Below are 72,089 nucleotides of genomic sequence, written 5' to 3'. Positions count from 1 at the left end.
AAATGATACAAATAATTATTGGTAATTATCTGGTAGGTATTAAATAGGATTGTTTGAAGTTAAAACGCTAAAATAGTTATAGTAATCTTTGTCATAGTATCTCAAATAGTAAAATTTTTTCACAACATTAAAACATCTTTTTTAAAGTGTAATATTACCCCAGAAAATGTCAAATAAAATGCTATCAGGATGCCGAGTTGCTCTTGCTGTGATTTTAGGAAAGCTTATGGTTGAAGCAGTGGTTTTCACAGGTCTCTATTATGTGCCAAATCAAACAGCCACCAATCCCCAACATCAGCCACAACACACAGTAACAAATGTGCAACAGTTGGCTATTTCCAACTCTAAAAGGTCTTTTAAAAGCCAAAACCAAATCAATCTTTGTAATTCATTCAACAGCCCACAGGTGAAGAGAGGTAAAGTTGTGCACCTCTTCTTTGATTTTTTACCTTTGCTTTGAGAATATGCCCAGTCTGGGTTATCCCTGGCACGCCAAAAGCTACACACAAAATGCAATTAAAAGAGGCTGCCTTCTCATTCTCCGTTCCAGACATTGCTCTGAATTGTTTACGGCATAACAAGAGCGCGAACACTTGTTCCACGCTTCATCCAGTCTTGCCATGTCTGTTGTTACAGCATGTACTGTATATAGACAAGTGGGTTCATTCTTTGCAGCGAGGGCTTCCTTTGTATCACTGACGGCCAGAGAGAGCTTCAGGGCTTGATCTGAGGGTGGGCAAAGTCGCCGGGGATGGGAGGGGGAAGGGAGCCAGCAGCTCTGTCAGGCAATCTTCAAGTGGCAAGCTTTTTCAAAGCTTTGTTATCCACTTTGGGATGCCCCCTCTGACCTCGCTGTGGACATGCTTAGCCCTTCAAGGAAAATGGAGAGGGATCTTGGGCGTTTCTGTATTGTCGTCCGAGAGGAAGCAGGGTTTCAGACTCGCATGACCGCCATTCCCCAAGGAGCGGTCGGGGTGAAGACCCGGCTCAAAGGTGAACCAGGGGAGTTTGTCATCGGACACATGAGAGAAGCAGAGCAGCAGAAAGATTTAATGTCCGCAAGGCGACCTCCTTGTTTTGCGAGGCTGTAATACACAGTGCCTATTCTCTCTTTGTTTTACTTTTCCATGTCGTCCCTCTATATCCTTCTCTTATAGCAACAAAAAGAATTTCAATGAATTGAATCTGTATTTTCAAACTTGTAGGTCCAGGGAAATATGTCCCATATGGCACATTTAGTACTTTTCACTATACTCATCATTTCAAAGCAGCTTTATGGAAAGTCATAGTGCTGTGTTTGTAATGCTTTAATACTTAAATAATCAGCTCTTGTTTTTGATATTCATTCTAAAATGCATTAGCAACCTTGGTTCCATGAAGAACCTTTTAACATCCATGGAACCTTTCCATTCCACAGAGTGTCAGAAGCTGCTTAAGATCTTTAAGATTTTCTTCACACTAAGAAAAATGGTTCTTTTAAAGGGGAACCAAAAGTGGTTCTTTTGTAATTCTGTGGTGCTAATTATTGTACTATTTATTTTCCCGTAGCATCAATATTTTATAGGTAGGCTATATTTTAGAACTACGATCATTAATTATGAAACATTGGTTTAGTACAGATAAGTTTTTGTACTAATTTTGCTTACTTTTTTTAAAAAGATATTTTGCTTTTGCAAGGATTGAAACATTCTAGAAGTTTCTGTAACATTCTTTAATGTTCTATAATATTCTTTTGCTTTCTGTAACATTCCTGAACATTGTGGGAATGCTCATAAAAAATAAAAGTCATCCAAGATTTGGACGACTCACTTTTGGGAACCTTTTTTTGTTAAACTGTTGTTAGCTCAATATTATATACCATGCCATTTTTATGCATTAATAATACATTACCTAGTATAAGTCAATATATATATATAGATATATATATAGATATATTATATATATATATATATATATATATATAGTTCATAAGCACAAAAAGAAATGTGATTTTCATAATCTGTATGTCAAACTTCATAAAAATCATTAAACATAAAAGTAAACAAAACTTTTATAAAAAAAAAAAAAATGGACTCAATATTGCCAGTGAATTTAATGAATAATCACATAAAATGGAAAGTAACACATTGAATTAAACATGAACATTTTAAGTTGAAAGACTGAAATAGTGTTTTCTTTTAAAACATACTCCAATGATTTTTGTTTAAAACTTGAAAAAGAATTTTTACAGTTTAAATGTTGTTTAAACAGTGTTTTTTTCTATTACACTGATGCAAATTTGGTGTATGATTTACCTTTTAGTGTTCACTCAGAAATTGCTTGTAAATGATACAAATAATTATTGGCAAGTAACACATCGAATTAAACAAGAAAGTTTGAAGTTAAAACGCTAAAATAGTTATAGTAATCTTTTCATAGTAATCTCAAATAGTAATTTTTTCACAACATTAAAAAATCTTTTTTAAAGTGTAATATTACCCCAGAAAATGTCAAATAAAATGCTATCAGGATGCCGAGTTGCTCTGCTGTGATTTTAGGAAAGCTTATGGTTGAAGCAGGTGTTTCACAGTTCTCTATTATGTGCCAAATCAAACAGCCACCAATCCCCAACATCAGCCACAACACACAGTAACAAATGTGCAACAGTTGGCTATTTCCAACTCTAAAAGGCCAAACCAAATCCATCTTTGTAGTTCATTCAACAGCAAGGTGAAGAGTTAAAGTTGTGCACCATCTTCTTTGATTTAACCTTTGCTTTGAGATATTGCCCAGTCTGGGTTCATCCCTGGCACGCCAAAAGCTACACACAAAATGCAATTAAAAGAGGCTGCCTTCTCATTCCTCCGTTCCAGACACTTTCACTCAGAGCTTAATCCATCCCCCAGCTTTAAGACCCTTATGTGATCTGGGACACACGGTTCCCATTCACACCGCTTCATCCTGCTCTTTTGTGTTCTTAATCGTTCCTCAGTATTAAGGAGCCTTGGCAGCCCAATCCTCTTACTAACACACAGCCTTGACGCTTTGTTAGGTCCAGCACATCACACCATCCTCTGAGCTGCGTGCTGCCCCTCTCCTGCCTGAGAGGCCCTCCTTCACGCCGCATGGCTTATCCCATGTCGCTTCACGTGCCAGTTGTGTACCCGCAGACACATGAAAAAGAGGCCTTTACAGACAAATGGTAAAATCTTCTCCATCAATGTGGATCCCTCAACATCATCTCATGCGATCACACACATGCTAAATGTTGCGCCTGAGTGGCGTAACTGTTTATGTCTGTTAAAATCTGTTCTGTTCTTTGCATTTGCAATCCTTAAGTAAGCAAATTTATATGGCATCTGTAGATTAAATATTGCAAACACTGTAAATAGTTTGTCAGAAATTAAAGAAACTGTTCAAGGTGAATTGTGTAACTAATATTGTTCATTTTGTTCACCAAAATGTTTATTATTTAAAAATTTAGACTGACAGAATTTAGTACACAGTCATTAAATTACTATTTAATATCTACAGATGATGTAGAAATAGTATTGTCTTGTTTATGTGCACTGCAGACATTGTAAAAAAAATTTAAAAAATTAATACACCACCGTTCAGAATTTTGTAGTGGAAAAGATTTCTTTAATGTTTTTGAAAGAAGTCTCTAATGCATTTATTTGATAAAAAATAAAACCACTGTAATTAATAATATTGAGAAGTGTTATAACAAATTTAAAATGGCTGTTTTTATTAGAATATTAAAATGTAATTTATTCATGTGATGCAAAGCTGAATTTTCAGCATCATTACTCCAGTTTTCAGCGTCACATGATCCTTCAGATATGTCTGATATCTAAAATTTTTGTGGAATCCATGACACTTCTTCCAGGATATTATGAATTAAAAGTTCAAAAGAACATAATTAAATTAAAATACCTGTAACTTTATAATTGTTTTACTGTCACTTTTTTAATGAATTTAATGCATTTCTGAAAACAGTTATAATTTGTTATTTTTTTTTACTGACTACTTTTTCTGACTACTGACTTTTGAATGGTATTGTAAATACCATTGTATTATACAATTCAGTCAAACTGAACAACTGAAATTTGAATCATGCTTAGATTCATTAAAACAATTTTTTTTTTTTTACTTGGTTTTCCATTTGGATGACAATAAAACCTTGACAAAGAAAACCATGGTAGAAAATCACGTTCCTTAAAAACACATGGTGATAAACTGGCCATTAACTTCAATGACCAAGAAAAACATTATAGAACATTGTAAAGCCATTAAAATAATATTTCCCCCATCTTTGTTTTTATTTCCCTCTGTCTCTCTCCAAGTGCTCCTCCACACAACTCTCAGCCACACAAACAAATGCAAATCAGTCCGAAAACTTTACATAATGTAACTCGGACCCCTATTTTAGAACTGGGTTGAATGGCTCTTAAAGGGGGCCTAATTAATCTAAGTATAGAGGGAACGGGCCCTCTTGGAATTTTTTCCCCTTTTTTCTCTGTGCAGAAGGAAAGAAAGGAATCAGGCCTCCCCTTTCTGTCCGGAGAGGAGTCCGCATCATTCAGCCATTTATGTTAACATTACTGAATGTTATACCCCGTGGGTGAGCAGAATCAATCACTCCGACTCTGTCCCCATTTCTTTTTAACTGTTGTAAAATGCGCAGTGGTGCAAAGGCGTCCAAAGATATATAGCAATATTCGCAGTGGTTTTGGCCTGCATGTTTTAAGCAGCTAAGAAAGCCTGGTGCTAGAGTTGTCAGGTGCTGGGGCGACCGGAGAGAACAATGGGAGAAGAGAAGCAGAAGGCTCGAGATGAATGCTTTTGTTAAATCAGTAATAGAGCTAAAGGGCATAGCCTGTGGGGAATTTGCTGGCTTATAAAAGAGCTTTAAGAGGCCTTCATTCATATGGACCCAAAGAGATTTGAATTGCCCCCTTCACAATCACTTGAAAGGCAGAGCTCAGGGTGTTCTGAAACAAAGTGGAAATCACGCTGCCTTTCAATGGCTCTAATAAGCTTTTAACTATTTTACATTATGGCGTTACCCCTTCATCTCCTCTCCACAAGGCATTGTTTTGCCATGTAGCAGGCCAACTTAAATATCTGATTTATACTTTTCTTCACGGTGTATTTAAACAAAGAAAAAATTCTGAAACCAGACGCACGGTCCAAATGAATGGGGGTGATTCAGCTTGATTTTATAAGGTAGAAAATGGGCTTCATTATTTAAGCCACTGTTGGGTCATTGCTGGAAAAAAATACAAGAGGCTTCAGTTTTCTAGACATTGTGAATTGTTTTCGTGACATTTTATTGCATGTTTTCTGCATATTCACTCTGATATCTAAAGTCTCGAATAGCTAGCAAATCAATAAAAATGTGCATTTGGTCACAATAAAAAGCCTCTCTACGGATATCAAGTGGCCTAAAGGCCATGAGTCACAGACAGCATATCTGTTGCCATGGTGGTTTTTATTGCCCTGGAAATTGCTCCTCTGCGCAGTCTGCGGGGGTCATGGGTTCAGCCGGAGCTTGCTGCACCTTCAACTTCTGCACACCGAAGCAGGGCATGATGGGAGGAGAGCCGCAGAGACGCACAGCCAGAGTCCTCGCCCTCTGGATGACACTCTGAAATTTGGGGATCCCTCGGCTGTGTGGACATTAAGAATTTCATGGTAATTGTTGAAGACAAGGAGGAGGGCTTGACCTCCATTGGCCCGATTGAGTTCTCATAAAAAGCCCATAGCCTGGGCCCATTGATGCCCTCAGACAGTAAAAAAACGATTGCTCTTCTGAAAGGAGTTGTGATGCGGACCTATAGCGGATTAGAGTGTGCCGAAAACACTTTTAAACACTATTTTATACCAACTCATATGCCTTAATTGTTTTGTTGCGGATCTCTTTCCATATGTATGTTTGCGAGTGTTTATATGTTTACATCTATCTATGTCTTTTGTAAAGCACAAACCTGTTTAAAAGGTGCTGTAGGTAATAAAGAGTTTTACTTACTAAAATAATGTGGAGATTACAGTATTTCCATAATGTCAATAAAAAAACGTTATGATTTGATTAACTGGCAAGAATTCTGATTGATTTAATTGTAAGCTTTGAAAAGACTCTTCTTGGATCGTATCATTCAGTCATAAATATTCAACATCCCTCAGGGACCGCTTGTATTGTGTCTGCTAAAATCTCTCTACACTTTCAGAAACACAGTTTACATGTATATTATCTTTTGATATCAAAATCAAATGAAAAATGGTTGAAACCAAGAGTATGCGTAACGTTTCGCTAGAGAACAATGAATAATTTCATAAAAGTTTTTTTTGATAAAAAACATTGTTTTTTAATGTTCAAGTTATTTCAAATATTATATATAATTCATATAATTATTATTGTGCGGGCTTAAATCCACCAGTTAGCAGTATAAACTAAATATTTATTTATACATATATATATATATATATATATAATATATATATATATATATATATATATATATATATACACACACACACACACACACACACACACACACATTTATTTATATATTATATTTAGCAGTATATATTAGTATTTAGTGTGTGTATATATATATATGTGTGTGGGTAGATAGATAGATATAAAAGTAAAAACATATTTAATATAATTTGGTGTGTACATATATATTATATATATATATATATATATATATATATATATACATACACACACACACACCATTGTGTGCACACATTGCTGTTATATTCATTTTTCAAAATCCTTACAAAAATAAATAAATAAAATAAAAAACATAAATTACGACCATATACAAACAGTAAATTATGTAACATATGCATATTAATAATATAAGGTGTTTGTTTGTTTTTGTGTGTGTGTGTGTGTGTGTGTGTGTGTGTGATTTATGTATATATATATTATGTGTGTGTGTGTGTGTATGTATAGATATATATATATGTGTGTGGGTGGTTGTGTATGTATATATATATATATATATATAATATATAATATATATACATACACACACACACACACACACACACACAAAAACAAACAAACACGTATATTTTTAATATGCATATGTTACATAATTTACTGTTTGTAGTATGGTCGTAATTTATGTTTTTTATTTTATTTATTTATTTTTTGTAAGGATTGAAAAATGGATAAATAACAGCAATGTTCCAGTACTTATAAAAGGCTTTAAACTTGAATTTGAATTGTTTCCAACTGGTATCATAGTCACCAGTTTGACACATGCTTGCTGAATGGCATTAGTCACAACTGACAAGTGATATGATCAAAATAGCCTGTTGCCACCAAATTGATTAATTGGATAGTTATCTGTGATTCCAGGTCAGCAGAGAGCAAAGTGAGACATCAGTCTTACGGTGGCATAGCGTTGGTGCAGGTGCAGGGTCATTGAGAGATGGAAGATGGGGGCAAAGGTTATCTTGCGTAGCACTGAGAGGGGAAAAATCACATCTGTTTATCCAAAGCTGTGGCTTGGATTGAATTTCCCTGATTTTTATCTGGAGTCTCGGAGGAGCTGCCTCTCCAGTGGGAGTGGGGTGAAAAAGCCATCTATTTAGCAGGGAATCAAAGTTTGTGTTCGAGCAGCTGCATGGCTTCCCTTTTGATTGACACTTTCCTGTCGCCGTGGGCTCGGGGGCATCGGGTTGTTCCTCCTTGCCCTGAAGGAAGATAGAGGGGGCAGGTGAGGTGCAGGTGACAGTGCGTAGCGATACTGGCGAGAGCTGCTCCTCCTCTACTGCTGGTTCTACTCTCACAGGCACTCCAGTCTAATCAGACAGCACTTAACACAGTCTACAGCACTTGTAACCTGCTGCCCTCCACTTTAAAGCCACTTTGAGATGCATCCGTTTCAAGCATGCTGCTAGTGTATTGGCAAGAAGACATATAATGATAAGATCATGTGACTGATAGCTAAATGAGACTGCTATTGTTGTGAAGTTAATTGTTTTAAATTAGTGGAAATGCATAATTCAGCAAATTTATGAAATTATATGCTACTGTTGAAAAGTTTGGGGTCATTTTTGAAGTTATGTATTATTGTTGAAAATTTTGTTGTTATATTCTATTTTTGTTATGTTTTGGGTGATGATTTTTTTTTGTCAAATAAATGCTGTTCTTTTGATCTTTCTATTTATCAAAGAATCTTGAACAAAATTTATCATGATTTCCACAAAAAACATTAAGCAACACAACAGTTTTCAACATAATAAATTCAGTCTTGAGCAGAACTGATTCCTGAAGATATGTGACACTAAAGACTGGAGTAATCATGCTGAAAATTTTTCAGCTTTGATCACAGGAATAACTAACATTTTAACAATATAATAATTGAATAATTACGCTTATTAAGTGTTAAGTGCGCATTGAACCTGATGCGGCCATTTTAACAAATAATAATATGAATAAATTAAACTTATTGTTAATCAAATGTAATAATAATTTAAATTGTAATAATATTTTAATAAGATGAGGACTTTAAAAATACAGACATTAAAAAAAGGTCACATAAAGCCACGCGTCACGCTTATGTACGCGAATGTATATATATATTACTTGCCTATATATATATATATTATAATATAATATATCTATATATATAATATGTAACGTAGGATATTATATGTGAAAATAACCGATCGTCAAGTTTACAAAATTATATGTTAACATTCTATTTTTTTTGTATTTATTTGTTTTTAATCTTAGTTTCCTTATATAATAACATATCTACACAACTGCACTAGCTAGCTACATAGAAACCCATATAACAAATATCACATATAGATAATTTTTACCCATATGTCGCATATCATATTCTACTATGGTGATGTGTATATTATAGAATCTATGTTCATCTATCCAAAGAATGTACAACATTAAAATAAATTCTTGGCGTTAAAGTAACCTACCCCCCCCATATCACTGAACTTGTGTGGTGGTGATTTCGCACGCGCCAACTTCATGATCACAGCATTACCGTGGATCACCGCACGCTACTGTTGCCCCGAAATCAAATTGGGCCTTACGCGAAACATTAGCGCAAAAAAGTGGGATTGATGATGTGTGCCATATATTCCCTTTTCAACCAAAGCATTTTTTTCTAATCCACAATTAAAAAAAAATTTAGAATTTCATTTAAACCATGTAAATACTCAATAAATTCTTTAGGAATGAAAGAAAAAGAACTTCTTTTTGCTAATGGTAATTTAAATTTGTGACAAAAGTGAAAATCGTTTTTGTACAGATGATTAGATTGCTCCAGGGTTTTGTATCACAGCCGCAGAAGTTATATTAGCACATAGTGAAGGAGTACTTGTTGTACGATGCATTTCTGATCCCTACGGTTTGACAAAGTTGTCACCCCCCCCACATTTTTTTTGCGTCGACAAAATGAAACAAAGCATGGCATTGTTCGAGTGCTTAAAGAAACATAAGGACATTCAATTTTTTAGCAGTTGTTAGATGCTGGGCAGAGGGCAACAATGTCGCCCCCAATCAAGGCTGAATGGGTACACGCCACGGGGGCATTGGTGCGTCTCGTTTTGTGTATAGGACGGTCTCAAAGCAGACAAATTGCTGACGGCGGTTTTTTTAAAGGTCAATAATACATAAAAATTTATATAAAATGTAGCAGACCCATGATAAGGTCTGTATTGTGTTAATTGCAGTCTTATTTGTGGGTTCTGTTACAGTTGTAGTGCAAGTACACTGATCACTACACAGCTAATTTTTTATTACCAGCTATTGTGACAACATTATCGGTAAATATGGACACACTTGCCACTGCACACACCCCCACACATTACCCCCTCGCTTCACCACGTAACTGTGAAACTACAACCACCTTGACTATGTATGTAAAAGTTCAGTACACAAAAACCTCTTATTTCTTCTGCTGCCACCATAAAGCAAATGTCCTTGTTATTAACCATAATAAAGTTATGTATCCCTCATCTAATCAGAATGAGAAAGGAAAGTTAATATAAGTATTGTTAATCAATTGTGTTTTTATTTTATTTTGTTATAATTTTTTGAAGGCTTTGTGTGTTTTAGTGTTTTTGTTATTAGAATGTTAAAAAAGGTGCTGTTTTAATGGTATTATGTATCTATTCTATATAATATATCTATATATATATATATATATATATATATAATATATATAATACTATATATATATGTATAAGTATGATATTATATATATATTATATGAGGGAAAATAAAGAATAGTCAAGTTTAAAAAAATTATATTAACATTCTATTTTTTTTTGTATTTATTTGTTTTAATAAAGTTCCTTATATAAATAAAATATATATTGCTGACATAGCTGCTACATATAAACCCATATAAAAATATCATCATATAGATAATTTTAACATATGTAATTTTGATTATTTTTATATTATGTACTTTTATATATTTTTACTTATGTTGATTTTATATTATAATGTTATTTTATTTTTATTTGAAAATGTTATTTTTTGATTATTGTTTACTTGTATTTGAAATATCAATATATGTGTTTCATATATTACATTTCAATATGGGAGTCTAAGATCACATTAAAATGTAGAATGTTTGTCCTTATGAAAATCAAAAATCGAAAGTTTTTTCGATTTTTTTCTCGTTTTTTTTTTTAAGTCAATTTGTGACAGAAATATTTTGTAAAGAAATCAGATGTTCTTGCTTCCACTGAAGCTCAAGATGCTCTTTGTATCACCACAGTGTTTATATTATCACATGAAATAAAGTTTGTCATATGGTCGCATGTGAAAAAGTATTCACAAAGGTACAAATGAGGATGTATGCACGCATGTGTGTTTAGAGGCGGAGGCAGAGTGTAGGTGTGTGTTGGCGGCTTTCCATTACAAATGAAGACAAGATATCTTTACATACTGCGGGCATCCACTTGGAACCGACAGCCCTCGGGCAAGGGCCCTCTGTGTCTTTGTCTGCCTCTCGTTCTAAAGTGGCCTCCTCAAGCCTTAAACCAGAGGGATGGCCTCTTCCCTCAGGTTATGGGTGACATATGCCTAATCTACCATAGAGGAACATCTGCACTCGCTGCCTCAGTACAGGTGTAGGTGCTTCTCAAATGACTGAACCAATGAGGCGACCACTGCAGCAATGCATTATGGTGTCGCCAAAGCACTAGATACACAAAATACAATCATTTTGCATTAGTGAGTGGCCACTTAGGACACAAGAGCCCATGCAGCTGCTTTGAAAGTTCATGTGTATTTTTTAATTGAACTGTTTAAAACCTAATTGAACAATGAAGTAGTTTAGATTTGTGTATTTTCAGAATATAAATTTGGGCTTGGTAAAAAATGTTCAATGTTTTTGAAAGAAGTCTCTTATGCTTACCAAGGCCGGAAAAAATATGTTGAAAACAGTAAAATTTTGAAATATTATTGCAATTTAAAATACCTGTTTTCTATTTGAATATATTTTAAAATGTCATTTATTCCTGTCATGCAAAGCTTTATTTTCAGCATCATTACTCCAGTCTTCAGTGTCACACGATCCTTCAGAAATCATTCTAATATGCTGATTTGATGCTCAAGAAAACATTTCTTATTAATATCAATCTTGAAAAGAATTGTGCTTCTTAATATTTTTGAAGAAACTGTTATATTTTGTATAATTATAAATTATAGTCAGTCTTATGGACAGTCTTTACTGTCACTTTTATTCAAGGATGCATTAAATTGATCAAAATTATAAAATTCTTTAAAAAAACTGTGTATCTGATAATATTATATATTATAAAGATATTCAAAATATTTTTTGCCTTTCCGATATTACAGGTATTGAAATGTTTCTTCCCTTAATATCTCTCGTAAATTAATCAAGTTTAATCTAATATTTAAATATAATAAAATAGACAAAATATGTCCATCTTGATGGACAGATGTTTGCTTTAAAATGTAAATAAATAAATAAATAAATAAATAAATAAATAAATAAATAAACAAACAAACAAATGACTCTAATATAGGGGACATAATAATACCTCACATTTCTTACAATATGAATTGCACTTCTCAGTGTTTGTCAAAGCACCAGCTCAATTTGCTTTCTTCTGCATTTGCAAATCAAAGTGATGACCTTCTGGCATTAGCATCCCAAAAAGCGAGTGTTGATTTGAGGAAAGGTTTGTATGGTTTAGGCTAAATTCACCATTATGATACATCCACGAGAAAGCAACTCTTGCTCCTAGCAAGAAATAAAGCACTAATGGAATCATTTCCATCTGCATAAAGTCCAGGGGAAAGTACAAAGAGAGGGAGCTCAAAGTGTATGGCCAGAGAACAGGAAGAGTCGAGCAGCCTGTGGCAGAATACAGTTAGCTGGGTTTGAATCCTCTGTCAGCACACTGAAGAAGGCCAAGAGGTCCTTTGACTTTTGACATTCTGGGCACTCGGTGGTTCCACTCCATGGACAAGAGAGGACAAAACAAAGGTTGAACTGTCGTAAAACTGACTGTAGGAGGATTCAGAGGGAGGGTCTGGAGAAGTGGGGCTTTAGTTCTAACAGACAAAGCATATAAAGTGGGTTTACAAATTGAGAACAATGTTCAGGAATTTACAGTGAGATCAATACCATCCCATTGTGGCCACTGAAAGAAGCGACTGAAAGTCCACTCTAATGCTGCAGTATATAGATAAAGTGTTGTAACTGGAATGTGGAAACATTGATTTAATCTACCTGTTCATATGAAATTAACTCAAAATCAAAAGTTAGAATGTAACTGTAAAACATTGCACTATAAATTCAAATCAATTTCCAGAATCAAATTCCAGGCTTTCAGGGGTAGATGGCCAGTACAGAGCAGTTTTTGACACCTGTCTCCCCAATCAGACTTAAAATAATCCTCTATTTTCCAAACAAACCATTAGCTTCCCTAATGATCCCGTGCTGCTGTTCTCAGGGACTCTTTTAGCTCCATCAGAGCACAGGGTGTGAAGGTTTCTGTTTAGGTGCTAAAGGGAAGGATTGCACTGATCTAAAGGTGAGTTTTGCGGAGGGCAGGACTATGCCATTTTCAGCACTCATCTGTTAATCTCTGTTTAGGAGAATGCCCCAAACAGAATTAGTCACAGATCTCCAGGGTTCAGGAGAGCAGCCCAAAACAAGCAATCAGAGCTGCCTGAGGTTTCTGCTGCCCCTGAAGATGAGGCTTATCAGTCAGCTATGAATAATGTTACATTTGCTCATTAAGGGAACATTTTCAAGGCTATTATTATAAATTGAAAAAAGCAATGATTTGCTGAATGTACAAATATGAAGCATACAATTACAAAAAATCTAAACAGAATAAGTGTATATTTTTAGATTTGATTTACAAAAAATCTAAACAGAAGTATGTATTTGCTTTTCAGTAGGCATATTGTATATGGTTAAATCTGAAAACATTACATGTTATTAAGATTTTTAATATATTTTTTTTATATTTAATATTGAATAATACAGATATCTTAACTTCTTAATTTAAATATCTCCTCCCATCTCTCAGAATTTATTTAAACTGGGTAAACTGGGCTCATCAAGTTAACCTTTTCAAAGCTTGTCATTATAAATTGGTAAAAAAAACCTAAACAAAACAATGATTTGCTTAATGTACAAATATGATATAAGGATTATGATTTAATAAAATAAACAAAACTGAATTCAAATTAAAACAAATAAACAGCAGCTAGTCTGTGAATATAGTAGGAATACTTTCTTAATAATATAATTTTAGTAGTAGTAATAATAATAATAATAATAGAGAGAGAGAGTAGGAGGATTATATTATATTATATTTAAATAATAATATATTAATTATTTGTATTTATATTTATGTAGTATTTCTGTATTATTAGATATTTCTGTATACACTACTCTGAGCTCACATTTCTTGATTTAAATATCTCCTGCCATTTTATAGAAGGCAATTCATTTGCTATTCTTTTTATTAAAATTATCACATTTCATGTAATCTAATATTTCTATTGTGCTTTATAATATGATCATGATCTTTTCAGTTTTGGCTCCCTATGCTGTCTCTAAGCTCCTTCCCCTCTTTTCCACCTTCTGTTTGTCATTAACTGGCAGTTATAGTTTAATTGTCCCTTGCTTTGAGCTTTTTGTGCCTTCATATGACTCTCTGGGGTCTCTGGTTAAGTTTCCACTGAAGAGCCTCGTCCATCTTCTGCTGATTCTTTCTCCACCTGTCGAGTTTGGCCAATTTTCTCCTCTTAGTGATGCTTCCTCAGTCTTGAGCTTTACAGACAAGAGAGATGCTGACGCTGCTCTCCAAAACATTGAAGTACTCTTTATAAATACTTACATCAGGTTAAATCTGAGCCATATGTAAAATGAAGCATCAAGGGGGTGTTCATAGCCAGTGCAACAAAGATATACAGTGAATGCAAAAACCTACTAAAGGGGGTGTTCATAGCCAGTGCAACAAAGATATACATCTTCTTCTCTTTTGTAAATTAAAAATATTACAAACATCAAACATGAATCATATATATATATATATAAAAAAACCTACTAATTTTTTTTTAAGGCCATGTGGTAGCTGATTCCATTGTAATGCATTATCAAAAATATCATAAAATTTCAATCTTCCATTATTATGCAACCAGACTTAAAACTACTGGAAAACATGCTTAAAACACAAAGAATTACAGCCATTTACTGTTTTAGTGCATATGTGATGGAATCTGTTGAAAGTGTATTTTTTTCTGTCATTATATTCCCTCTCCATTTTTTCAATCACTTTTCACTGAAATGATACAAGTGAGGTCAAGTATATGTACCTCCCAAGGCATAATGTCTGTCTCTGAAGGGCTGCGATGTGTCGCTGTGTGCAAATGGCTGTACAAACATGAAGGCTGTTTTGATGTTTTTGTGGTGGTTGACATGGGAGGCCATCTCCTTGGGAGGTGAGGGGTCTCCTGCCCTTGAGTGACCTGTGACCCGATTGAGCCATTCTGCACTGATACAGGCTTTCAGCCCTAAGGGAAGGGGGAGAGAGGGGAATAGCATTCATCTGTAAGCCTCAGTCGCAGGCCTTTCTTTTATCTTTGGTATATTCTTTTAGTTGAGAATATGGAAAATGTTCTTAAAGAGAAATATAAGAACGTATAAACCAATTAAACCATCAAGAAATTGTCAAATCACAATAGGATTAGACTGTCTTTTGTGTATGCTTCCTGAATTGCATGTTTAATTCCAGAATATTGGCAATTTCTATTATGATAACTTCATATGTAGTTGTGTAGGCCTACTACATTTACATTTTAAAGAATATAATAAAGATGAGATTGCAGGTGCCTTTCTGAGGGTAGCAGTTTAAAGCTTATGCCGCTGTGATTGAGAACAAAGAAATGTAGTCATAATGTCAATGCAGACATAAATTTTGGAGGAAAAAGCGCTGTACTTTGAAGTGCCTTGCAGATTATTACTTTTGTGAATGAGCCACACGACTCCGCGTGGATGTTTGATGTGCGGTGGAGGTCTGTAAAATGAACTTCTTGAGAGGGTGATAAACATCATGTCTGTGCCCCTTTTTCTCGTTTCAGCTGGCATGCGCCCTTCCCTAAGGCTTTCAGCACGCGCTATTATACTTTTCTATCCCCGACACGTGCAGATACAAGAGCCTTGGCTGGACCTCATGCGGAACTCCCAAATAGAGGATTTAACCTGAACCCCTTCAGAAATCAACTGATCCACATGTACACAACGTGCACAGAATAAAAACTGCCATGAAGCCATTTCAGTTCGCGAAAAAATTCAATATAGTCTAAATAAGGTCCGCAGATAGCCAGAAAATACTTGTATAATTTGTATATAATTCTAGAATATTTTGAATTATATTTGTAATATTTTTTATAATGTTATTATTTGTATCAAATTGTGTAATGAATCAAGGAATTTTCCTACTATCTGAACGCGCAGATTAGCGTAAAAAAATATATATATATATATATTATTTGTATCTATATATATATATATATATATATATATCAAAATATATATATATATATATAAAATGTAATTTAATATACAGTAGGCTATTATAAAAACGGGATTTTACAGTGAAATAGTGTTACCATTTAATTGATGGATAAAATATATATTTAACAAGGCATGCAGTATATAGGTAATATATATTTTTAAAATTTAGGCCTGGTTTCACAGACAGTGCTTAAAGTATAAAGTATTAAGTACTATATATGTATATGTATATGTATATGTGCATGTATATCTATAACTATGTATTTTTGATGCTAATAGAGTTGCTTTAGTGCAATGTGCAGTTTTGGTGAACTTTAAATTAGCATGTGGCCTTAATTATCCACCTGTGTGTTATCATTCATACATTTATGGTAACAAACAGAGTTCAAATATATTTTTCGTTATGTAATTTCATGTAGGCTTCAGATAATAACTTTAATGGCAGCACATGCATTTGTAACAATATTTAAAATGTGCACGTTAGATCTAGATTTTATTTTTGAGATCCTAATGACTAAAACTCATCCAGAAGGTTTGATATAATCAAGATCTGTCGTGTGTAAAAATGTGCATAAGCAGTTTGGTTGACAGATTAGATGACGCTTAGTCTCTGTATCTCCGATCTGTATCCATGCACCTGCTGCATAACCGTTATTTTATGCGCTGTGACCCAGAGAGACGCTTCATTAATGATGTCCATTATGTTGGCAGACACTGCTAGTTTTTTGTGCATAGAGTCACATTATGAAACAAACAAGCAAGCACAGAATATTTTTGTAGAAAACGTTATATTTATTCGTACAAACATGTTTGCACCAGTTATATTTTGAGGTAAATACATAATAGAATAAATCTCTTTATATACAATAAAAATACAATAGCATACGAAAGCAACAGGTTGAATAAATAAAACAAAAAGAAAGTGGTGGGAAAGCAGTCGTGAGTTAGTTAACTGTACTCTTCTACGGATCAGTCAGACAGGAGAGGATTCTTCGGGTCAAAATACATAATGCATAAGGCCAGATCTTTGTCTTGTCCATTCAGTCTATTGTCACAGCGTTGAAACGGAATTTTCACGCTCGTTTTTCTGCTTTATCGCTCTACAAATTGTAATATTGACTTTTCACCTTGGACTGCAAAGGCCAATCTGTCTTGGTTTAAATTATAATTTTCTCTAACAGGCGTTTAAGGTCATGGTCCAAAGAATGCGAAAAGTGCAAAGATATTGGAAAAGGCATCAATATCGGTAACAAAACGTATAAAAATAAAAACATTCTCATCTGTGAACTGTCGTTAAGGCAAACAGTGAATACCTAATGTTGGTACCTCTTGGTTCTATAAGAAAGGTAACAACAAAGTCCTCTGATTTTACACTACATACTTCTGCAGACTCTATACAGACATGAGAATGCTTGAGTCACATTAATAGATGCCAGGTGCGAAGTTGTGGTAGCTGTAAACTACATCGGTCTGCAAATATCCAAAGTCGTCCATGGCTGCAGGGCTGCCCGGGTCTGAATTGCAGTAAGACGGAGATGAAGACGAGGAGGATGCGCCGGATGGCCAGGAGCAAGAGTCACCGCCGGGGCTGGGCGCATCTCCCATGCAGCTTAGTCCGGCGAGCAGCAGCGGAGGCGCATCTCTGGACTTGCTCTGCCGCTGGTCTGCGATCCGGATGGTCTCGGAAAGCGCCCAGATGTAGTTGTGAGCGAAGCGCAGAGTCTCGATTTTGGTCAGCTTCGTGTCGTCGGGAAAGGCAGGCAGAACGCTTCTCAAAGCATCCAAGGCGTCGTTGAGGTTGTGCATTCTGTTCCTCTCGCGGTCGTTGGCCTTCATCCGGCGGTTCTTCTTCACGACGTGCACGGTGGCTTCGTTCCTGGCGCGCCCCCTGCGCCTCTTTTTCTGCTGGAGCTCGGCTGGAGACGCAGGTGGCTTGCCGCAGGAGGACGCGGGGGACGCGGAGTGGAGGCTGCTGCCTGAGTCCTCATCATCCGTGTGCGTAAAGGAGTAGTCACAGCTTGAGGTGTCCATGTCGGAGAAGACAGTCTCCATTGTTGATAACCTGGAGAAATAGCAAAATACAAGTTAGGAATACGCCAAACACAAGCTTAGAAAATCATTCCAAGTTCTCTGAGTGCAGCGCTGAGGATGTTTGGTCCTGCAAATACGCACCTTATGTGCGCTGGGAGATGAAACTGGGTGTTTGAGGTCTTGCTGAATCCTGCAGATAGTTTGTGTTGAAGTTTAAGGCACGCGTCTGTCTTGCTCTTACCCCTCAATCAGCTCGTGTGAGCTTGTGAGCTTGGCACACGACTGGCCTCACCTACCTTATATACTCTGATGAGACAATGGACATACCCCCATCGCTTTGGCATTTTTGTGAAGGATGAATGAATGGTTTGCATCAGGTCTGCCCCGTGCCGCACGACCATCTCATTAGCATAATTTATGCCTGTTGTTTGTTCGCCCTCTGAAGCGTGCCTGTAATCACCGCTGGCCAATCAGAGAGCCGGAGAGCTGGCCAGCCACGCGAGCAGAGCTGTTGCTATCTGTCCAGCATGCACCAAGCCCACTTTAACTTAAATCTCTAGGAAATTGAAAAGAAGAGACATCACGAAGTGGCCCGAGGCTAGAAGACAAGTTTTTTTTCCTTCTCATTTATTGTATTTTGTGCGCTAAGCAAATCATAGCACATTACAGTGGTAGGCTATTTTATGAAGATATACACAATTGTTTTGGATTGATGCAAGATTGGAAATGTGACTTGTTAAGAACTTTTCAGCACATTTTCATTCTACACACTGTGTATAAAACAAGGTCAACGTGGTATCTGTTATTTTTAGTAGCCTATATTTCGATGTACAGACTGTGTGGTTTGCAGGACGTTGGGGATTTTAAGTGTACTTGAATGTTACCTAACCGTTTATGTCATTAAATTATGTTAATATACCAACCTATTCGACTTATTCTGTATATGTACAGAATAGAAGAAAGGTCAATAATGTAAAACCGCATGATGGCTAAAGTTTATCAGAATTTGCCTCTCTGCACAGAGCATAGTTTTACCCACACAAATAAAATAATGCTAACTAAACAATATAACACGAAACACAAAATATGTACATAATTTCCAACGCACGCAAGAACAGAAATGTAAAATTCAAGTGAATTGCGCAAAGCGTTCTGAAACATTAAATGTTCATTCGTTTTACTAAAAAACAAAAACCATAAGCCATATTTTATCATAAAAGTATGCAATGCTTTAATGCATAATTTTTACTTCTAAACTTCTTTTTCCATATTTCACATTAAAATATTTTTTATAATACAATATTATTAATTAACATATGTTAAGCTAAGTTATATTATTCTCCCGTAACATAAGGTTTTATGGTGTATTTCACTTTATTCCGCCCTGCCTGCAGCGCGCATCTTGAGTTATAACTCACAAGGTGAAAGACGCAGTTCAATCAAACTGCTCCACTGTGTCCAGTCCCTTAAGTTTTATTTAAAGACATCTTTATGAGACAACCATACAATTGTTCATTAATTATTCAATTTATTCAATTGCAAGCAGCTCGCCCCTCTTTGGAAAAAAAAGAAAAAGAAAATGAAGGGGCACTATTTAGGAATAGTTTGGGGAGAGGCCTGCGGCGCCTTTCTCCGTGCGGTATTATGGCGATAGGGGCACAGTCATTTATAAATAATTACACAATGTTTAGAGTCTTCAGGCATGTATGATATATCAAAGCGATTATAAGGCGAATTGTTCCATTGTGCGCCTCTCCTCTCTCTTCTTTTCAGCTCTATACGGCTTGTCCCCCGTCCAAATTCTGCGCCTCTGTGCTTTTGTCACTCATTTTTCTCGGCCTGCGACACTCCAATAGCATTATTCTTATTCAAATAGTCCCAGCGTGAACAAAAACACCCCGCTTCTGAGGTACGTTTGTGCTTTCGCTGGCATGAAGTGAAGCACAAGTGGACTAGACGCATAAGTTTAGATGCATAAACTTATATGGCTCATAAAGACGTAGTGACCTTTCTTGGAGTCATTGGAACGTGTTTTGAATATAGAATAAACAATAGACGATATTTAAATATTCATTTTTATTCAGATATTTATATTTGTTATATATTAGCGTGCTCCTGCTCGTCCTGTTTACGCTTTTATGGCGAATGCATTGGTTTTAAAGCCCCTCTGATGGAGGTCCAGACTGGGGTGATGGGGGAGATCGATTTTACTATTACAACACCAACATGTCAGTAATAACTTCAAAGAGGGAAAACAGCTTGAATGACTATTTTGCTTCCAGTCAGACTCAGAGCATTAGCGATCTGGTCTGGACCTGGCACTTATTGCTCTTATAAAGTCATAAAAAAGTTATTGTTTTACAATGTTACTTAACATTACTTATTTCCACAAAAGTGATGGATGTGTCAGGGTTTTTTCTCCCTAGAAAGGGGGCGGTGGGGAGGAAGAAAGGTTTTGCCCACAGCTGAGAGATGTTGCCAAGGAGATTTTGACAGGATTAGGCACAAGTGCACGAGACCCGATTGCATTTCAATAGCAGAAACACGTGAGAAAATGAAACAACTGAATTACTTAAAGAGAGTCTAATCTGGACCCCGAAACAATCGTGCACACTGCACATTTTAAAAAGAAAGCAACGCAACGCACGTGATTGACGGTCTGCTGCGAGTAAACTGAAATATGCGAGCTGAATAGAACTGATATTTCAATGCACAATACACAATGGCTATTGCAACATTAAAAAGAGAGCAGCATTAAAACGCGAAAGATTTGCATGGCAGGTGTGGAAAGGTGCATTGCTCTTGTTCGACCTGTGGCCTCATACTGCGCTTTTGGAGTGGCATGTGACGTGTGAGGCACAGAACTCCCTTTATTCTCCGGGAGAATGGACTTTTAATTTATTTTATATCTATTTATGCAATTCGAATTAAAATTCAATTTTGCATTTGGCCCAGCATTAATCCCCGGGTATTAACGCGATTACTGTTCGCAAAAGATCTTTGAGTCAGAAAGTCTGATAGAAGTTTTCACATGGTAATCCCCGGAATAATCCTTTCCCCTGGCGCTGCGGCAGGATCGGGGCCAGAGGACCTTTTCTCCTTCTTCAGAATTCAAGCAGGGCAGAATAGGGCCATTACTTTTCAATGATAATTAATTCCTTACTCCAGTGCTTCAATTGAACGGGGATACCACACCCCAAATAAGAAAATCACCCCCACGGCCTCGAGAAGGCCTTCAGAGACTGAAAATAAATTCTAGGGTTACAGTGTTTAAAGACACTCCCTGTTCTAAAAGTCTTGGAACTTTAATCAAATCAAATCTCCACTTTATCCGTTTTTTTTTTCATTAACTGCATTACATTTTGTGTTGCACTAATTTTGCATTCTTTCTTTCTTTCTTTCTTTCTTTCTTTCTTTCTTTCTTTCTTTCTTTCTTTCTTTCTTTCTTTCTTTCTTTTCTTTCTGTTTTGTGCTGTATTTACAAGCAAAATTCAATATTTGCCATATTTTGTAAAGAATCTCAAAATAAATATGTGGTGTTTTATAATATTATTAATTATTTTACAAATTCATTCTTTGTTTTTTTTTTACTTTTATTAAACAACAATAACATTATATTATATAACATTATTTGATATTGTATTATCAATGTACAAAAGGAATATTTGTATTTTTAATCAATTTAAAATAAAAACATTTATTAAACAACAACAACATTATTATATTAAATTATTTTATATTGTATTATTAATTTACAAAAGGAATATTTTTATTTTATTATTTAATTTTAATTATTTAATTTAAAATATTATTAGTAATATCATTTCATACATTTAGCATTATTATTTTAGATATTTTAGATATGTCCTGTGTCTGAAATGCATTTATGATGACAACTAAAAGCTGCATTTCATAAACATTACACTCCTATATTTAAATGTATCTAAATGAATTTGTTTGCCAAATATACCTGCAATGCAATTTTTTGTGTATATTTACAAAATCTCAGAACAGGTGCTATTATCAAAATGCAATGGAATCTCATTACAAGGGGTGTGAATGTAAATTTTCGTCTCTCTTTGTGAGTCAGACACATAATGTACCAGTTCGTGAACCTAGTACTATCAATCAGATGTCCAAGTCTAAATACAAACCCTACGGTGGGGCATTCACTTGTCTTTGTGTGTTTGTGCAAGTGCATAATTTACCTCTAGTTTACCCAGCATCAGAGCTAACAATGAGAGCTGTGTCTCTAAAGACTTTATATTTGAAAGTAACCAGGGCAACTCTTTGGTAAAATGAGAAGAAGCTTTGCACAAGCTACATCACCATAAAAGGGAGGAAGTATACAGCGCTTCCCTGACTAATGATAAGTTCATACAGCAGACCTCACCAGACTGTTCCATGCATTTGACTTTTCGCTTAGTAGACCGACTGTCTTTCTTTTTTTGCAACAGATATTATTCATCAACACATATCCATTTGCTGATGAAAAATGCGTCATGTGTATTTCTGTTTCTAGATGTAATGCCCCCTGAAACACAGGTTGAGTTGATGGCATCACTTGTAGGTGTTCAAATCAGCCATATGGTTTTGAGTGCAATAACTTGAATCTCTCGCCAACAATGGAGTAATTGAGAAGGGAAAGAAGTCTGAGCTTGACTCGACAAAGCTGCAAAAACTCCTTCTTTCACTCTAATGAAGCTGTTGTCTGGAGATTCTGTGTGGGGTTGGGAGGGTGGTGGTGGACGTGATTTGTCATACAATCTGAATCTTTAGGAGGGCCGGAGAAAGACCTCCTCTCCATATGTCTGCTTATTTTGCATCTGAAAGCTACCTTTGGCGAGAGCAGGGGGAGAGGGGGAAGGAAAAGTAGTGTGCTGAAGCTCAGGAACAGGGCTTTCTGAAAGCACTCAGATCAACACTGGAGAAACAGGGCTTTGCTCTCAGAAAACAAAAGTGCCACAAGAGAAATTATTTCAAAACAGTGATCGAAATAAACAACAACAGTGGTAGGTTTGCTTACAAATGTTCAGCTTCTTCCACTTGATTGTAAAAAAAAATAAAAAATAAATAAAATGGTGACATCTAAGTGGTTTTATTCATGTCAAAAATGTTATTTAATATCAACCTAAATACACCAACAAAACTACATTTTATGGGTTAAATCAAGTAGAAATATTTTCTTAAGGTATCAGTTGCAGGTCACCACTTTTTTTACAGTGTATAATATTTCCTTTGTATAAATCATTCACAGAAAATCAAGAAAAAATGCAAAAGAAAAAAACTGTATAGGAGTTATGCATTATGTATTTGTTTCCTTTGAAGGCAAAACTTCTGTGTTGCAGAAAGTGATTGAATTAATTAATTATAATAATATATTTTATATATTTATTCATGCATTTGTTTACTTGGAAAGCGGAATTTACTATACATTTAAAATTTGTGATGCATTTATAAAAGTATTAATTACAATTTTATAATTATACAGTGGTTTGAAAAATTGTTGGCCCTGATTTCTTATCTTTTTTGCATGCTTGTCACACTTTAATGTTTCAGATCATCAAACAAATTTAAATATTAGTCAAAGATAACACAAGTGAGCACAACATGCAGTTTTTAAATGCATGGCTTTTTCACACAGGGTCATGTAGTTTTGGATTTTGTTTTCCCTTAATAATAAAAACCTTCATTTAAAAACTGCATGTTGTGTTCACTTGTGTTATCTTGTACTAATATTTAAATTTGTTTGATGATCTGAATCATTAAAGTGTGACAAACATGCAAAAAAAATAAGAAATCAGGAAGGGGGGCAACAATTTTTCACACCACTGTATATTTCATAAAGTAATATATTTCATGTATGTATGCATTAATTTATTTATTTGGTGTCCTTTGAAAGCAGAATTTATGTGTTGCAGAAAGTGATTAAATTAATTAATTTTAATAATAATAAATTAAAATAAAGCATTTTATTCATTTATTGTGTATGCATATAAATTTGTTTTAGAAATCATTATACATTAACAATGATTTGTTGATGTCTTTATAGTATTTATAAAGGTTACAATTTTACATATTTCAAAATTTTTATTTAGTTAGTTCTTATTTTGTTTCCTTTGAAACCAGAATTTACTTCTGTGTTTTTGATAAAAATATATTTAGTAAAATAATGTATTTTGTTTGAAAGCAGAATTTACTTCTGTGTTTTTGATAAAAAATATATTTAGTAAAATAATGTATTTTGTTCATTTATTATTTATGCATATGTAGCTGTTTGGTTCTTTTAAAAGCAGAATTAACTTGTTTTGCAGAAAGTGATTAAATACAATGTGAGTGTTGTTCTTCAGCCATAAACTTAAATATAATATGCCAAACTACATTTAATAGCCAAAAATACCTTAAATGACAATGAAGAGACTGTTGCTGTAACTTGAAGTAACCTAGAGAAAATAGCAATTTCAATGCTACAATTCACAGCACAGTTGTTGTATTCCTTTGCACTGGAATGATAACGGATACTCAGTCAATACAGCTTCACGGAAAACAGGTGCAATATCCCATCCCATGCAGACCTCTTTCTGATTTTGTTTTTCAGCATGGTCTTGTGCTTTTATGTACCACTAATATGTGATAGCTTGGCCAGAATGACTTTATATCTGTCAAATATTTTCTCTGCAGTATGTTTGGATTAGATTTGCACTTCAAAGCACCAACTTGAAACTGATGAATTGCTATATAAGTTGATCTATAGGAATGGCAAAATTCCACAGAAATAGAAGGAGGGACTATAAAGACTTTGATTAAATGAAGGCACCGTATCCACAGCATGAAGGCCATGAACTTGTGACTGTGAGGACATCTGTAAGCCTTTTATAATATCAAGGTTAATGCGATGAGTGCCAGCTCCCTGCAAGAATGTGGCACGGACAAAATGAAGAAGTCCCCGAGGACCATCTTCGATTTGGCCTATGCATGATGCAAACCCCATCCAGCATGCTCAGATATTCGTGGACATCTGTCCATGCTCATCAACATGCATGGCTTTAGTCCTCGGCTATCTGACCTGCAGTCTGATCTATAGCACTCCACTGCATTTGCTTTTATTTGCTTGTGAAAAGAAGCTTTTAAAACGTGCTATTAATGCTAAACAGCAACACAACTGAAAGGATACGTTTCAGAGATATTTTTCTGGATTTCCATTTAAGCTTTATTTGTTACTTAACATTTAGTGCAAGGGACCTATTTCACACATCACATATTTCATTGCTGGCTTATTATGTAAGGTATTGTTACAATGATATGTTTGTTTATTGATTTTTTTTCTTTCTTAATCACAGTTTTCTTAATGTCAGTCTTTTTAGTTTTGTTCTTAGCAAACCTACTCAAACGAAGCCAACTATTAGTATTTCTTAATTTAATAAGGAATCTATAGCCTGACATGGCAAAATGAAGAACATGAAAAGCCAGTAATGTGTTGCTTGGCACAATTTCTGCACTAGTTTCACTTTGGGAGAGAATTAACTCAAGCTTATGGGTAAATATATATAATTTATTTTAACATCTTTGGATTCAACAGCACTGTAACTGCGCTTTGTGTCTTCATAGCAAGCATACATATTAAAACCAGACACTAAAATGCTTGTCCCGTTAGAAGAGCTTCAAAGATCCTACAAAGGCAGCACATTGCGTAACGTCGGAATTGCAGTGACCTCTTGTTGTTTGTAGCGTTAGTAGATATTAAAAGATCCTACAAAGAATATTACTCACACTGTTTTTGCAATTATTCTACATTGAGTAAAAATCTAAATAAATAAATAAATAAATAAATAAAAAGTTTTGCTGTGAGACCTAACAAATTATATGGGACATAAAATTAACCTAGCATGAACAGAATCTAATTTTAAACACATAAAACTGATTTTAAATAACAAAACCATAATATTCATTTGTGTCCCATGTAGTGTGAACCCTCTTGTAGTGTGATATTAATTAAAATGTAAAAAAAAATTGTGCAATGTAGAATAGAATAAAATGTATGGACTGATGGATTGAAATATTCATTAAAGCTGTGACACGCAGGAAGTAGCCTAACATCCATTGGGTCATTTATACAGCATTACAGAAAGGCATTTAAATAAACATTTAAAAAATATTTATTTCTACAAAATCACATAATTCGGGTTTTTTAAAATGTATTTTCCAAATTTTGAATAGATAAAATAACTATTTAACAAAAACAAAACAAATAAAATAAAATAATAAATAGCTGTTTTATAAAATAAATAGCTCAAGAGTCTGTTTGACTCGAGGCTGGACATTTTTTTTATGAGAACTATATTGTGGATGACTTTTAATTTGAAAAGTCTCCCGGAAATACTATTGTAGCTGCGTTCGTGCTTTTGAGTGGCGGCGCCTGAACACGCAAAAATAAACACTTGCTGCTTTTTAAATTTAAAATCAATACTTTTGGAAGCTCATACCTCTTTAGAGATGTTTTATCACGTAAGTTCCTAACTGTTTCGGTTTTACGTGTAAAATGTACGTCAGTGTTAAGTATTTCATATATTCGGCTCGTGTTTGTTCTCTGGATGTACTAAAGCTAGCTAAAAGTAGTCAAATATTGCCATTTTAGATTGATGTATATTATCCTTATTTGTCAGATTCAAGATACGTAAATTAATAAATTTTTCGATGAATAGATGTTATGAATGTCCCATAATATTTTCTGTATTTATTGTTGTTTTCTCAATAATAAACCATCACAATAGATCTCTCTGGAGCACGAGATTCTCCTGCATCCACGATACTTTGGACCGAACCTGCTGAACACAGTCAAACAGAAGCTGTTCACTGAGGTGGAGGGAACATGTACAGGAAAGTAAGTTCGCCAGAAAGTTAGAGATCTGACTTTATTTTCACTGAATATTATGAAATATGGATCTCTAACGTCTGTTGTTTTTTCACAGGTATGGCTTTGTTATTGCAGTAACCACGATCGATAATATTGGAGCGGGTGTTATCCAGCCTGGCAGGGGTTTTGTGCTGTATCCCGTCAAATACAAAGCCATCGTGTTCCGTCCCTTTAAGGGAGAAGTTGTAGATGCTGTTGTCACTCAGGTTAACAAAGTACGGGTCCATTTTATCTTCTGTTAGTGCTCTTATTTTCATTCTAAGTTCATGGAGACAGATCACAACATTCAAGAGCCTTTGTATGAAGAAGTGTCTTGCTCAGTGATCATTTATATGGTTTTGCGAAATCTCATTGTCCCTGCGACGGATCTTTAAGACCTCAATACAATGTTTTTCTCTCTTTATTTTCCCAGGTTGGACTCTTTACAGAAATTGGCCCCATGTCCTGTTTCATCTCTCGTCATGTAGGTTTTCTGTGGATATATATGTATATAAATATAAAATTGTGTAAGTCATAGTCATTGACGCTTGTAGTTGTCGTTTATCTGTGTTTCTGTAATATCTAGTCTATTCCGTCTGAGATGGAGTTTGACCCAAACTCAAATCCTCCATGCTATAAGACAGTCGATGAGGTAAGACTCAGTAAATCACTTTAGGGATTGTTTTATTGAAGGAAATCCTCATCTGCAGAAATATAGACGTTTCAGTTTGCTTTCTTCAACAGGACATTGTGATCCAGCAAGATGATGAAATTCGACTGAAGATTGTGGGAACTCGAGTGGATAAGAATGATATTGTAAGTCCCTGTCACTTTTGTTGAATATGCTAAATAATATTTCTATTTGTATAAATATATATTTAAGGTTTTTAAGTATTCGATTTGTTTCTTTTTATTAGTTTGATTATATTTATTTTGTTTGTCTATGTTACAGACAGTTGAAGGTCAAAATTAGTTTCAGTGCAGCTTCAGCTCTGCATTTAACCCATCCGAAGTGCACACACACAGAGCAGTGAACACACACACACACTGTGAACACACACCCGGAGCAGTGGGCAGCCATTTTATGCTGCGGCGCCCGGGGAGCAGTTGGGGGTTCGGTGCCTTGCTCAAGGGCACCTAAGTCATGGTATTGAAGGTGGAGAGAGAACTGTACATGCACTCCCCCCACCCACAATTCCTGCCGGCCCGAGACTCGAACTCACAACCCTTCGATTGGGAGTCCGACTCTCTAACCATTAGGCCACGACTTCCTGACGTTTGCCATTGGATCTCTCATGGATGACTACCTGGGTATGTATATCTTGTAATGAAAACATCTGTCACAGCTGTGTTTACAGTCGAACTCTTGCAGTTAGCCGTGCCATACCTTTGATATTTACTTATAATTTATACTAACTATTGTTCATGTAGTTATTGAAATAACCAAAATATATAAAAACGGATTCATTTCAGTGTTGTTTTCAATTACTTATTTATTCTTTTGTCTTATTTCTTTGTGCTGTCCAACTATTGTCTGAGAGACTATTATTCTCCTTCTTCTAGGTCTTGTGAGCTGATTCTTCTACCAAGAATATGGGAAACATGAAATGCTGTGGTGATGCTAAATAGTTTGTATATACTGTAATTATGTACTGTAATGTCTTTTTTCTTTCTTTTTTTTTATTGTCATTTTTATCCCCATGTTAGTATATCCATAGTTTTCCCATGGCAACAGTTCAATTGTGTAACAGCATCAAGTCACATGGGAACAAAATGTAGCTCAGCAGTGGCTCTATGTGATGAAAAGACTTTGAACTGTTTAATTTAAAGTGAGGCAGCAGAGAAAAGGGTAAATATCATCAGTTGGGCTCTTCTGAAAGATCCTGTGAGCAAAACCAGTTCACAAGCATGTTATTAGAAGGTAAAAGTAATCATTCATCACATTGCTTTTAGAGTTATCCATCTCTTTATTATATAAGGTCATTTTTAAGCTATTTTTGTTAATGCCAGCCGGTCTGTACTTGAATATATTTCTCTTTTGTAATACAGCACTCTCAAAATTTTGAAACATGTCTTTGTCTGGTTTTCTAGTTTTAGTTATTGCTTGTTCTGAGATCCTTTTGTAAGAAAAGCTTAATACATAGTACACAGTGTGCATTGCTGATTTTTGCTAATATTTTGATATTGGTACCTAAAAAAAAAGATCACTGCAACGGCTTTGGCAGCAAAATGTTTGTAATTGAAACTTTGCAGAAAATGTACTCATCATCAGGCTTTTCAAGATGTAGATGTTTCTTCATGGGAGCATTATATCACTTGCTCACCAATGGATGCTCTGCAGTGAATGGGTGCCGTCAAAATGACAGTCCAAACAGCTGATAAAAACATCACAATAATCCACAAGTAATCCACACCACTCCAGTCCATCAGTTAACATCTTGTGAAGTGAAAAGCTGCGTGTTTGTAAGAAACAAATCCGTCAAGAAGATGTTTTTAAGTTCAAATCTTCACTTCTGGCCAAAATATGACTCCATAATTCATAATTCTTCCAGTTACAAACTCATCCACTGTACATCTTGGATGGTCTGAGGGTGAGTTTAATTTTTTGGGTGATATCTCTATAATTTTATATGTAAGTATTTTACATTTTTATATTTTCCCCCCTAAAGTTCAACCTTTTATTGATGATCAAAATTGCGACACCCCACCCCCCACATATAATCCTTCCCTATATACCATATATAAGTCCATTACAAATAAAGCATGTTAATCTTCAAAATTGCTAACGAGAAAGTCATAGGCTGTTTTGAGACTGAACATAAATTGTGGTCTTCTGCGAAGGCCTTTATAAATATCAGAGCAACTGCATTTCCCTTAAATAGGAATTTATTTTATTATTATTATTATTATTATTATTTAACACTTGCTTAGTGAATACAAAAGTGAAAAAACTCCTGTTACAGGAGATAGACAAGGATTTAATATAGTTCTTAATATCTTCTTGAAAGTGAGAATAATTTGGGGTAACTTTCATAGTCTTGCATTAAATATTTTTTTTCAGCAAAATAATGAGGTTGCAAAGAAAGTAAACATTTTCATATTGCTTCTCAAAAGTGAAAAATCCAAACAAAACATTTTTAAAGTAAAGACTAAAGTCTTAATGTATGAAGTATACAATGAACTGTCTTGCCAGAGTTTTCTTGTGTGAACACAATGCCAAAAAAGATGCAAGACAGTTTGATTGTGAGTCACAGAAAGTACAGTTCACATTTATACTTTAGTTTTTTTATAATTTAGTGTTTTGACACGGTTAGTGTTTTTGAATGATATTAATGTTGATTAAGCTTAAAATAAATCTCTTTAACCAGATTTACCAATAAGAAAAAGCACATACTTTTTGTATTGAAGAAATGATTGATCATTACAATAATTTTTTTAACAAGTTCAAATACACAAGAAAGAAGAACAATCTTAATCTGTAAAACAGCATTTGAGAGAAGAGACAAAAAATAACTAACTCAATAACTAATTAAATAAAAAAGTAACAATAAATACATTAACACATACATATAAACAATTAAGCAAGAGTTCAAATTTGTTCCTTAGGACAAAATCAAGGACTACAGTACAGTGGGGGAACTCAGGGGCGTTGCACAAGATCCCATGCCCTATGCATAGGCAGTTCTGATGGGCCCCCATGACCCCCCCCAATGAAAATATCCAGGTAAAATAAAATATATTCCAGACTTTTCAAGGGCCCTCTCTTCCTTTGGGGACCTGGTAATCAGTAATGGTTTTACCCCCAGTCCGACACCCCTGGGGGAACTATACAAGAGAAAAATTCTTCCATGAAATCTGTATAACAGTATATCATTCTCTATTGTTATTAATTTACATTAGAGACTTTTTCAAAGATTCCATTTCTAATAAAAATAAATTACATTTTGGTATGCATTTCGCAATTTTTTTGTTTATGAATGTAATATTTACCTTGCAAAATGTAAAAATTAATGATATACTCAGTCATTTTGCTTTTGTGTGAATAAGTGCAAATGACATAATCAACATTTCTTTGAACAAATAAAAACGCACTAACATCAGACCAAAATCTAAATACAAATCACAATTATACATACATACATATATATATATATATATATAAAAGAGACTAGTCTTCCTCATGTGCGTCAAACAAAATGCAATTATTGTCAATGTCCATGAATTTAGAAAGAGCTACTACAAATGGGTGAATTTGTTTTATTTTTATTTATTTATTTTATTTCAAGTTTTTTGAAATGTACCCATTTAACCTTATTCAAAATACAAAATTTGTAAGGATTTGACCAGGCCAGAATTTTTTGCATTCCAAAAGAATTTTCCTCTAGTGGAGATCTGATTGAAAAATGTGTCTAATATTTTCATCATTGCAAGAGGAAGTAAATAATTCAATACCATCAACTATTAAGAAAAAGCACGTCCAGCTCTCACTTTCAGGCCCTTATGACGTATTATTTCTGCGACATGACTGGCCTACACGTCAGCATCGCGCGACTCGTTCCTCCTTTCTCTCGTCCTGAAGATGGCAGCAGGGGTGAGTAAGATGGGAGAAAACCTTTAGAAGCCTTATAACAGCACATCTCCATCCACAATCATCCCAGAATCACGCCAATCCTTATATCTTCGCGCACTGTTGTCATACCGTATTACGCGACAGCGTCTTTTAGAGCCGCCGTGATGATTATTTCGGCTGTAAATACTCCCCTCAGCGGAGTTCTGACGGTCGCGAGCGCTCCTTTGTGCCACGTTTCCCCTCGCTCTCACGTGCACGCCTTTCATTTCGTTGTGTAACTACAAGACTGTCATGTTAATTGTGGTTTCATATTAAATTAATGAAAGCGAAGCGCATGTGTTAGCAGCAGTGTGAGCTGGCATAAAAGCATAGAGAGTATAGGAGCATTAACTGTGTGCTCATCAGGACCGAATAAGGCTTTTTTAACTATTAACGTCCAGTTCTTAAATTTAGTGTTGGTGTCAAACACTTAACAGCACCAGATGGTTCAGTAATAAATGTCCTGCGACGCTGTAAAGTTTAATTTCTGCCAGTGCTGGCTCTCTGTTTGTATATGCAAACGTAATTTAATGCAGGAGATTGACTGTCAGCTGTTTCCTCTTCAGGGGAAGTGCTGTGTAATGCTCTTTGAGTGGTCTTAATCAAGGGGACCGCTTATGTTGGCACTGAATTTCAGCAGTGTGATCTCAAACCTTGTGTTTCTGCAGACTCTCTACACATACCCAGAGAACTGGAGGGCCTTTAAGGCTCAGATCGCTGCCCAGTACAGTGGGGCTCGTCTGAAGATTGCGAGCGCCTCCCCTGCCTTCACCTTTGGGCAGACGAACCGATCCCCTGCTTTCCTCAGCAACTTTCCCTTGGGCAAGGTCCGTATTCTTCTGCCTTTTTTTTTTTGTGTGTGCATGTGTTCTTGATGTAGAATGAACGAATTAATGTTGTTTCCGTCTATTTAGGTTCCTGCTTACCAGGGTGATGATGGCTTCTGTCTGTTTGAGAGCAATGCCATTGCTCACTACTGTAAGTAAGCTTTATAGGGCCTATTTATGCTCGGCCACTTCATGCATTTCCTTTAATTTGGATTAAAATTTTTCCATTTACACTTGGCACTCGTATAGCAGTAATTCAGTTTACTCAACGTCTCATGAAAATGTAAAGATTAAAAGGCAATCACAAAATGCATTCAAAAAATTATATTGGAAAATGAGCAGCATTTTAACTGCCTTTTAAAAATAAATCGCTCTAATTTATGAAAGCTTTTCTTTACAAAACTTGCTGCATGTTTTGCAGAAAGCGTCCACGTATGTTTTCAGAGAGCTCATAATAAATGCAATGTATATGAACCATAAAGACATATTTGTGGGTGTTGATGCATTTGCACTTGAATTTACTAACTCGAATTTTAAAAATGCATTTTTGTGCATTCGAATGTTGTAAATTTTGACCGTGTTTATTTAAATTTTAGGATGGATTTCTGGATTGTTTGCAAGTCTTTATAAATGAAGTCCCAGGTCGGAGGAAATGCCTGAAGTGGCCAAGTGTCAATAGGCTCGTAGATGAACTATTGTGATGCTTTGAAAAATGCTTTGTGTTTTATTACACACCTTTAATGCCATCGTTTCCTCCTGACAGTGAGCAATGATGCCCTCCGTGGCAGCACTCCTCAGGCCAGTGCCCAGGTGCTGCAGTGGGTCAGTTTTGCTGACTCTGAGATCATCCCTCCAGCTAGTGCCTGGGTGTTCCCCACCTTGGGTATCATGCAGTTCAACAAACAGGTTAGCTTTGAATATATTAGTGTAATGATTTAGTCTGTCAGGGATTGAATGTTTTGTAAGACTGTACTCTCTCTCATATGTAGGCCACAGAACAGGCTAAGGAAGAGGTGAAACGTGTCCTCGCCATCCTCAATCAGCACTTAAACACTCGCACTTTCCTGGTTGGGGAGAGAGTCAGCCTGGCTGACATCACTGTTGTCTGCTCTCTGCTCTGGCTCTACAAACAGGTGAGTCTGCAGGGTGCCGTGTAAATCTGAGCCGTAGTCTCAACAAAACTGGTCCATACTGGTTCATCCAAAATCATTGCTTTTTCATTTTCAGTATAAAATGTCTGATGTATATTTCTTTATTACTTTTGCCCTCATCTAGCAATAACATAAAGGGATATGACAAAGATTTAATTCTAAAAGATAGCATTTTTTTTTAGGCTTTCCTGTTGTTGTTATTGTTGTTGTTGTTATTATTATTATTATTATTATTATTATTATTAAAGGGATATTTCAGTTCAAAAAGGAAAATTTACTCAGCCTCTTATCGTTCCAAACCCGCAAGACTTTCGTTCAGAACACAAATGAAGATTTTTTTTTATAAAATTGTTTCTGTCCCTCCATTGACAGTCTATGCATCTACCACTTTGTAGCTTCGAAAAGTTCATAAAGAGATTGTAAAACTAATCCATATGAATTGAGCGGTTCCCATGCAAGCATGAATCAGTGCACACATCAGTTAAGGCAAGCGGAAGCTCAAGCGTGTGCTTTGTGTGAACCAATGAGATTCGTTCTTGTGTGTTGTGCAGCACGTTTGGTTTTCTGTATGAACCAATGAGTTTCAGTCTCATATATATATATATATATATATATTAGTTAATACCATTCTTGACTAAGCTGAAATTGGTAGTTAGGTGTTTTATTCAGATATTTACCTGGTCTTCAGTTGAGTGTGTAATCTGTACGTTTCATGTTTGCTGATGTTATATTGTCTATCTCCTTCTAGGTTCTTGAGCCTGCTTTCCGTCAGCCCTACCCCAACGTCTCTCGCTGGTTTTTGACCTGTGTCAACCAACCTCAGTTTAAGGCTGTTTTGGGCGAGGTCAAGCTCTGTGAGAAAATGGCTCAGTTTGATGGTACGTTTCTCAAACCTTCTCGCTATGAAGTTTCTGCACTTCAGCTTGAACTTGAATTGAAGTGCAGAAGATCGGACTGATTTCAGGATTATCAGCACAATGATATCAAGCACAACCAAAGATGTTTCCTTAATCCATAGTTTATAGATAGTTAAAATATTGACAAACCCTATAAAAGGATGCAACTGAATGTACATATTAAAGCAACTTGGAATACATTTACAATATTTTGCTAGACATAGTGTTTTCCCATTTACAGAAAACTATTATTAAATTATTATATTTAGTATATTTAAAGGCTGGCCCACACTAAAAGATTTTAATAATCATTTCAGATTTTCAAGAAGTAAGAGACCACACACACAATGATTTCTAAATGGTAGATGTAACTAGTGTCTGGAGTGCCGCGATGTGACCAAGACAGCACACCTCACACTAACGGGGAAATCTTGAAAAATCTCCCATGGTCAAACATAACTTCTAGAGTAAACGGATGACAGGCTAGAAGAAATGCATGCATGTATTTGGATTACTTTTTCCCTAAAATTTGCTGAAAAAAGTGAACGTGGACTTCATGTTACACTGTGAACTGGAAGAGAGCAGTGCTTCCGTTAGCTCACTTTCTGCTTGGGAATCGTTTTCTTCCACGTGACAGTCTACAGAGTGCGTGTGCATTTTCAACATGTTGGATATTTACAATTTGAGATTATTTCGGCCCCTATTTTTACAGGAAAATGTGATAATCTGTAGAACCCTCAAGATAATTGGGAATTTAATTAGGATTCTAATTGTAGTGTGTTCCTCAATTAAGTCCACAGTTTGTAATATTCAAATATTATCTTGAATGCTCATATGCTGGAGATCACCAGGTTATACAGTCACTCTTCTGACACTAACCATGGAGATCCTCCAGGTGTTCATGTCGGCTCAGATTTGTTTGGATTGTGTTGTTACCTCGTTTTTTTTTTTTTTTTTTTTGTTTTTTTTCTTCTTCAAGGTTTTTTAACACAGATGATGCTGTGATAGTGAAGCCAGTAGAACCACAGGCAAAAATAAACTGAAGCACTGCACACTTCTACTTCCAAAATAACACACAGATATTGTTGTATCAGTTTAGAACTAACCCTAAACTGACAATAAACACAATATCTTGGCATTATTGAAGTTGAAGTGTGAGTAGAAATGTGGTTGTTTTTTTGTTTTTTTTTAGTCTTTAGAGACGTTATAAACTTACATGATGCTCATATGCCTTATAGAAGCATAAATAATTGCAGAGCAGTTCTTGGCGGTTAATAACTTTTCAATATTTAGTGCGAGTATAAGTGTGCTTTTATTTAAAATGGTCATTTCTCTAGCTAAGAAGTTTGCTGAGATGCAGCCGAAGAAGGAGGCTCCTGCCAAGAAGGAGAAGAGTGGCAAGGAAGGAGGCAAGCAGCAACAACAACCTCAGCAGCAGGAGAAAAAAGAGAAGAAAAAGGAGGAAAAGAAAGCTGCCCCTGCTGAGGAGGAGATGGACGAATGCGAGGCTGTATTGGCTTCTGAGCCGAAAGCCAAGGACCCATTTGCTCACCTTCCAAAAAGGTACTTGATACACCTTCACTTTAGAAATAGCTACATTTTGAGTTTGTACACGCTCTAATCAGTCTGGCTTTGTCCTGTTGTTACTAGTTCTTTTGTCATGGATGAGTTCAAGAGGAAATACTCCAATGAGGACACCCTGGCCGTGGCGTTGCCTTACTTCTGGGATCACTTTGATCGCGAGGGCTTCTCAATTTGGTATGCTGAGTACCGCTTCCCTGAAGAGCTGACCATGTCCTTCATGAGCTGTAATCTTATCACAGGTACGGTGGGGTTACATTGACTTAATATATGTATCTCTCTCTCTCTCTAAACAAAATGCCAGCTGTGTAATTTTTACATTTTAGCATGTACTACTTGCGCAAGTGTGTAGCACTAAATAGTTTTTCCATAGTATGTACAAGTACACTCTCGCTCTTTTCCTCAGGAATGTTCCAACGACTCGACAAACTGCGTAAAAACGCCTTCGCCAGTGTCATCCTCTTTGGCACGAACAATGACAGCTGCATCTCTGGTATCTGGGTCTTCAGAGGCCAGGAGCTTGCATTTACTGTGAGTGATTACATGTACCCATAACCCCTGTTTCGTGTCTGTGTATGTTTATAGATAGACTTATGGATCTTATGTAAAATGGATATGAAAGATAAGGGATTCTAATAATCACAGATGCCAAATTGTGTAGTGTTTCCCAAGCTAAGTGCCATTAGTTTACTGTGGTGGTGACCATAATTGTAATTTGATTTTAAACTAACATTTGATACTGTGGGTGAAAACCAAAGCTTCCTCTCTTTAGAAGCTTGTTTTACAAGTTTTAACAGTTCTGGAAGTGATTTGTATTTTTTTCGGAATTAACTGAATGTTAACATCAAAAGAAAAGCAATTTTTTTTTTTTTTTTTTTTTTTTTTTTTTATAGTTATAGCCAAACTAAATCAGTTTTTCCTCATGTTATGTACAGTACAGCTAATGCACTTAATGTGGTTTGCAGAGTTTTTAAAACGAATGAATCACGTTGACTAAATAACATTTCAAAAACTGCCAGCCAGATTAGATTTATTCCAAGGCTCTTGGTGAAAGCTTATCTCCAGGGCCTTATATTTGGACAAAGCACTGAGTGAAAGAAACATTAGCTGCTTTGAGTCTTGGCCAAATATGACCAATGAATAACCGAACAATCTTTCCATCTCAACACGGCTGTAGTGATCAAACTGAAAGCAATAACAAATGCAGCAGGGTTTCACAAGTGAATAACCTGAAAGCCCAAAGTCTTGATTTTTTTTTTTTTTCATATATTCTAGTGTTGGTAAATAATAACCAGCATGTCACATGCATATGTTCTCTGATGTGGAAAACATTTCCTGTATCTTTTGTTGATGCTGATTCCAATCAGAAAACATTTTATGTGTTTTTTGTTGTTGATGATTGTGTTATAATTCTAATGTAGTGAACATTAATGCAAAGAAGAAAACGGGTTCAGTGTCAGAATTGCAATATAATATTATTTTATTCATGGTCACTTTCACTGTCATGTATTTATGTATTACTGTTGTGTGATTACGGTTGGTACTGTTTGGTTGTCAAACACCACCCTTGATGTCCAATGTGAAATATAGATGTTGTTTCTCTGTTCTATGAATTTTTTTTAAAACATTACATCAAGGTTTTACCTGTGCCATGGGATAGCCAGACTAATTGACTAGCTGCTTTTGATTTTCTTTCCATTTGTCCATTCAATCCATTGAGTTGTTGTTTTTTTTTTTTTTTTTTTTTTTTTTTTTTTTTTTTGATATGGTTAGTTGGCTTGTTTTGATTTTGAGAAGTTAACAGTAGAAATCATTTTTGTTTGCAGTTAATAGCATGCAACTACAAACAAAATGTAACATTTCAAGCATTACTTTTACTGGCATTGTTTCAAGTACAGATGTTGAGCAATTTTTACCCCCCCTCAGTGAGAATGATTTAAAGGGTTTTTTTTTCTTTCTTATCTCTCCTCAGCTGAGCGAGGATTGGCAGATTGACTATGAGTCATACACTTGGCGCAAGCTGGATGTGGACAGTGAGGAGTGCAAGACCATGGTGAAGGAGTACTTTGCGTGGGAGGGTGAATTCAAACATGTAGGCAAACCTTTCAACCAGGGCAAGATTTTCAAGTGAGAACATCTTGCGCCCAGTATTTATCATAAGAATCAATGGACATGAAAATTGTTTGCAAATCCCATGTACGAGGCTTCGAGCTGTGGTGAAAGAAAGACTTAAGTTGAGAAAATAAAACTTTTTTTCCACAATCCCACTTTGAATGTGTTTATTAATTTGTGAAGAGTGTTGTTAAGAGACGGTTCTGTTGTGAGTTTTACTGGCAAATTGTGTTTGTCATGCTTACATTTATGCATTTAACAGACGCCACTTACAGTGCATTCAGGCTAACAATTTTTTTTTTGTTTGTTTTTTTTTACCTAACGTGTTCTCCTGGGAATTGAACCCACAACCTTTTGCGTTGCTAACCAATGCTCAACCACTGAGCCACAGGAACATGCTTAAGCATGTTACACTTCAGTAACACTTATAAAGTGTTTTATCAATGGTTAATGGTACAATTTTGCAAGCTTCTAACAAAGTTGAAAGTATAAAATTGGCTTTTAATTTGGTAGTACTGGTTTTAATGTTCCAGGAAAGTGTTTTTCCACAGTACCCGACTCTCCTGGGATCTGCGATTTTAGAGAAAGCATTTAAATTATGATGCTGTCCTCGAATCTGGAAATTATTGAAACTCTGGAAACAAAATGGTGTCTCAGCCATTTAATTAAGGGAATGTTTGCATATTTTGACTTTGGCATTTTGGGGAAAAAAAATAAAACTAAAATCCACTAGAGGGCGCCTCAGCTCACGTATCCCATGAGTGTGTTTTAACACCCAATATGGACCGAAGGAATCCTGTGGAAGATTGAGGATAATTTAAAATTTAGATGGGCAGGTCTTTTTTTTTTTTTTTTTTCTTCTCATTCTGCACCCTGAAGTCTTCATACAAAACACTTTGCATGTTTATTTCCATTTCAAAATTGTTAATTTATTATAAAAAATAAAGTTAGCTCAATGTATTTATTATCTTTTTATTCATGTTAAATGTCCAGCAATTTCTTAATTTTAATTCCATGAAATGCATCCTGGTCTGTTGCAATATTATTAACGTCATGCATCTGATTCCCAGGGAATGCATAAATATGTAATATTTACATGTGATATGAAAACATGCTTGAATGTACTGCAAATCACTTTAGATATGAAGTCTGAATCTTTACCACGGATATTTATTTTCAAGCATCTGTTGCCAAAGTCTAGGCTTTAAGTTCTGAAATTGCTCTAACTAAAGAAAATTATTGGGAGCATAAGCGGTTCAGACATGGTTATCTGTTCTGTATTGCAGTTTTTCTTTTTCTTGTGACAGGATGAGAATTTACTCATTTGATATTGGCCATGCACACACTTCTGTTGGCACAGGAGTATGCTGGGTTGTCATGTTGGTTGACACACCTGAGGTAAGACCGTGTAAACTTCAGCGGGGGAAAAAAAAAGAGCCACACCTTACCCACGGGTGTAACTAGTAATTTATTGTTTTGTTTTGCTTCCAGTGCTTTAACGATTTAATGTGCTTGAATCTGGTTACTAATCCTCTGTATTTCATATTTGATAAAGGGAAGGAAGGGAAGGAATTACAGCCTTGATCCGTGTGGGAGTGGTAAATAACATGGCCTGAAATTTGATGTAATTACATTAAACACACATGGCGAAGAAACTTAATCAAAACTGCAGGTGATTGATTGCTGTTAAGTAAATAATTCCGAAAGTCAGTCTACTTTGAGTACAGAAGATGTGATCACTGTAGTGCTAAGGAGTTCCACTGATAAAATTCCTCATGAGTGCTTCAGTTGCTCAAGGGTGAGGCCTCGGCTCAAGAATGTCAATACTGTTCTACAGCTGAATGTGCTGCCCTCACTTAACCTTATACCACTATGAGTGTGTTTGCTGGACGTCGTCACATACTGATCGCTGATTCACTAGCATGCCTTTGAAGAGTACGGACATTGATTCCACCCACATGTTCTCAGATACCCTCTGTGGGCTCTCACTGGAAGTTTTGTATCATATCATGGCTGCCTGATTTTACAACTCCCTGGACTGCATATGTTTGTTTTAAGGCGCATATATAGAATCCATTGTCAATTAATTTTTACGGACATTTGTGTTACCCCTGTTACTCAATGCAATCGATTTAAAATATGGGAAAAAAAAAGTCAGTGGGGTAACACTAAGCTTCCACTTGTTAACTATATTAGTTAACGTGCACTAACAATTTGTTTTCTATATTAGTTATTAATAATTTATTAATTAAAATTAATAAAATACATTCTAAAATCAAGTCATTTCTAAAAATCAAAAGACATTTAATAAAGTTGTTTATTTCATTTAAATTTATTTTATTGTATTTTTAAAAGTCTTTTGTTTAAAGTAATCTCTGAGTGCTGGATAGGATTTTTAACAGTGTGCTATTTTTTTATGTGCTGTATTTTGTGTTTTTTGTTAAATGTTTTTTATTATTATTATTATTATTATTATTAATAATATGGAACTATTTGTGCTGCCGTTTTGGCCAGGACTCCCTGGAAGAAGAGCTTTTATATCACAATAGGAATATCCTGGTAAAATAAAGCATAAGATAAAGTAAAAATTATGAACCTGAGTTAACATGAACAGTTCCATTTTATTTACTAATGTTAACAAAGTTTAATAAATACAAATTATTTAATTTATTTACAAGTTTGTTTTTTCATATTAGTTAAAGCGTTAAACAGTGAGACCTTTTTTTTTTTTCATATTAGTTAAAGCGTTAAACAGTGAGACCTTTTTTTTTTCTTCTTTTTTTATTTATATATTTAGATTAAAGCTGAATTTTCAGCGTCATTACTTCAGTCTTCAGTGACAAATGATCCTTCAGAAATCATTCTTATATGATGATCTCCTGCTCAGGAAACATTAACATTTAAAACACATTTGCTGCTTAATATTCTTATGGAAACTAGTAAACTTTTTTTTTTTCTTTAGGATTGTTTGTTGCATAGAAACTTCAAAAGAGCAGCACTGATTTGAAATAGAAATCTTTTGTATCAATATAAATGTTTTTAATGTCACTTTTGATTTATTTAATGTGTCCTTGCTGACTAGAAGTATAAATATAAAAAGGATATCTTTTGCAATATGATCACCAAAGAAACTCGATGTAAAAATCCCCAGTTCTTTATTTGTAATCCTTTAATTCTGGTTTTTCAATCCATTAAGAGTTAAGTGAGTGAAAATTAATCCGTGTTAGGAAACACACTGGAACGTGAGAGTGTGGAACTATAATGTTTGCCAGAAAACTTTTCTTTGTATTGGTTGAGAGAATTGGGAGTTCAAAGGGTCAAACTAAACCAGATTCAAGAACAATACGTGCTGTAATGCCAACAGCGATAATACACTAGTGCTGTCAGCTCCCTCTGAAGTTCCCCAGCACTTCCTCGCTCTCTTGCTGTTCTTCCCGTCCCGGCTCTTCCCTTAGCTCCAATCCCACGACTCCTTCCGGACTGATTTTATTAGGCTACACCAAGTACATGAGACAGAATGTTATAGTGACAGAGAGGCACCCGAGGTCTGTATTGTACATTGAGTTGAGAAGAAAAAAGCCTGGCATGCCTCTGTTAGGAATCTGTTTCACACATCTGGAAAGAGTGAGGCTTAGGAAAGCAGACCGCTTCGAGAAACACTCAGCCAGAGTTTTTCGAAAATATTCTGTAGATCGCAATGGTAACTCGATAACATTGTCACATACCTTATATACAAAAGTAGTGGCATGGCAACAGTGAGTCAGTAATGAAACCTCAACTTGAGATGAGGAACATAAGAGCAGAAACCAGGCTGTGAAAGCGTATCATTGAAAGTGGTTTGTGCCATATTGTGCTGATACGGAAATTTTCCCCTGGAGTCAGTCACCATGCTCTTCTGCCAGGAAAATATAATCACGCAACCAGGCTCACCAGAACTCGACAGACGTTTTAACCAACTATACTCTTGATTTGATTCGATGCAAAATTGCAGCATAATCTAACAAAATGTAGATGAGAAGGTGAAATATACATTATACATCAGATACATTATGAGGTTTCTCAGGGTTTGTACCTGAGTTTTAATTATGGCCTGAATATTTGTTTTCCCTCTGCAGACATGCAAGAAGATTTTTGGCATTCCAGTGTAGGGGTTAAAGGTCAGAGTACCAAAGGGAGGAATGTGAATGCTGCTGTCAATCACTGGGAACCACCTCAAAGGTTCATCAGTACAGCATTTGAGGAGCTGAACTTCTAACATCCCTTTCAGATGTTTTAAAGTCAACCAACGCCTCTCAACGTGTTTGGTTGAGAAGCCGGATGATTTTCATGCGAGGCATTGCAGAAATCAGAAGGGCGAGCGAAAACAGACAGCCCCTGCGTTTTTGGACATGAGACCCCATACATAACTCTGCAGGCTCAGATTACATTTGGGGGAGGTGGAGCATAGACATTGGTTTCATCCAGAGCTCCACTACAATGCTCAGAAATGTCCCGCAAAAGACTATCCTTTCATCGTTTGTGTTTGCTGCGGAAGGCTGAAGCCGGAACTGTTATTTTCTTTGTGGATTTGTCTTTTTATTTCAGGAACAATGTGTAAATCACAGCAAAGTATTTTTTTATATACATATATGCACTATATTCAAGACGATTACTGTACTGACAGTTTAGTACAATTATTTTCTACAGTATTATATAAGGATTACACAATAAATCCACTTCGTAGGTTGTGTCACAATCCAGACACGTCATGAAGAGAAGTCACAGCAACATATTTTTATGCTTAAACTAAATAAGCATTAGTGTCCAAAACCCTGAGACCAGAAATAATGGAAATGTTTCTTCTTTGCATTACAGATCATTTTATGCAATTATAATGAAAGCATCTTGTTATTCAATGGAAGTAAGAACATCTGACTGTTTGTGTTCATCTGCTTCTCACATTTGCTCTTTTTACGTTGACTATCACTCTATATAGACTAATAAAATCAGTATAAGAACAATAATTTCTCAAATATTTATTACAATATATAGTGATAAATGTAACATTCACTTCAATGTAATGAGATGACTGGATAGTTTCAACTGATTTCCTATTGAACTGTCACCAACTGAACTACAGCGGTCAAAATATTTAAAATATAGTGAATTAAGCTACAAACCTACAACAGTGTCTAAGTGTCAAAAGTCTATCATAAATGCAAAAATGTTGGGGTGGTTGGATGTGTGTGTGTGTCCCCGTGGTAAAAGCCTGATTGTCATTCCTGTATTTGACTTGTGCATGAGGTTTGAAACTCACCTGTTGAAGACCTCGAAACCCTTCACAGCAATGAGAGGAATGTAATGATAATAGGTTGCCTATTGCGTCTAAAAACAAGACGAAATGGTACAGTGAAGTTAACATAAACAGTGCTGCCATGGGGCCGAAACAATGTGGATAATTTGTGCCTGTCAGTAATTACAGCACTCATTATATTAAACGAACGAAAGCATGCGTCAATGAATGTCTCACTGCATGTTGTTAAAAGTTTATAGTCTTATAAAGCCTTACAGTAGATCTCATAATATTATATATTGTTACTAAGAGCATCTATTTGTCATTTAGGAAATTAAACTCTAGATCAATAGATATATAAAAATTTAAATCTGGAGCAGCTCTGAAGCACGTTGTCTTACTCTAATCTGTATGTTTTTGGCAGTGTGGCTAGAGGTTTGAATGTGTGAAGCGGAACAAGCTACACGTGAATACAAACCACTGTTAAAGCATGACAGAGGCACATTTACTAGAAATAAAAAGAGTTTCAAACTTTTTCGTCTGTGCTTACATCACATTATGACACTGCTGACTGCACAGCAACGCAACATGTTACTACTTTGCAAACATTTTGACATGCCATATTTATATACACACCGGGGATCGCCATGGTAACATCACTGCAATTACCTTCCCCCTTGGTTATTATGTTGCCATGGCAGGCATCCCAGAATAGTCCTTTTCAGTTTGTCCCTCCCTCGTGTTTATGACTCACAACCTGCAGGGGAAACCACAATTCAGTCTGTATCTCATGATGTTCCTCCCCCTACATTTGCACTACAACATTAGAACTGGATCTAAAAGAGGGGAACTTTATGAAAACACAAAAAATGTGGCTATGGAGACCGCAGTGATCAAAACCATTCAAAGGGGGATGGGGCAAGATTTTTTACTTAATAGAGTTTCTAGTATTGCGTGAAAACTTACAAATCAGGGACTAAAACAAAACATTATTGACCATTTGGCCTTATCACATAAAACCTCTGTACTCATACAGTATCATGCAAAAATGCTCCCATCCTCCACACTGAGGGAGGACACCAGATGTGCCAACTGTAATAATAATAATTGCTGTCTTCAGAAGTAACCTACATACACAGGTAGACCACGCCCTCGCTGTGCACCATGCCCTCCCACAAAGAACAGGATAGACCTATTGCAAACTCAAAACCTTGTCTGTGTTTTGTGGTGTACACTAGATACAATAACCAATAAGTCTGTTATGCCTCAGCAGTGTTAAAAACACTTGGCTCCAATATGTGTGAATTCAGTTTCCATTATCTAAATAAATATGCACACCTGTCTGTTAAAATGGATGCATTTTTTTTTGAAGTAGCACATGCACATTATTTTTTTTTTTTGAAGTAGCACATTTGCGTTATTTTATTGTGTGTGTATTTATTTATCTTTTTCATGTATGTTTTAATAATATTAACTGACTGAAGAATAATAGTTTTTTTTATTAGCATCTCTCTTTTTCATACCTTGCCCATGCATTTAATTGTTTTGAAATATCTGCAAAGATTTTTAAAAAATGGCAGATATTTTATTTTAATTTGAAAATGTTCAAAATTTTTAAAATTGCAGATATTTAAAATTTTAAAAAATAAAAATTATTTTATTTGAAATGTTCAAAATGTTTTTAATTGTTTTGAAATATCTGCAATTCATGTAGATATTTATACAAAATTAATTAAAAATGGCAGATATTTAAAATTTATTTTCTAAAATTAATTTAAATCAGTTGCTGATATTAAAACATAATGTAAAATATCTGCAATTAATAAAAATACCGATATTTAATTAAATTAGATTTTAATAAAATATATAATTGAAAAGATAATTTTAAATGTAAGATTTAAAAATTAATTTTTAATTCAATTAATTGCTGACATTTATGAACAAATTTAAACTATTTATAATTAATAATAATAATAATAATAATAATAATAATAATAATAATAATAATAATAATAATAATAATAATAAATTATTAAATTCTTTTTTAAAAAGAATTAAACATTCAAAATACATATTCTTTAAATAAGAATTTACGACATAAAATACAAATTTAAAATCACCTTTTCTTTAACTATAAAATTCACGGTATATTTAAACCATGTTTTCCAGACTAATTATAACATTTGTGTGGGGAACAAAATCTACCCGTCAACTGATAAGTTGCGAAAAATGGAATAACTAATAATAATGCAACTTTTATTGTTTGGCTGGACAGGACTATGATTTGCAGTCATTGTGTGACTGTGGTGAGCATCAATGAAAGCTTTCAGCCTTTATATTAGAGAGTATGTGTAATCCCTGCAGTAAAACTAGCTGTTCTCTCTGATTTACAAGCAAAACGCAAGCAAGAGTGCACATTTGAGTTCACTTTGTTCTGCGCAGTTTTCTTTAAACTTCAAATAAAGCGGCACCTCTTATCCTCCAGGACACACCCAATAAATTCATCCTCTCTGCCCCTCCTTGTTCTTTACCCTTCCTTCGCTTCTTGGTACAGCGCTGCGTGCATTGTAGTCATGCAGGATGACTCACCCTGACACACCAACACTGACTGCTGTTTTTCACACTAGTTCACACAGGCAGACACACCTATGAGCCACTCACCAGGAAACACCCGTTCCCACAAATCCTAGTAATGAACTATTGAGATATTTTTCAGGACTTCTCCAGCATCATTGGGTAACCCACTTTATCCAAATGAAAAGCATGAGATCCTCTCGTTTAGCTTACAGTGACTAATCTCTCAAATATGCATTTGCCTCAAACTACAGAGCTTTGGCCATTTCAAGTCTTTTTTTCCCCTCACATGGTTTTGAAGCTCTGCAGAAAAGCATGACTGTTTTGTCCCTTGACATTCTTCGCCTGTTTGTGATCCAAAAGTTTTTATTGTGTTGCATTGGGGAGACAAAACTCCTACACCAACAAGAGAACACTGGAAAATATGCACACTGTTCCAGTTGTTTCTCGACTCAAATGTTTTGTCTATTCTTTTGGTTACAGCACATCCCAGATGTCTAATAGTATCGTAAGGTTTATAAGTACTGATTTCTTCAGCTTAATTCTTGCGTATTTCTACTTATTTACTCAAAGCAATGTGCGCCACTCCCTTTGTTTCTTTACAAGGCAGACAGACTCCTTTTTTGTTTGGAGAATTCATCTTCTGCTTACCATTACACAGCCCTGAATATGGGTGTGACACGTGGATTTGTTCACCCATCGCCTCAGGGTTCTCTCGCTTTGCCTGTCTATCTTTCCGTTTGTCTGTTTGCCACAAAACCGACCAACCAGCCTCCCACCCCAGAACCACATGTGCACACCTACGCTGTTTACCTGCATTTCTGGTGTGAGCAATATCTGAGGCAGCTGAAACAGTCACTTAAATGAAATAACCACAGATGTCTTAAACATGAATTAGACCTTGTGAAACCTATTTTGTGAGATTAGGGCAGGTTAAAACAAAGATGAACTATTGTAAAGAGAGCGCTGAGAGTTTTGGAGGAACATGTGAGATGCTTCAGAGAAAAGCAGCTTTTTGACAGGGATGAATGATTGATTTGGTTACAAAACCTGCAGCAGTAGAAGGCCTTGCAGTACACAGAACACAGAGAGAACTGTAAAAGTGTCAATGGCAGGGTGAATATACAGAAAGTGTGTTTAGTATTCTGGGTCTTCCAGGTATCTCATCAGCTATGCAAATCCTGTGAAGTTCGATTGTTGCTTCAGGCTAGGCACACATTTCACTTGACTTTTCTCTTGGGCTTACTTTTTATCTGAAAATGACACATAATAATACATTTTACATGGTCAAAATATATTGTAAATATATGCTAAATATAAATTGTAATCAGTGAAGCTCAATGAAATATATTTTCGAAAAAGAAAATATATTTAGTTTCAACCTTCACATACCAAAATATATTTCAATATGTATTTCAGAGGTAAGAAAATAAATTCCAGTCTCAAAGTAGCCTTTACATTTAGGCTATATGCAAATGTAGACAGCCTACTAGAGATCAAAACTAAATTTATAATAATTTAATGATGTTTTTTAATATGTTGTACATTTTTAAGAACATTGTAAAGGTATGTTCTTTGCTGATTTTTATTCAAATGTGTTATATGTGTTACACGTTACTGACAACAAATTTGTTTTTCTTCAAATGTGACACATGTGAATGGATCTTCTTGGACTGAAATATGCAGAGGACAAAATATATATTTTTAAATGCATTTAAAATTATATTATATATTTTTAAAATTCCTTTGCAAACATATGCAAAAATATATATTGGTTGAAAATATATTTGTGTAAATGTGTTTTGAAATATATATATATTTATATATGTTTAAAATATATTTGAAGATATCAATATTTTGCTGTATGGGTTTGCTGTATTTCTTGATTTAGAAGTTAATTAATCACAGAAGGGTAGATGTTTTGGATTTTATATTTACATAATAGATTAAAACATTTTTCAATACAAAGGCATCCCATATCATCTTTAAGCAAACGGGCTTCTTTTAGCTAGATGGAGGGAATCCATCTTCAAAGTTTTGTGCTTTGAATGGCACATTACTTGCCTCAGCGAACTGTCACAATTTAGCCTAATTTAATTGAATACTAGATTTATAATGTTCAAAGACTTTATTATTTGAGTTAATTAGATTCATTAATTTCAACTCTGGGAGTTAAACAGATGAAGCTCTGCATTATTGTAACGAATTCCTTTGATATTATTCTAGCTTTCTTGACAGCAGGGTTCTGACTCATGATTATATAACGTGGTAGAAAAAAATACTGATTATTTTTTGGCGTAGCAGTGTTATATTGTCATTTAGGCCTTGTTTGTTGGTTTCAATTTCTCTTCCTAACAGCAAACTGAATAAGCAATTAGTAGCCTAATTTAATAAATTAGAAAAAGGGGAACTGTGTGATCTGTTTGTATTAGTTGTCTTTGTACCTTGTATAAATAAATAAATTAACAAATCTTTTTTAACATATCTTTTTTTAACAAATTGTTTTTTTTTTGTAATGTGTTACCATTTTAGCAAGAGACATGCACAAAAATCATTTTGCTAAATAAATGAATATATAAATAAATAAATAAAATAATAATGAAAAAAATATAAAAAGCTAATTTGCACTAGTCTTTTGAACAGATATTACAAAGAAATATATATTATAATTCTAGAACATGCATTTATTTGAAAAAGCAAATTTGTCTAAAAAGTATTTCTAAAATTACTAAAAACAACTACGGGAAATTGAAGATGAATTTAACATTTGATCTCATATTATTTAAATTGTGAGTAACATCTATGCCTTAACGGTCATTTTACATTTATAAAATTATGGTTTCAGTTTAAAATACTCAACACTTAATAAGCTTTGTAATATTCTTGATCATGTTTTTGCTGTTTTTACTAGTTATTCTTACTTGTTCATCCAATCATTTAACTGCATTAATGTTTCATCAATCCAATGGTCACAAAATGAGAATGAAACCCTCCTCAGAGATTTACACTGGATTTTCTGTTATGAAAATGGTATGGAAATTATGTTGGACTAGCTCAAAGAGAGCACTATATGCATGTTAACAGACACAATAAATACATTAAAGACAAGAAGCACTTCAAATGTCAATAAATATTTTTAAATAAAAAAGAGAAAACTTAAAAATAAGCTTAACAAAATAACTTACAAAAAAACCCTCTCATAAACAAACCCCTTTACATACACTACAAACTTTTTATCAGAAGAACATGAAGTACTAAAGTACTGCACATACTGTACATGGCAGAACTGCTCTTCAGCTGTATTTTCATAAGTAAATTGCAGATGTGCAAAATGACATTTTGTGACAATTATAAAGCATAAAATTATATAAACAGTGCGCACATGACAGTAAGCTCAAGACACTATACAATACAGTACAAACTCAGTTTGCATACACAGGACATTGTGGGAGTACACTGCACTCACGACAATATGAACAAAACAGAATGTGTTACGAAGGCTAGTTGTCACATGGGGTTGTCACAAGCGCGATAGCTCACCAACCATAAGATTTAGAGTCAAATTACACAAATACGTTTTTTTCTTTAGAAGGGGTTTGTATTTAGTTTGAACATCTAGTTCAAAGCTCTCCATTCTCATGAATTCAGTTCTGCAAAGTGAAGTTCCAATATCATCATATTTTTCCTGTAACTATTTTGCCATATGACAATGTAAGTAAACTTCTGTGAATGTGTGAGACTTTTGTTTCATTAGCCAATAAAGGTAAATAGAAGAATACAAATTAGGCCTAGAGTAAATGGTAATTAATTAAATAATATGATGACAGTTTGCAAAATCAAGTGCATGTTTTGCACAGGTAAAATAACCGGATGCCTCGCACATTATCACAAATGCCTGCACCTACTCTTTCATTAAAAATAAGGTGGATTGGGCTTACAAGCACTGTAAAATCAGACTAGCATCAACAGTCAAAGACACAATGAAAACTAGTTTTCCCTCTTTCTAATACATTACGATCACGTGCCACCTAACCATGTGGCACTTTATTCTAGGCCAGTGGTTCTCAACCTTTTTCCTGATAGCACACGTACATCACAGAGATGTCTTTTTGACGTGTATTGTTATTACTTTTAAATTCCATGTAATTATTTTAAACTAAACAAATTCAAGATAGATTTAAACATTTTTGCAAACATACTTAGGAAAAATTAATTATTTTATTAAAGAATAAATTCTTTACACCTTAAAAGTACGTAAATCTCAATTATACAGTAACTTCACAAGTCAACCTGCCACACCAAAGACCACAGAGAGATGCCTGCTGCATATAAACTACTATACAGATCCATTTAGAATCGCCAAACACACCAAAATACAAATGAAAAATGTAAACATTCTGATGAAATGGAAGAAAAAAAACATTCTGAATGTGTGGAAACTCAGCGATCTGGAGGCAGCTCGACATCATCAGTGAACAGTCAGTCCTCTCTGTCAGAACAAGCTGCCTGTGTTTAGAGCGTCTGATGTCCATATGCACAGAAACATGCACACACTAGTCCTCACAAACGTCTCCAAAACAAGCTTCTCTGGCGAGCATCCGTTATAAAACACTCGCTGTATATTAATTTTGACAACAACGTGAATATAGGCTACTGAACTAGACAGAAATATGATGTTATAGTGATCAAGGCACTGAAAGCGCATATATAGTATACACAGTTTATTTTATGCATTAATTTTACGCATTGTGGGAAGTCGTGCCCTAGTGGTTAGAGAGTTTGACTCCTAACACTAAGGTTGTGGGTTCGAGTCTCGGGCCGGCAATACCACGACTGAAGTGCCCTTGAGCAAGGCACTGAACCCCCGACTGCTCGCGGGGCGCTGCAGCATAAATGGCTGCCCACTGCTCCGGGTGTGTGTTCACGGTGTGTGTGTGCACTTTGGATGGGTTAAATGCAGAGCACGAATTCTGAATATGGGTCACCATACTTGGCTGTATGTCACGTCACTTAATAACAACGGACACACACGCGCCTAATGTAAGAATCCTGTGTCACTACAATCGTCTTTACCTTGATTACAATCACCATCAATCAAAACTTTACTAGTTTTTCCAGCCGAGAGCTACAGCGCGATGAGAAACGGCTTGAGCTGCTTCAACACAGAATATCACAGAATGCGTAGGCCTACAAGTAAAGTGGTACTGTAATTTTTTGTTTTTTATTTAACATATTAATCATAAAATGTGTGAATTGAATATACTTTAATGAAGTGGTGCTGTATTTTTTTTTTTTTTTTTTTTTTGTTATCTATTTAACATATTAATCATAAAAGTTTAAGTGGTCTCGTGCCCCGCAGGTTGAGAACCACTGTCCTAGGCAATAGTTTGTAGGGCACTTCGGGGCTAGATGTCACACTTTCTATTCCAAATTTATTTTGAAAGTCAATTTCTGTACAGCTACATACCTTAAAATCATGACTATTTCATGACAAAAGCTATTTCCACCATAAAGCAGAAAAGAGTTTTATTGAACACACCTTTTATAGGTTCAAAATTACAAATTTGAAAACACTTAACAAATTGCCTCAATAAAGATGTGCCAATTTGCACCAACCTGATAATTAAATTACTCTTGTCCTAGGAATACAGGTCAACCTTTTAGCTAAAATCTGTTTCCAATCCAGATTCACGTGCTTTATGGCTGTGTTGAACGTACATGTCACTCAAACAGTGGGTGGGCTGGACCGTAACCCCCGCCCTCTCCTCCAGTGAAGAACTCCACAGCCCAAGCCCAAACTCTGCCATTCTCCATAGCCCAGAGTTACAAGCACACTGAGGAGACCCAGCACAGTGTGACAGAAAGAGAGAGAGAGAGAGCAAGTGACAAAGTAACTAATAAAACCAGAAAAATATACAGTGAGGCTTCGTTCCTCGAGAAAGAACGACAGAGCACACGAATACCTTCAAGTTTGGTTAAGAAAACGTGGTGGAAAACTTTTCTGGGCTGTGGCAGAAAGCTGTGGACCGCGGAAGATGCCAGAGCAAAGGTGTTGAACTTTCCAGGTAAGTTCGTGTGTCTCTTGAGGTGAATTAGTTATGCAGTTCTGGCGACCGACACTCACGCTGCACGAAGTACTTTTCCAGAGACTGTTTCTGAACTTATTATATGCTTATGCGTGTAACAGCTGTATATATTTACTGATTTGGTTCTTATAAAGTTTGTTGTATCTCACAAAATCTCACAAACGTATTATCATCTGTATCGTTCAACATGAAGAAGGTGGGTGGGTGTGTACCTGCTCCGTAAATGTCATCTGGTGCGCACGTTTTTTTCCCCAACAATACTAAAGAATATTAAAGTTTGCCTTTGTTCAGAATTCAGCGTTAAGTTTCTTAAACTTGACCTGCTAAATCACTGAGAAGAAACAGGATTCACAATTAAGGCAAATTTTTTGGGGTTTTGCATTTCATGCAAAAGATACACCCAAGTTAATATGGATAAGAATGACTTTGGTTGCATGTTTTTGAATAAGTTGTATGATTTTGGTTTTGAATTTGGTTTTGTAGTAATATTTGTATTTATTTTTGTATTTTGTAAAAAGTGATTCATACTAGTGCCACATGTCCATATATTTTTAAACTTTCCTCTTGAATAGGAGCATTGTCCTGCCATACCAAATCTGGTCATAGCTCAAGGTTTTTGGACAACGTCAGCACATATTTTGCACTATGGCTGAATCGTTTTCTCATATGTTGTTGTTTTCTACATTAAATTTTAATTTGTTTTAAACATTCTTGTTACTTTTATAAAATGTGAATGTTTAATTTGCAAATCCTGTCACATTTTGCCTTGATTTTCTCTACCTGGAGCCCTGGTCAGGGTGTGGGTTGTGAGTAAGAGGGGCGGAGGGAGGAGGAGGGGGTAATGGAATGTAGTGGTTTGGAAAGACATACTAATTGAAACCAGGTTTGAAGCACAGAGGGGCAAAGTAAGGCTTGCTATGGAGGAGAAAGAATGAGGTGTTTTATTCACGCCAGACTGCGGCATGACTTTAGTTATGGAGCGGTTTTGCAGTAGGATGACTGAAAGTTTGTTATATAACAGAATAAGAGAATGAAATGAATAGATAAAAGAGAGTAAGAGGGACAGAAAGATAAGTGCTGATAGTTTGGAGATGTGTAAGGAGTGTTGACATCCAAAAAGCTGTTTTGCAGTTTATCTGATTTAAGCTATCTTTTAAAAATGTTTGTGAGCAGATTTTTCATCAGAGGAACATTTGGAGCCCATCCCCCTTCTCCTGCCACACCCAAAGCATTCTGCTGTTATGTCAGGACAGATGACTCCATAGCAGAATAAAAAAACAACAACAGTCAAACAGTAATAATGCACTATTTGAAAGCTGTGCTTGAGTAACTTAAAAAAACCAAAAAACGTAATTTTCTTAATTTTTAATTCTATATGGGTGGTTGCCTCATTCATGTTTAGCAGTGTCTTTCAAACTTGGTTGTATTTGAAGGTTAACAGTGTGTTTTGTTTAAAACAGAACAGGGAGCTCCTTGCTTATCTTGAATGATTTAGGATTTGAATGTTGAATAGAAACAAGGTTTTGGGGTCTGTGTGTCATTATCTGATGCGTGATTGTCCTGGATGTTTATAGTGGATGCAAAACTTTCTCCACTGTGTTGATAGGTCAGATTAGGTTGTACTTCATAGGATCATCTATTTCAGTGTGAAACGGAAAGAGTCTGGACTTCTGCACACTTCCTTTGGTATTTCCTGGTCAAGGACTTGTGATGGCAACGCCAAGGGAGGAGTGGCAAGCTTTTGTAGCTGAGTGTTTCATTTGCTGTTTTGTTTGTTTTCTCACATCTTGAATCTTCATTTGATTTTTTCTTTTCATATGGGTGCAGAATGAAGGAAATCAATTCTCTGTGAAATTCTGATGATGATCCATCGCAGATAAGTTGTCAGCACATTGCCGTACAGGATGTAGGGATCATTTGATGAGGTTTGAAGTATGAAGTCTGATATGAAGACTCATATTATCTTGGTACCTGTCTTCCTTTTGAGACAGACACTGGAGTTATCATTCCATGGTTGAGAAATACTGGCTTGAAGCTAAAACAGAGTTGGACAATACACTACGTTTGCCAATAAGGCTCTGAGTCAGAGTCAGGCATTCATATTTCATCATTTTCCATTGAACAAGTTGTATTGTAATAGACTAGCACACATAGGCAGGCCTTAATCAAGGGCAGATTTGTAAATTTTACGTGAAGCTGTTTTTGAGCCCTTATGTAGCTTTCGACTGGAGTTGAATCCATCCTTGAAATAGAAGATACGGTCTGCATTTCATTAAAGTTTGGGATCACATGACAGTAGGTTTCAATGTCCGTCCAAGGACTTTATTGCTTCAATTATGTGCGAGTCCTCTTGTTTTCAGACAGTTACTCTTTGAAATGCCATTCTTTATATACACAAACCGTAATTTAATGATGCAACAAGTAAATGGGTTATATTGTAAACAAGGTGAAATACATGCACTAACTTGAATGACGTGTAGCATTTATTTCCTGGTAGCCACACCTGTTATAGCTGCATGATATTATGGATTAAATGTTGATTTATGTTTTATTGTGTGCATTTTTTTTTTTTAATTGAACAAGTGCATTATTTCTAGTACTAACTAATCTTCCATATCAATGAATAACAGTAAAGATATGTGCTGTAGTGACACTTGATATGTTTTCTTGGTTCTAGCGAGTGACATAAGAGGTGCCTGTGATGATACTTACATCATTTCAGTTGCACACTTATAATTTAAATGACAAAGTACATAGCAAGGCCATATTTTTTCACTTCTAATGCATTCCAAAGTGTGCTGTAAGACAATTTAATGAGTGGCATGTCTAGACGTAGAATAAATTCAGACTACACTACAGCTTGTACTACATCACGCCATTCCAGCAATGTAGGTATGCACATCTACTTGTTTACAACAGACCAAGGATACTGGCTGCAGAGGTTAGATTGCTCCATGTCCAGTTTACATGAGGTTGTTCCAGTTGAATTGTAGATAAGCAGAGAGTTAGGATTTGACTTGGTTGGATGTTTCAAACCACATACATTTTCACTTCTACAAAAGACTTGGTGGTGACGATACAGACCTAACTGTAAAACCAGCTGATGGCAAATGTAATATAATGCACCGAGCTGGTAAGACCTTACCATCAGTTATCAATATGTATTTGATTGCTGACTCATATCCTTGGACTCGGTTTGAAAAGCGTTGTTAACAGAATAAACAAACAAGTCAGGATAGACAAAAACGTAACTGAATGCAAGTGAAAGCCTTTAGCTAATATACATGTATCTAAAAATATTCTTTATGTATCTATACTATTTAAAACATCAACATGTTATTTAATGAAATTCACTACAGCACAGTTTTATGGTTTTATCTTTATCTTCTATTTGTTCTTCTAAATAGGTGATATTTCCACAATGAGACTGAAAGCGTACGTTGGTGCACGAGAGTTTGGTCACTTGTGGGTTTGAATTGAGTCCATGTGGAAGTAAAAGTGGAACTTCTAACCAAATAGTAGTTATCCCTTTTATGTATCAGCTCTTGCTTTGTCAGAAATGTCCTGTCTCTTGCAAGAATAAGCATTAAATAGAGAAATATGACTAACACTTGTCAATTTAAAAAGTATTCTGTAATTTGCTAAAGATCGAGTAACCAAGCAACTCCTGTAGGCAAAGCCAAAGGCCACAATTCATGTTATTGCATTGTGTAATGGCTGACTGTATGTGTGTGTGTCTTATTAAACATCACAACACTTTAATGGAAAAAGTGTGGCATTAAACGCTTGCAGTGGCTTTTCTATAATTAGTGGTCTGGTTGTTTGCCCAACAGTTCTATCACTTATCTAACCCGCAGCATTGCTGAATCTTTATAAATGAGATTTAGTTGTGCATTATCTCACATTTAAATTGAAGCACAAAAAGCTTTTTTTATGACCTCTTTTGCTGTGCATTAATCAGTGTCATGAGGGGCTTCTGTTTGTCTTTATAAATGTGGAAATTGGCTTGTTTAAAAAAATAAAAATAAAATTGCCTTGGTCCATCGGTTGTTAGTAAGTGGAAACCTTGAAAGAATACCCTGTTTCTGTTCCCAGCTCAGACCCACTGGGTGATTTGAGTGGTTGGTAGAGAGTAGGACATTGCTTTGGAGTTAGTCACTGCAGGAGAAGCTGGGCACTCTTCCAGTTGGCGTGATGGCTCTATCAAGGAATGCATGTGACTGGAAGCCTGGGTGGGGCTCGCAGCTCACTGTGTGCTATGTGCGGGCTGAGAGATGGTGTAGTTTCTCATTGCATGAAGGGCGTGTCCCCTACTTTGGATTTGCAACGTTTGCCGTCTGTGTTGTGCCATAAACTCTTCTCTTTTTAGAGTTCGACAGTTTTTGCCAAATGACCTCTGCCAGATGGAAGTGTTGCGGTGTCGTCTGACACATTTAGACCTGCGATTATGGTCGCATTTTGTTCTAGTACCAGTCTTTCTCATGCACGACAGTATAAAGTATATATAAGTGTGCTTATTCTGTGAAACTTAACTTTTTTTTAAAGCTAGATGGCATTCTTTTAAAGGGATAGTTCAGCCAAAAATGAAAATTCTGTCATTAATTACTCACCCTCATGTAGTTCCAAACCCGTAAGACCGCCGTTCATCATCAGAACACAAATTAAGATATTTTTGATGCATCCAGAGAGCTCTCTGACCCTCCATAGACAGCAAGGGTACTACCATGATCAAGATCCAGAAACGTAGCAAGGACATCGGTATAGTAATCCATGTGACATCACATAATTTTATGAAGCTACGAGAATACTTTTTGTGTGCAAAAAAACAAAACGACTTTATTCAACAATTCGTCTCCTCCGCATCACCCTAGCACCATTTTGGAGAACATCCACTGAATGCAAACAGCATATGCTGTTCTGTGTCAGCTACATTGTTTTCGTTCAGATCAAAGTGCAAACAATGTAAAAAACTTATCCGCGTGGCGCAGCTGACACAGAACAGCTTACGCTGTTTGCGTTCAGTGGTTATTCTCCAAAAAGGCGCTAGGGTGACGCGGAGGAGGCAAATTGTTGAATAAAGTCATTATTTTTGTTTTCTTTGCATACAAAATGTATTCTCGTAGCTTCGTAAAATTACGGTTGAACCCCTGATGTCACATGGATTACTTTACCGATGTCCTTGCTACCTTTCTGGACCTTGATCGTGGTAGTACCCTTGCTGTCTATGGGAGGGTCAGAGAGCTCTCAGATACCATAGAAAAACCTTAATTTGTGTTCCGAAGATGAACGGAGGTCTTACAGGGTGAGTAATTCATGACATGAGGGTTAGTAATTAAAATCTGACATGAGGGTGAGTAATTAATGACAGAATTTTCATTTTTGGGTGAACTAACCCTTTAACTCTTTTGGAAATTGAATAGGCCTAGGTGCAATAATTTGTTAGTAATTATCATTTTTATGTTCGGCTAGCTCCACCTTTAGGGGTGACAGCAAACTTGAAACAACTAAGTAGTGGGCTCGTAGATGTCACCCGTTTGAGTGTACACAGCTGCTCTGCCAAATATTGTTCTTTGCGAACAGTGTGACAGCCTTGTCCAGACTGGCCTTTATCAGAGCGAGCCCATGACTATTTCAGTCACAGCTCAGAAATAACCATCTGTTAATGAAACAACAGGGTAGTGAGAGGTTCTAGCAATGGTTTCCAAATAATAGACAAGATGTTGTAACCAGCAGAGAGAAAGAAGGAAATCTTTCCTACTAATGTGACCCCACAAACCAGTGAAGATCTGTTTACCCTAAAATAGCTGGTCATTTTCAAAACGTATTGTGCACAGGGAGTGCAGACCCCTCAAGTGAATGCTTTTGTAAATATTTAGAGCAAAGGTTGGTCCATTCATTTTGAATGGGACAGAGAGGCACTTTGCGTATAGTTGGGGTAAATATACAGTTTTCTTGGGGCAGCTTTAAATTACCACTTTTGCTGTTAGCAGGTATTTTCTAGTAAAGTCAGTAACAGTGGAATAGTAGCGGGGAGAACTGATATTAGGGCAGGTCCCCGCAAGCATGTACCTATCTGCGCTGATTCCAGCATTTGTTTGCAGTGCTAGTGTTTCGTGAAGTCTTTTCATGCTTTTCTGCTGTAGGGAAAACCTCTCAGTTTCAAGTAACCACATCTGTGATTCAACCTAAGTCGTAAGGTTTTATTTATTTTTTTAAAAAAATTATTATTATTATATTGGTCTAACTGAAAGCATATTTCATTGCTCTTTGTCATAGTGCTCACAGAACTGCATATGTATCTTGTCTTGTCATGCATCACTCCTTTAATGGCCTAAAAAACATGTTTTGAAATTAAACAAATTCCCAACATTTCTCTAGCCTAGACTGAAAGGCTTAAAACCGATATCTCCATTCATTCATAAATAAACAAACATTAAATTGGATGAGATGCCACAGGACAGCTTCGAAGGCCATGAAGTGTGAAGGACAACAGTTTACAGATTTAAAGAATGTGCATGAGAGCTTATGGCACTTACACTTTTAAGTTTCTCTTCATAATGCCCCTCTGAGTTATAGGAGTATTAGGCTATATTTGGTGTTTTGTAAAAAGTCACATGACTTAGTCTTATCAGTTTTGGGTAACTCGAGAGGTACATTTATTAAAGCAAATAATAAGTGGAGCAAATATTAAACTGTTTGACAGAGAAATTATTTCCCACGTCAGTTGGCCATCTTAACCTTTTTATTAAATGAAATAGAATTATTTATAAGTTGAGTTGGTATTATTATGTTTTTTATTAAATGAAATAGATTTTTTGTTATTTTTTTCTTAATTTTTTATTTAAGGGTTGGACTGATTTTTTTCTCTTGAACTCTTCTGCAATCAAAAACACTATACATTTGATTTCACCAGGCCAATTTCAAATAATGTTTTCACATGGCAATTTGTGTGAAAGCTTATTAAATGCAGTAAAAATTGCATTTTTATTATTTTTTTTCCTGTAACACACAGCTTATACCTGGGGAAAAATGCTTATGCTGTGCAGTTCAGCCTCCAGTAAAGTGCCAATTCGAACTCACATTTTAAAGAAAAAATTTAAAGTAAACATCAGGTTGTGTGGACTGTGAAGAGTTGTTTTAGTGCAAATACAAATAAAGTCAGTCATAATTAGGCTGCACATGTTTCCTTTCCTGTTTGCAATGAGACGAAACTTGCAAACAACACTTGTACTGCAGAACTTTTTTTTTCATCGGATTTAAATATGTAGTGGTCCAAGTGCACAGTTTCATGCTATTGCCTGCATGACAGGAATTCGACTACCTGTGAATGATGGCTATTCACATTATTTGAGAAAAACATCTCAACATGTTTTTAGTTTCCCACAGATGACTTCGTCATTAGGAGTTTTATCTTCCGCTTTTTTTCTTTTTCTTTCTCGAGCTTCTCCACTGCCGCCTGACATCACCCATCATGTTGCACACAGAGAGCTGTGCGGGACACTATGGCCAGCTACAGTGTGTACTGGCTGAGAATATAACTCCGGTGGTTTTTTGGTTTGATTTTGATATGCACGAAATAGCAAATAAAAATTTTACGATGACTATCTGACAACAATCGATTTTAATCGATTAAATCGATTATTTCACTCTAGGGTTCTGGTATGCTTGTGTGAAATTAAACAGTGACTGACTGCGCAGTTCAGCCTGTCTTGGCCATAACCAGTGCAGGTGTCTTCGGCAATAAAATTGTGATTTGAAGAGTTTTTTGGTTTCCTGTGAGAGAAACTTACTTGAACTTTTTTTTTTGAGGGCAAGTGATGCTATTAATTGTATGAATTGACACATCTCACGTTTTTAGTTTATCATTGCTTCTTGAAATCTAAAGACAAATAGAAGTAATTGTGACTTTCCGAAGTCAGACTTGTCAGACAATTATTCAACAGCAACATCCAATAGAAGTAATTGTGAAACATTTAAGCTTATTGCAGCAACATCCAGAGACAATTATTCAACAGCAACATCCAGAGGAAACATTTAAGCTTGTGCAGACGCATGTAAGCTTCTGTCTTTGGTTCTTGCAAAGGAAAACTCCCGTTTTGTGAAGTATAAATCCAACTAGGGTGGGGCTGCATTTTTGAAGGAAAAGGGAAATAAAGTCGGTCTGATCCACTAGCTTATGATCTCGAAACCATGCAAACAAAACTATTTTTATTAAGAGCTTTTTACTTTAAAAGATGAAAGTGTGGTACTTGAGTTGAATGTACATTTTGTAATTGATGGTTTTGGATTGCTTTTGTCATCTGACTATTTGATGCATTGAAATATTTACTTATAAATATTACATCTGATTTCCCTCTGCTTTCTTTCAGAATATAAAGGAGGACAGGAGAGAGTTTGAGCATTAGCCTTGGCAATTCAGTAGGTCCCCTTATCCTCCCAGGGATAATGTAAATCTTGCAAGTTGTTATATTCATCTATTTGATTGGAATGTTAATGTTAGATACTTTTTACAGCGCATCCAAACTTGTAAAAACTATTTAATATTATTTACATGAAAACATGAGACATTCTAAATTAGTTATTTGTGTTAATAACTTCACCAATGCAGATTACATTTTGGACCTTAGAATTACTTGAACTGAGATTTGAATTCATTTGAATGTTAATCATAAATTCCACCTTGAGGATTGCACAGTGCTGCCTACTGTGAACACTGAGAAACATGACACTGCTCAAGCACATTTGACTCGTCAATGCTGTCAGACCAGCCGTTAAGAGCTGCTTATTCCCAGTGCAACAATCTTGCTCATCAAGATTTTGGTCTTGAAAGTAATCAAAACTACTGCAAAGATGCCTGCTTGAAGCAGCATATTTGATTATATCTTATATCCGATTGGTTGCGTAGATGTCTTGGACACTCCTAGTAAAGTTTGACCATCTCAGAAGGTGCTCTGAGTTTTTAATGTGATTAGGTTATTACATGCATAAAACATCAGTTATAAGACTAAGCAGAACCTTTATCAATTAGTTCCTTTGACAGTGGATTGAAAGAAAGCATAAGCGGTAATGCCCACTTGTCTTTCAGCAAGAATTGCTGGGTGTATGTTGTGTCACTAAATTATAATTAATGCGACAAATGGTTGGTTTGTGTTGTGTCACTAAATTATAATTAATGCGCCAAACAGTTACAGTTTATAATGGGTTCCCTCCACTTTTCAGATCCTCTTGGTCCTATTTTTGCAACAGTAATTAACTCTTTCCCCGCCATTGACGAGTTTTTATGGCTTTTCGTGTTTTCAATGTTATACACTTAGGGGGGCTATTACACGTCTTCTGAACGAGTACAAAAACTACTGATCAAAAAACACACATGAATGGGACGGACAAACTAGCGATCTCTTATGTAAACAGATGCATATGATTAATAATGCGATCATCAGCAATAGACAGCATATAAATGAAAACTGCATAATGTTATGGATTAGAATGATGATCCAGGAAGTGGTATATGGCTGTGCAAGCTTTGGAGGTGTTGATGAAAGCGATTTATTGGATTTATGCTTTGATAATCGTACTGAATATTATCAAGATGCAGTTTTTGATAAAAATGTGATTTTCTCACCTTTTTGCTCAAAATTATAAATTTTTATGAAACCTACCTATATTCAAGTGTTGATTAAAAAAATAATCCTTTAAGCTAGAATAAAACTGATTATTTAGTTTAAAAGTAAAGGCTTTGATCTTTATCTTGGTGTATTGCATATTCAAATGTTCATACAGCAAAATATACTGTAGGCCATCAAATTTTTGTGAAAATCATCAATCAACTTTTTTCAAAAATGCTGGCAGGGAAAGAGTTAAAATCTGGGGGTTTCCTTTTTTCCAATTTTGTTTGAATCTTACACTCTTCAGTACGATGCTCTTTATTGCTAGACCTTAACGCTTGGTCTGCTTGAAAGGTCCTCATTACAACTTAACAGTTCACAAAGATGTGTTGTATTTTGTTGCTGATGTCTTTTGATTGCACTAACACTGGAGGTATTATGAAGTGTCTGCTTACATGGATCATAGCAGATCATATGATTTTGGGCAAGGGCCATCTGCTATAAGCAGATACCCTCCAATAATACTCTGGTAGTGACATGGTTTATACTCCTGTGAAAGCCAAAGGATAGCTCACTTATGTGTGTCAGAGTTGTTTTGAGCTCAAACTCCATGGTTTAGAGAAAAGAAAGATGTGTCTGCTTGGGCACAATTAATGTGTCAGGCAATGGTTTGGTGACATGTAATGTGCCTCTGTTTCTTCTTCGCTCTGTGATTGTTCCATGTTTCAGTCATGTATGTACAGATCTGCCTTTTTTATCATTTTATCCAGTTTGCTCCTCCTAAGGTGCACTTTAAAACAGATTTTAAAAAGGGTAAATGAAGTAGAACATATATGTATAGTGGTACAGTATTGTTGATAGAGGGTGCTGGGTGTGGCATCATGTTAAGAAGCAGAACATAGAACAGGCTGGGAGTGAAATAATAAGCTTTGGACTGCTTGCTAGGGAGTTCTTAAGTACACTGCAATGTAGGTTTTTCCCTTCTCCTTTTGTAAATACCAGCTTTAGCCAACAATAATAAGGCACTTTTTAAGTCTTGGGTTTCACAGCTTCCATGTCTCATGTGGACTCCTCCTGTGGAGTTTTACTGAAATTAAATTCAGAGAGTTAATATATTAAATGTAAAATAGTTTGCATTATTCTGTCGCTTATGTGATGTTTTGACTAATCCTTTTTTAAAGCATTAAAATTTAAGTTGCATAATCAAAGTAGATTTAAAAATGAAACTAACACAGTAATTACATTACTAAAAATAGTACTGTCGAGGAAAGCTTGATTAACTCTCTCAAATGATCTGCTCTGTACTATCCTGTCTCTGGAGTACAATGGTCGACATGGACACAAAACCAGGCTTCTTTTACCCCAATGGGAAGCATATTTAGTGGGAGGCAAGTGTGGTATTTATAATTTAGAGGGAAGAGAATGTTCTCATTCTAGAAAGCACACATAATTTCTCTGGTTCATTATAAGTCATTGTTACATTTTAAATGCATATCTTAAATCTTAAATGCATAAATCTGTTCAACTATAACAATTTTTTAAAATTCCTGAATTCCTGAATATATATATATATATATATATATATATATATATATATATATAGCAATTCCTTGATCGCTGCTGAAATAATAAATATTTAAATTTACATAACTTCAGAATGTTTTACTTTATTTATCATTAGCTTCATGAATGGTTGAGTTGCACATAAGCCTTCAATATTTGCTGCATTATATTCACATTTTATTTTGAGTGTGTACATTCCTTCAGTAATCCACTAAGGTCAGGATCAGGCTTATTTCAGAAGAGAGTATACTTACTATTTTGAATCAAGAGAGCATTTGGATTACTTGAATAACTCGTACATCCCACTAATTTGTGTGTAAATTTTTGTGTAGTGACCATTGAATTATTTTTTTTGACTGTTGTCCAGTAGTATCAACATAATGATATTTCTACTTGTCACATAGTTGTCAGCAAAGTAGGACATGGGACAAATTGACTACACAGCACTTAACTTGATTTGTGCTTAGCTTTTGGTAGAACAAGACAAAAATGTTTTCATAATTAAAACAAACTAGCACCTCATTTGCCACTGTTTAGTGAAATATGCTTGTAGATGTTTTCATATCCAAGAGGTCCTGTGTAATTGCAGGGTGAATGATTGTGAGGGGGGTGATATCTGTGAAACAAAGAGCTTTGTGTTGAAAGCTGGAATTCCAGGCCCACATGTCAGCTAAATATCTCTGAAGTAATGTTCATCAAGCAAAGACCTCCCAGATCTACAAGCTACTCTCTGATTTTCATTTTATGATATCATTTTAGATATTAAGATATGTTTAATATATTTATTAAACTGAGCTTAATGCATTTAGTGACAAGTTATTGCTCTTGTTAAGCATTTTCCCCCATGCAGTTTAGTGCTTTGTATCAATGCTGGAGGAAATAATGGGATACAGATCCTCTGTTATTACTTTCACTTTCTTTGTTGGAGACTGTATTGCCATCTAGTGGTCACAGTTTGATACTTGTTTATCGCTATTAAAAAATGAACATAACCTTAATATTAATGAACATAACCTTAAACCTGTCCGTGAAAGCTTAATTTGAATTCAAGACATTAACATTGTTTATTTTTTTTTTTGTATTAAGGAAAGAACAAGGGCTGGCACGGTCCACGCTAGGGGACAGGTGAAGAAGTAACACATTTAGAGGTATACAGAATGAATAGTTACATGTGTTATAGCTATGTGTTGTTAATAGCTTCATGTAATTTACAGCAAAGCACTGCAAACATTTTCAGGTGCTGAGAAATACTAAGCACTTTTTTACAGTTTATAAGCTAATTGCTTTGCAAAAAAAACGCTTATGCTCATTTGAACTCATTCAACTTGAAACTGTATAATAGTCAACATATACATCATATATTTGGTATTTTATAACAGTTACTATGTTTTACTGTGTTTTATTGTGTAATGATTTATCATTTAAAATATTATTTTTTAAGATGGCTGATGAACAGGACACAAGGGAAGTGCTTTTCCCACAGTGGATGGGCCCTGATAAGCTTGGGCTCACCATAGAACAAAAAGGTCAAGGAGAGATTTTTGTCAAAGAGGTGAAAGATGAGTCCGCTGCTGCACATACTGGGAAAGTATATGAAGGTATGAAGTCAAAATAACCATGGTGGTTGTGACGTAATGTGAAAACCTTTAGAAAACCTAATTTTCTAATGTTTTGATTTTCTGAACATTTGTCACTCCCCTTTTTGGTGTTAGATTATGCTCTTGTAGTTCCTCCAAATATAATTTATCTATTGTGAACCATTTAGTTTGACCTAACCATGTACTGCTCTTTGTCACAGGTGACCAGATTGTGGGGGCCACCATTTACTTCGACAACATGAGCTCAGACGAAACAGCTGAACTACTAAAGACTCTAAACCGACATAAGGTTGGACTAAAATTACAAAACAAGACTGGAGACAAGTCACCTTGCCGTTCTCCAATGGGGACATTGTCATGGGAAGGACGTGGAGGGTTAGGAGGCTCTAGTTCAGACATTTTCCTGGTAAGGTGGCATCAGTGTTGGTATATGTTTTATATTAGACTATGAACATTTGAATCAGTAATTTTAAAGTGTTGTCATTCAGCATTGGAACCCATGTATAAGAACAAACATATAAAGTGTTGATTTTAGTATGATCAATATTTCAGTATTTAAAAAACTATTTTTTTACAAATTTTAAACTATATATATATTTGTCTCTTACATAAATATCACACAGAAATGGCATCTCATACTAATTTGTAATTTCTATTTCCTGTAGAGTGGGGATGACGAAGACTATAAGAGAATCTACACTAAAAAAATTAAACCTAGACTAAAGTCTGAGGATCTTGCTGAGGGTGTTGATGTGCGCACAGAACGTCACAGCAGCACAAGTAGTGATGGCTGCACCATTACTACAATCACACGTCGAATAACTACCTACACTGTGGATGTGCCTGGGGGGACTAGTCAGCAGACTGATCACTCAAGCCCTGAGTACAAAATTCAGGTCTTGCAGCATGAGCAGTCGGAGGGGGATCCTACTCAAATCAGATTACCACATAGTAACCTTGTTAGTGGTGTACACGGAGGTAAAAAAATGGGTGACATATCTCTTAGCGGGCCCCATATCACTGGCTCCTCTGTGAAGCACTGTAGCACAGGATCTTCCAAAACAGCTAGTGAATTAGATGGTAGTGGGAAAGAGATTACATTTAATGTGTCAGACACTGGACTGTCAGGTGGAAGAGGACAGAGGGTGATAGAACATTTTGGAAGGACTGAAGCTTCTGCAGGCAGTAGTGATCACTCTGGCAAAGTAACCATGGGGTTAGACAAAGACGTGAAACATATTTATTCTCCACTGGAAGCTGGTTTTAAAGCTTCAAGTATAATGGGAGGAACTGAGTTTTCTACAGTAAAGGACACTCATGTTTCAGGTTTTTCCATTAGTGGAGATACAGGGCACAGTATTGGCAGGGAATCTTTGTATAAAGTGCATCAGGATGGGTCAGATGATATAACCAAATTGTCTAAAGTTAGCATAGATGTTCAAAGACCCAAGGAAGGTCCAAATGTAGAAGTGAATTTTCACAATCAAAATCTTAAAGATGTTAGTCAGAGAGGTTTTAGCCTAACTGGGAATCAGGAAATTTCAGCTCAGGAACCTGATACAGTAGTAAGTCTCCCCAAAGCTGATGTTAAAATCACACCACCAGATATGGACATCAGGGCTCCAGAGCTTAAAATTGAAGGACATAAGGGTATAGTCAAAGATGTCAAATTTGATGTGCCATCAATTACTGGTCAGAGAATTTCTATGCCAGATGTGGATTTGAAAGGACAAAAAGCGAAAGATGTTAATGTGTCTGCTCCAAATGTTGTTGGGTATGTTACAGCATCAAAAGTTGAAATTAAAGGACCTGATGTTGAGGGTGTCAAAGGCGACTTTACTGTTCCAAAGGTCAAAATACCCTCATTTGGAATAAAAACTTCAGAAGTGAAGGGTCCTGATGTTGATGTAAATCTTGCAAAAGCCAAAATGGAGATTAAAGCACAACATGTGGATATCAAGACTCCAGAGCTTAACATTGAGAGATCTGAAGGAAAAGTCAGAGATCCCAAAATTAAAATGCCATCAATCTCTGGTCCTAAGATTTCGGTGTCTGACATGAACTTAAATGTAAAAGGGTCAACACTGAAAGATGACATCAATGTGTCTGCTCCAAAACTAGAAGGAGATGTTAAGGCACCTAAGATTGAATTTGAAGGCCCAGAACTTCAAGATACCGATGGTGGTTTTAAAATACCAAAAATCAAAATGCCTTCATTTGGAATCCGTGCTTCAAAAGTGGAGGGCCCTGATGTTGACGTAAATCTTCGCAAAGCTGACATGGAAATTAAAGCTCCGCATGTGGACATCAAAAGTCCAGAGCTTGACATTGAGGGATGTGAGGGAAAAATCAACAGCTCCAAATTCAAAATTTCTATGCCAGACGTTGACTTCAACCTGAAAGGTCCAAAACTGAAAGGTGATCTTGACGCTTCCGTTCCTAAAGTGGAAAGAGATATTAAAGCACCAAAAGTTCAAATTGAAGGCCCAGACATTGAAGGACCCGAGGGTGGTTTTAAGATGCCAAAAATGAAAATGCCATCATTTGGACTGAAGGGTCCAAAAATGCAGGGTCCAGATGTTGATGTGAAAATCCCTACAGCCGATATTGAAGTTAAGGCACCAGATGTGGACATCAAAGCTCCAGAGTTTGACATTGAAGGACCTGATGGAAAAATCAAGGGCTCCAAATTCAAGATGCCAACAATCTCTGGTCCAAAGATTTCTATGCCAGACGTTGACTTCAGCCTGAAAGGTCCAAAGATGAAAGGTGATGTTGACGTGTCCGTTCCTAAAGTGGAAGGAGATATTAAAGCACCCAAAGTTGAAATTGAAGGCACAGACATTGAAGGACCCGAGGGTGGTTTTAAGATGCCAAAAATGAAAATTCCCTCGTTCGGACTGAAGGGTCCAAAAGTGCAGGGTCCAGATGTTGATGTGAAAATCCCTACAGCCGATATTGAAGTTAAGGCACCAGATGTGGACATCAAAGCTCCAGACTTTGACATTGAAGGACCTGATGGAAAAATCAAGGGCTCCAAATTCAAGATGCCAACAATCTCTGGTCCAAAGATTTCTATGCCAGACGTTGACTTCAACCTTAAAGGTCCAAAGATGAAAGGTGATGTTGACGTGTCCATTCCTAAAGTGGAAGGAGATATCAAAGCACCAAAAGTTGAAATTGAAGGCCCAGACATTGAAGGACCCGAGGGTGGTTTTAAAATGCCAAAAATGAAAATGCCATCATTCGGAATGAAGGGTCCAAAAGTGCAGGGTCTAGATGTTGATGTGAAAATCCCTACAGCCGATATTGAAGTTAAGGCACCAGATGTGGACATCAAAGCTCCAGAGTTTGACATTGAAGGACCTGAAGGAAAAATCAAGGGCCCCAAATTCAAGATGCCAACCATCTCTGGTCCAAAGATTTCTATGCCAGACATTGACTTCAACCTGAAAGGTCCAAAGATGAAAGGTGATGTTGACGTGTCCGTTCCTAAAGTGGAAGGAGATATCAAAGCACCAAAAGTTGAAATTGAAGGCCCAGACATTGAAGGACCCGAGGGTGGTTTTAAGATGCCAAAGTTCAAAATGCCATCATTCGGAATGAAGGGTCCAAAAGTGGAGGGTCCAGATGTTGATGTGAAAATCCCTAAAGCCGATATTGAAGTTAAGGCACCAGATGTGGACATCAAAGCTCCAGACTTTGACATTGAAGGACCTGATGGAAAAATCAAAGGCCCAAAATTCAAGATGCCAACAATCTCTGGTCCAAAGATTTCTATGCCAGACGTTGACTTCAACCTGAAAGGTCCAAAGATGAAAGGTGATGTTGACGTGTCCGTTCCTAAAGTGGAAGGAAATATCAAAGCACCAAAAGTTGAAATTGAAGGCCCAGACATTGAAGGACCCGAGGGTGGTTTTAAGATGCCAAAGTTCAAAATGCCATCATTCGGAATGAAGGGTCCAAAAGTGGAGGGTCCAGATGTTGATGTGCAAATCCCTAAAGCCGATTTTGAAGTTAAGGCACCAAATGTGGACATCAAAGCTCCAGACTTTGACATTGAAGGACCTGAAGGAAAAATCAAGGGCCCCAAATTCAAGATGCCAACCATCTCTGGTCCAAAGATTTCTATGCCAGACGTTGACTTCAACCTGAAAGGTCCAAAGATGAAAGGTGATGTTGACGTGTCCCTTCCTAAAGTGGAAGGAGATATTAAAGCACCAAAAGTTGAAATTGAAGGCCCAGACATTGAAGGACCCGAGGGTGGTTTTAAGATGCCAAAAATGAAAATGCCATCATTCGGACTGAAGGGTCCAAAAGTGCAGGGTCCAGATGTTGATGTGAAAATCCCTACAGCCGATATTGAAGTTAAGGCACCAGATGTGGACATCAAAGCTCCAGAGTTTGACATTGAAGGACCTGAAGGAAAAATCAAGGGCCCCAAATTCAAGATGCCAACCATCTCTGGTCCAAAGATTTCTATGCCAGACGTTGACTTCAACCTGAAAGGTCCAAAGATGAAAGGTGATGTTGACGTGTCCCTTCCTAAAGTGGAAGGAGATATTAAAGCACCAAAAGTTGAAATTGAAGGCCCAGACATTGAAGGACCCGAGGGTGGTTTTAAGATGCCAAAAATGAAAATGCCATCATTCGGACTGAAGGGTCCAAAAGTGCAGGGTCCAGATGTTGATGTGAAAATCCCTACAGCCGATATTGAAGTTAAGGCATCAGATGTGGACATCAAAGCTCCAGAGTTTGACATTGAAGGACCTGAAGGAAAAATCAAGGGCCCAAAATTCAAGATGCCAACAATCTCTGGTCCAAAGATTTCTATGCCAGATGTTGACTTCAATCTGAAAGGTCCAAAGATGAAAGGTGATGTTGACGTGTCCGTTCCTAAAGTGGAAGGAGATATCAAAGCACCAAAAGTTGAAATTGAAGGCCCAGACATTGAAGGACCCGATGGTGGTTTTAAGATGCCAAAGTTCAAAATGCCATCATTCGGAATGAAGGGTCCAAAAGTGGAGGGTCCAGATGTTGATGTGAAAATCCCTAAAGCCGATATTGAAGTTAAGGCACCAAATGTGGACATCAAAGCTCCAGACTTTGACATTGAAGGACCTGAAGGAAAAATCAAGGGCCCAAAATTCAAGATGCCAACAATCTCTGGTCCAAAGATTTCTATGCCAGATGTTGACTTCAACCTGAAAGGTCCAAAGATGAAAGGTGATGTTGACGTGTCCATTCCTAAAGTGGAAGGAGATATCAATGCACCAAAAGTTGAAATTGAAGGCCCAGACATTGAAGGACCCGAGGGTGTTTTAAGATGCCAAGAGTTCAAAATGCCATCATTCGGAATGAAGGGTCCAAAAGTGGAGGGTCCAGATGTTGATGTGAAAATCCCTAAAGCCGATATTGAAGTTAAGGCACCAAATGTGGACATCAAAGCTCCAGACTTTGACATTGAAGGACCTGAAGGAAAAATCAAGGGCCCAAAATTCAAGATGCCAACAATCTCTGGTCCAAAGATTTCTATGCCAGATGTTGACTTCAACCTGAAAGGTCCAAAGATGAAAGGTGATGTTGACGTGTCCATTCCTAAAGTGGAAGGAGATATCAATGCACCAAAAGTTGAAATTGAAGGCCCAGACATTGAAGGACCCGAGGGTGGTTTTAAGATGCCAAAGTTCAAAATGCCATCATTCGGAATGAAGGGTCCAAAAGTGGAGGGTCCAGATGTTGATGTGAAAATCCCTGAAGCCGAAATTGAAGTTAAGGCACCAGATGTGGACATCAAAACTCCAGACTTTGACATTGAAGGACCTGAAGGAAAAATCAAGGGCCCCAAATTCAAGATGCCAACCATCTCTGGTCCAAAGATTTCTATGCCAGACGTTGACTTCAACCTGAAAGGTCCAAAGATGAAAGGTGATGTTGACGTGTCCGTTCCTAAAGTGGAAGGAGATATCAATGCACCAAAAGTTGAAATTGAAGGCCCAGACATTGAAGGACCCGAGGGTGGTTTTAAGATGCCAAAGTTCAAAATGCCATCATTCGGAATGAAGGGTCCAAAAGTGGAGGGTCCAGATGTTGATGTGAAAATCCCTAAAGCCGATATTGAAGTTAAGGCACCAGATGTGGACATCAAAGCTCCAGAGTTTGACATTGAAGGACCTGAAGGAAAAATCAAGGGCCCAAAATTCAAGATGCCAACAATCTCTGGTCCAAAGATTTCTATGCCAGATGTTGACTTCAATCTGAATCCAAAGATGAAAGGTGATGTTGACGTGTCCGTTCCTAAAGTTGAAGGAGATATCAAAGCACCAAAAGTTGAAATTGAAGGCCCAGACATTGAAGGACCCGAGGGTGGTTTTAAGATGCCAAAGTTCAAAATGCCATCATTCGGAATGAAGGGTCCAAAAGTGGAGGGTCCAGATGTTGATGTGAAAATCCCTAAAGCCGATATTGAAGTTAAGGCACCAAATGTGGACATCAAAGCTCCAGACTTTGACATTGAAGGACCTGAAGGAAAAATCAAGGGCCCAAAATTCAAGATGCCAACAATCTCTGGTCCAAAGATTTCTATGCCAGATGTTGACTTCAACCTGAAAGGTCCAAAGATGAAAGGTGATGTTGACGTGTCCGTTCCTAAAGTGGAAGGAGATATCAATGCACCAAAAGTTGAAATTGAAGGCCCAGACATTGAAGGACCCGAGGGTGGTTTTAAGATGCCAAAGTTCAAAATGCCATCATTCGGAATGAAGGGTCCAAAAGTGGAGGGTCCAGATGTTGATGTGAAAATCCCTAAAGCCGATACTGAAGTTAAGGCACCAGATGTGGACATCAAAGCTCCAGACTTTGACATTGAAGGACCTGAAGGAAAAATCAAGGGCCCAAAATTCAAGATGCCAACCATCTCTGGTCCAAAGATTTCTATGCCAGACGTTGACTTCAACCTGAAAGGTCCAAAGATGAAAGGTGATGTTGATAGCCGTTCCTAAAGTGGAAGGAGATATCAATGCACCAAAAGTTGAAATTGAAGGCCCAGACATTGAAGGACCCGAGGGTGGTTTTAAGATGCCAAAGTTCAAAAATGCCATCATTCGGAATGAATGAAGGGTCCAAAAGTGGAGGGTCCAGATGTTGATGTGAAAATCCCTAAAGCCGATATTGAAGTTAAGGCACCAGATGTGGACATCAAAGCTCCAGACTTTGACATTGAAGGACCTGAAGGAAAAATCAAGG

At 36.1% G+C, this 72,089-nt stretch overlaps 4 protein-coding genes across 4 annotated transcripts; 3 read left to right on the top strand and 1 right to left on the bottom strand.

Annotated features, from left to right (window-relative positions):
• Positions 1-16,443: 16,443 nt before the first annotated feature.
• On the bottom strand, positions 16,444-18,443 carry neurog1 (neurogenin 1). The gene is made up of 2 exons (XM_019064548.2): positions 18,219-18,443; positions 16,444-18,108 (listed from the first exon to the last, which is right to left on the bottom strand). The coding sequence occupies exon 2, from the start codon at positions 18,096-18,098 to the stop codon at positions 17,469-17,471; it is 630 nt and encodes a 209-aa protein (XP_018920093.1). The 5' UTR covers positions 18,099-18,108; positions 18,219-18,443; the 3' UTR covers positions 16,444-17,468.
• A 7,991-nt stretch (positions 18,444-26,434) lies between these two features.
• polr2g (RNA polymerase II subunit G) lies at positions 26,435-29,040 on the top strand. The gene is made up of 8 exons (XM_042770338.1): positions 26,435-26,582; positions 26,849-26,958; positions 27,047-27,206; positions 27,404-27,454; positions 27,557-27,622; positions 27,715-27,786; positions 28,248-28,281; positions 28,534-29,040. The coding sequence occupies exons 1-8, from the start codon at positions 26,571-26,573 to the stop codon at positions 28,545-28,547; spliced, it is 519 nt and encodes a 172-aa protein (XP_042626272.1). The 5' UTR covers positions 26,435-26,570; the 3' UTR covers positions 28,548-29,040.
• A 2,425-nt stretch (positions 29,041-31,465) lies between these two features.
• On the top strand, positions 31,466-38,296 carry eef1g (eukaryotic translation elongation factor 1 gamma). Its single transcript, XM_042770337.1, has 10 exons — positions 31,466-31,561; positions 32,248-32,406; positions 32,494-32,557; positions 33,170-33,312; positions 33,396-33,539; positions 34,306-34,435; positions 35,791-36,016; positions 36,104-36,276; positions 36,441-36,565; positions 38,007-38,296. Exons 1-10 carry the CDS (start codon positions 31,550-31,552, stop codon positions 38,163-38,165), a joined length of 1,335 nt encoding a protein of 444 aa, XP_042626271.1. The 5' UTR covers positions 31,466-31,549; the 3' UTR covers positions 38,166-38,296.
• A 13,489-nt stretch (positions 38,297-51,785) lies between these two features.
• ahnak (AHNAK nucleoprotein) lies at positions 51,786-71,845 on the top strand. The gene is made up of 5 exons (XM_042770334.1): positions 51,786-52,057; positions 64,333-64,394; positions 64,688-64,844; positions 65,045-65,250; positions 65,510-71,845. The coding sequence occupies exons 3-5, from the start codon at positions 64,688-64,690 to the stop codon at positions 71,843-71,845; spliced, it is 6,699 nt and encodes a 2,232-aa protein (XP_042626268.1). The 5' UTR covers positions 51,786-52,057; positions 64,333-64,394.
• Positions 71,846-72,089: the final 244 nt, after the last annotated feature.

This window comes from Cyprinus carpio, chromosome A14 (genome assembly GCF_018340385.1).
Source record: "Cyprinus carpio isolate SPL01 chromosome A14, ASM1834038v1, whole genome shotgun sequence".
Taxonomy (NCBI): domain Eukaryota; kingdom Metazoa; phylum Chordata; class Actinopteri; order Cypriniformes; family Cyprinidae; genus Cyprinus; species Cyprinus carpio.
Note: the sequence above shows the minus strand (reverse complement) of the source record. Positions and strands in the feature narration are given on the sequence as shown.

What these genes read in the sequence shown, in the direction of transcription:
- neurog1 (XM_019064548.2), bottom strand. Translation starts at nt 18,098, where the DNA reads ATGGAGACTGTCTTCTCCGACATGGACACCTCAAGCTGTGACTACTCC.
- polr2g (XM_042770338.1), top strand. An exon ending in GCTATAAGACAGTCGATGAG is followed by an intron (nt 27,623 to 27,714) that starts GTAAGACTCAGT and finishes TTTCTTCAACAG; the next exon opens with GACATTGTGATCCAGCAAGA. An exon ending in GAGTGGATAAGAATGATATT is followed by an intron (nt 27,787 to 28,247) that starts GTAAGTCCCTGT and finishes GACTTCCTGACG; the next exon opens with TTTGCCATTGGATCTCTCAT.
- eef1g (XM_042770337.1), top strand. An exon ending in GCAACTTTCCCTTGGGCAAG is followed by an intron (nt 32,407 to 32,493) that starts GTCCGTATTCTT and finishes CCGTCTATTTAG; the next exon opens with GTTCCTGCTTACCAGGGTGA. An exon ending in TGCTCTGGCTCTACAAACAG is followed by an intron (nt 33,540 to 34,305) that starts GTGAGTCTGCAG and finishes ATCTCCTTCTAG; the next exon opens with GTTCTTGAGCCTGCTTTCCG.
- ahnak (XM_042770334.1), top strand. Translation starts at nt 64,688, where the DNA reads ATGGCTGATGAACAGGACACAAGGGAAGTGCTTTTCCCACAGTGGATG. An exon ending in TACTGGGAAAGTATATGAAG is followed by an intron (nt 64,845 to 65,044) that starts GTATGAAGTCAA and finishes TCTTTGTCACAG; the next exon opens with GTGACCAGATTGTGGGGGCC. An exon ending in CTAGTTCAGACATTTTCCTG is followed by an intron (nt 65,251 to 65,509) that starts GTAAGGTGGCAT and finishes TATTTCCTGTAG; the next exon opens with AGTGGGGATGACGAAGACTA.